The sequence below is a fragment of the Lactuca serriola genome, chromosome 4 (assembly GCF_051521515.1).
Source record: "Lactuca serriola cultivar US96UC23 chromosome 4, Lser_US96UC23_V15, whole genome shotgun sequence".
Classification (NCBI taxonomy): Eukaryota; Viridiplantae; Streptophyta; class Magnoliopsida; order Asterales; family Asteraceae; genus Lactuca; species Lactuca serriola.
In genome coordinates this window covers 366410298-366482386 of record NC_136411.1, presented here as the reverse complement: position 1 = coordinate 366482386, position 72089 = coordinate 366410298, and positions in this window count along the sequence as shown.

Genomic DNA, 72089 nt, shown 5'->3' with positions numbered 1-72089 from the left:
AGGGCGCGGGATCATGACTTCCCGTATAGATCTATACACATTTGACACGTTCTCCGAACGGGAGACTCTGGTTATAGACAGGACTTGTAGCATTATTTTCTAATAAAGAAAGTAACGTTTGAAGATATACACGACTCATGGATCCTCAACTAAGTCCGTAATAAGGTAGTAGTTTGTATGCAAAGTTTAACCTCTTTCACAATGTTTGACAAAGCATAATCATGAGTTCTTTGAATGCATGAAATGACTTAGTAAAGAACGTTACCCTTGATATGATGTGTTTGTGAGTAAACGTATAAATAAGACATATTTCTATTTATAAACATATTATATCCCAAAGAGGGTAAAGCTGTGTTGTGAGGGGTTTTGTATCATAATAACTTCACAAGATAGTTAAAACAACAATATGAAAAGTATATGAAAAGGTTAATGTTTCACACGATTTTAGTCATGTGTATACTTGTATTCCTCCCCAAAAAGAGTATAAAACATTTAAAATGTATTTAAAGAGTGTTCGAAGGGGATATGAACTCACTTGATAGTTTGAAGATTGTGAGGTGGAAAACCGGGCAGAGTTTCGTCTCGGGAAACTGACTTTTCTTGGGATTCTCGGGAATCTCGGGAGTAGGATCGGCCTTCGGGACTTGAGCCAAAAAGACCAGAGCTTCGGGTTTGAACGGACACGGAAAACGAGGAAATGCTGAGAGAGAGAGAAGAGAAATGAACCCTTTCTTTGGAAACCCTCGCATTCTATTTATAGGAAGGCAAGTCTGCCTCGGTACGCGGGGCGTACGCTCGTACGCGCTGCGTACGCGTACGTCATGCATGACCGAAGCCTCGACTGCCTCGGTTCGGATGGGACGGGTTCTTGGGTTATCGGGTCGGATGGGACGGGTTGCTGGGGAGGTGGGTCGGATGGGACGCCGGGTCGGATGGGACGTCGGATCGGACGGGTCGGACGGGTCGGCTTCCTCGGATATGGCGACGTGGACGATCCGAGGCCAATCCTCTCGGTTACGCGGGGCGTACAGGAGTACGCAGCGCGTTCTTCGGAGAAGGACGCTACTCCTCTTCGGATTATATCCGAATTTTGAATTAAATAAATAATTAATTTATTTAATAAACTTCAAAAATTCATATCTTCTTCATACGAACTCCGTTTTCGATGGTCTTTATATCCACGCGTAGGTGAGACTACGATCTACAACTTTCGTTTAGACTCCGTTGGCAAAATCCAAAAATTATTTTTATTATTTATTTTATAACTAATCGTTTTTAAGGAATTTCTTTGAAAAATCATAACTGCCCCATACGAAGTCAGATTTGGACGTTCTTTATATATTTGGAACTTTTAAGACGATATCTACTACATAGCGTACTCCAAATCAAAGCTTTCGAATAACTCATTTATCGATGATTTTCCCATTACATTCAAAAAGGGTTACAAGACTCGGTTTATAATGCCCGGGATAACGGGTTGTTACATCATCCCCCCGTTAAACGGAATTTCGTCCCGAAATTTAATACAAGGTAAGAGTTTTAGGGGCTGAGGAAGAGATGCGGATACTTCTGTAGCATTTGGTCTTCCCGTTCCCATGTGAATTCGGGTCCTCTCTTAGCATTCCATCGAACTTTTACTATTGGAATGCGACTCTGTTTGGTCCTTTTAACTTCCCTATCCATGATCTCGACGGGTTCTTCCACAAAGTTGAGATTTTCGTTTAACGCGATTTCATCGAGTGGAATTACAAGTGTTTCGTCGGACAAACACTTTTTCAGGTTCGACACGTGGAATACTGGATGCACTTTGTTAAGCTCGATTGGAAGTTGGAGTTTGTAGGCCACTGGACCAACTCTCGAAATGATTTCGAAGGGTCCAATGTACCTGGGGTTTAGCTTTCCACGCTTCCCAAAGCGTATCATGCCTTTCCAGGGTGAGACCTTCAGTAGCACACGGTCGCCAATCTGGAATTCCAAGGGTTTACGTCTCCTGTCGGCATAGCTCTTTTGTCTATCCCTTGAGGACTTCAGTCGTTCTCGTATTTGCACGATCTTTTCGGTAGTCTCCCTGATGATCTCTGGGCCAGTAAGGGTGCTCTTAGTGACTAGACCTTTTGCCAATTGGGTGTCGCCCACTTCCGTCCAGCACAGGGGTGATCTGCACTTACGGCCGTAAAGGGCTTCGAACGGAGCGGTCTTGATACTAGTATGATAACTATTGTTATAAGAGAACTCGACCAAAGGCAAGTGAATATCCCATGCCTTGCCAAAGTCGATTACACATGCTCGCAACATGTCTTCCAAGGTTTGGATCGTCCTCTCACTCTGTCCGTCAGTTTGAGGGTGGTATGCTGTACTCATGTCCAACCTTGTTCCCATGGATTTTTGCAGTGATTGCCAAAATCTGGAAGTGAACCTGCTGTCTCTATCTGAGATGATGGACATTGGTACTCCATGAAGTCGTACGATCTCCCGGATGTAGGTTCTTGATAGTTTTTCCATCCTATCGGTTTCCTTGATAGGTAAGAAATGGGCTGATTTGGTTAATCTGTCGACGATTACCCAAATAGTATCTTGGCCACTCTGAGTTTTGGGCAGTTTGGTTATGAAGTCCATGGAAATCTGCTCCCATTTCCACTCAGGTATATCAGGTTGTTGGAGTAGGCCTGAGGGTTTTTGGTGTTCTATTTTTATTTTGGCGCAAGTTAGACACTTGCTCACATACGTAGCGATCTCCGCTTTCATGTTTGGCCACCAGTAGAGTTGCTTGAGATCTAGATACATTTTGTCTGACCCTGGGTGTACGGAGTATGGGGTCCTGTGTGCCTCGCTCATAACTACCTCTCTGAATCCCCCAAACTTTGGTGTCCAGATCCGGTTCATGAGGTAGCGTGCTCCGTCACTCTTGATTTCTAAGTTCTTGTCCATTCCCCTAAGGGCCTCACCTGCCACGTTTTCGGGTTTCAAGGCCTCTAATTGAGCTTCCTTGACTTTCGTTGATAGGTGCGAATGGATCGACATAGCTAATGACTTCACTCTCCGGCCTAAGTACTCCTTTCGACTAAGGGCATCGGCTACGACGTTTGCCTTTCCCGGATGATAGCGAATATCGCATTCGTAATCACTGAGTAGCTCGACCCATCGCCGTTGTCTCATGTTGAGCTCCTTCTGATCGAAAATGTGTTGTAAGCTCTTGTGGTCGGTAAAAATAGTGCTCTTCGTTCCATACAAGTAATGTCTCCAGATCTTCAGGGCAAACACTACTGCTCCTAGCTCAAGATCGTGGGTCGTGTAGTTAACCTCATGTGTTTTCAACTGTCTCGAGGCGTAGGCGATGACCTTACCTCGCTGCATCAGAACACATCCGAGTCCTTGGTTTGATGCATCGCAATAAACTACGAAGTCTTCTATTCCTTCAGGAAGGGATAGTATTAGTGCGGTGCACAAGGCTCGTTTGAGCGTTTGGAACGCTCTTTCTTGTTTCTCTTCCCAGTCAAAGGCCACACCTTTCTGGGTTAGGGTTGTAAGAGGCTTCGATATTCGTGAGAAGTTCTGAATGAACCTGCGGTAGTAACCAGCGAGACCTAGAAATTGGCGAATTTCTGTAGGAGTCTTCGGTGCTGACCAGTTCTCAATGGCCTTAATTTTGGATGGGTCCACGTGGATTCCCTCTTCGCTTACCACGTGTCCTAAGAATTCGACTCTTCGGATCCAAAATTCACATTTCGAGAACTTCGCATAAAGTTTCTCTCTTCTTAATGTCCCTAGAACTTGTCGCAGATGATCGCCATGTTCTTTCTTACTTCGGGAGTAGATCAGGATGTCGTCAATGAAAACGATGACGAACTGATCCAAGTAAGGTCGGCATACCCTATTCATCAGATCCATGAAGACTGCGGGCGCATTGGTCAATCCGAATGGCATCACCACGAACTCGTAATGTCCGTAACGAGTTCGGAAGGCGGTCTTCGGCACATCCTCCTCTAGCACTCGTAACTGGTGATACCCGGACCTCAGATCAATCTTAGAAAAATAGTTCGCCCCTTGCAGTTGGTCGAATAGATCATCTATGCGCGGTAGAGGATAACGATTCTTGACCGTCAGTTTGTTGAGTTCTCTGTAGTCGATGCACATTCTGAATGATCCATCCTTCTTTTTCACAAACAACACGGGTGCTCCCCATGGTGAGAAGCTCGGTCTGATGAATCCTTTTTCCAGTAGTTCATTCAGTTGACTGGATAGTTCCTGCATCTCTGCCGGGGCTAATCGATAGGGTGCTTTGGCTACTGGGGTAGCTCCGGGAATCAGATCGATTCTGAATTCGACTTGTCTTACGGGTGGTATCCCTGGAAGGTCCTCGGGAAACACATCGGGAAAATCGCATACGTCGGGCACATCCTTGATGTCCCGGACTTCGCGTTTCACGTCTACAACATGTGCAAGAAATGCGTGACACTCCTTTCGTAAGTGCTTCTGAGCTTGGATACTTGAGATGATTCTAAGCGTGGTACTAGGTTTGTCGCCCAAGACGAGGAAGGTTTCGCCGGTTGGCAGATTAAGGCGAACGGCCTTATCGTAACATAGAATGTCCGCACGATGAGAACTCAGCCAATCCATGCCAATGATGACATCGAAACTCTTAATCGAGACTGGCATGAGGTTGATTTGAAAGGGATTATCGTTTAGAGTTAGGGTGCAGTTTAAGTATATCTCTTTAGTGCTTTCAGTTTTCCCGTTGGCCATTTCTACTATGAACGGTTCACTTAATGATTGTGGTAATGGTTTTAGCATGCTTTTAAAGTCGTGACTCACAAAACTCCTTTCCGCTCCACTATCAAACAAAATGCATGCATACGAGTTATCGAGAAGAAACGTACCCGTAACAACAGTAGGGTCCGCAATGGCTTCATCTTGTCCCATTGCGAAAACTCGGCCTCTCCCGCCGGTATTCCTGTTGTTTGCCTTCGGGCAGTCCTTGCGGTAGTGCCCTGTGCTCCCGCACTCAAAGCAAGCGCGGCTTACTCCGGTATTAGCAGTGGGGGCGGATTGTTGGGTTGGCTCCTTGCAATAGCGGGCTGTATGACCCTTCTTATTGCAACTGGTGCATTGAAGGCCATGACAGAGACCGTGATGGTGGAAGTTGCACTGGTTACATTTCGGTAGCTTTCCATTGTATGAACTTGTGGGGGCAGAGTTGGTAGGTACAGTAATGGCGTGGGTCGCTATCACTTGTTGTTTCTTAGGGTTCTCCTGGAGGATTTGTCCCCTCCTCTTGTTCCAAGGCCTACTCTGTCCCTGAGCCTCCCTAGGTGGATTTGCGGCTGTTGTGATGGTACTCTGTTTCGCTCCGTGATCGATGAGTCGTTGCGCCAGGCGTTTAGCGCTGTTGTAGGTGATAGGGTTGGAGGCTAGGACATGCCCTTGGATCTGGGGTGACAACCCCCAAATGTACCTTTCGACCTTCTTTGATTCTGGGTTGACCATGGTAGGGCACAAAGCAGCGAGATCGTTGAACCTAGCTGTGTAAGCGACTAGGTCAGATCCGACCATTTTCAAATTCCAGAGCTCCTGCTCAAGCTTTTGCACTTCACCCCTTGGGCAGTATTCTTCCACTAGTAGTACCTTCAGTTCTTCCCAACTCATGGCGTTAGCGACGGTGAGCGTCACTGAGTTCACATGGCTTTTCCACCAAGTGAGGGCTCGATCTATGAAGGTGCAAGCAGCGAACTTAACCTTGCTTGTTTCTTGGCACGAGCAGATCTCGAAGACCGTTTCGGTCTTTTCGAACCATTGCATTAGTGCAATGACTCCGCCACTGCCATTAAAAGTCTTTGGCTTCGAGTTGGAGAACTCCTTGTAGGTACACTCTCTAACATGGCCCTGGCCGGTGCCACTATTGGGATGATTCGTGCTGCTTCCTGTACCTCCATTGGCATTGGAGTTTATTTGAGAGAGGGCTGCTGTTACTGCTGCTGTGATAGCAGCCTGGACCATTGCCGGATCATAAGTTAGTGGTGGAGGTGGTGGTGGGGTTGCGTTGGTACGTGCTGATCTACGAGGAGGCATTGCTCTGTCCAAAGAAAAAATGAGATATTATAAGTTTTGGTGGTTGTGAGTTGAATGATATTGAGTTAACTGCCTTAAATAGATTAAGAATTTGGTTTGATCAACAATGGGTTTTGAGCTTGATTTATTAATAACGTTTGAATGGATGCACTTATGAGTTGAACGGAATACACATATTTAAAATCAGAGAAGGGGGGGTATGCCCTATATATATAAAACATATAGTCGTGTTACATCCGAGTTTAGACAAAACTTTTTGACCTTTCTAAAGGTCTCCGATTACAGAAAGTTTTAACGAAAAGGAAATTCTTATCCGAAGTCCTAATTTATAACAAAATTTGAAATCCTGGCAGGCACTACTTGCGACGTAGGTTGCGCTTGGAGCTTGACTCCGCATCTGATTGCTTCGATTCCATTAGGCGTCGATCAAAAGCGGCTTGTTGCTCCCTTAACTCGGCTAGGGCTGCAATTATCTGTGCCTGAAATGCCTCAGACTGGAGTTGGACATTATCTTGTATCTTGTCCAGTCTACGGATATCGGAAGTGTGAACCTGCACTTCCACGTTGATATCCCGGAGTCGGCTTGCTTGTACTCCGGACTGATAGGACTGATTGGCTAACTTACCAACCATTACCGGGAGTGCTCGATCAGCCGAACTGCCACCGCGGACATCGTAGAAGTCCCGACACATGCCGTAGGGAGGGCGTATGCCTTGTTGTTGGCTCCAATGATGTAGGTGACTTCCCCAGACGGGAGTGGGTCCTTGGAAGTTCCTCACATGGACAGGAGGTTGAATGGGTGGTGGATCGATCACTTCAGGTTCTGAGTCAGTGCCGGAGTCATCACCCAATTCTATGGGTTCCTCATCCTCTTCTGGATCATCTTCGATCCATCCTCCGTTGCCGTGGTTGGGAAAGTAGGGGTCATTGGGGTGGTGAAATCCAGCCATTTGACTGTACGAGAAATAGGGTTATAAGATTTGAATAAAGTCGGAACATGCAAAACATGTAAGTTAGTTTAAATAGCAATTACTCCTATAGCATTTAAATTATTGTGTTTGATTCTAATAACGGTTTGGTAAGTTTTTTTTAAAATTTGTTGTCCACTGCAGACACCCCTCGGCACACGTTAGTCGGCTCTCGGACAAATATAGTTGATCAGGCTATATCCTTCCCAGTTCCGATTACGTGTCCCAAGGCGTACCTGTACTGCACAACTCATTAATGATACTTCTAATATGGTACGATGTGGAACTGTTATTCATTACTAAATGAATGCATGCTTACTTTACAAAAACTAAATAGATTTAATTTCAAAAGTATGACTCTTCTCAGAGTGCTTTTGCCCAGTTGAGTTTATAGTTGTATATAAAAAAAATGGTTTTTATATACTTAATTCACTATAAACGATGCTCTGATACCAATCTGTCACACCCCCAAACCTGAACGGCGGAATCGTTCGGGGGCGGAGGACATCATATTCAGTATCATAACAGTTCATAGAAAGGAAAGTACACACCACCATAATATAAATATGTTTGAAAAGTTTACATGATTGTAGGTGTTACATGTTTGCAAAAGAAATCAAATATAAAATGGTGATCCAAAATATGTTACTAATGCCAATGCGTTAGTCTTCAGAAGTAGTTGCTACCTGGCTAGCGGTTTCCTGTGAATACAAGTTATTTCAAAGAAAAAGTGTCAACATTTAAGTTGGTGAGTTCATAAGTAGTGTTTTGAGAAGATGTATGCCATTCGAAAGTGTTTGCATGTTTTCCAGAAAAACCCTTATTTTCCTATAAAAGTATGAAATGCATATGAATGCTCGTGATGTGAATTGCAACTAATTGTACCGAGAAAATCCCTTATTTTCCTATTAGTTGTTTGTTTTGTATACAGGAAAAACCCTTATTAAATGAAGAGTAGTTTTAATGACTACTTATTCATAAAAGCATAATACCATAATAATTGTATATCCGATGAGTTTTATAACCATACTAAACATAATATGCCTGTAGCGACGTTCTTCAGGCGTCGTAGCGTTATGACAACTGTCACCCCAAAAGACGGACTGTAGCTAACAGTCAGGGCGCGGGATCATGACTTCCCGTATAGATCTATACACATTTGACACGTTCTCCGAACGGGAGACTCTGGTTATAGACAGGACTTGTAGCATTATTTTCTAATAAAGAAAGTAACGTTTGAAGATATACACGACTCATGGATCCTCAACTAAGTCCGTAATAAGGTAGTAGTTTGTATGCAAAGTTTAACCTCTTTCACAATGTTTGACAAAGCATAATCATGAGTTCTTTGAATGCATGAAATGACTTAGTAAAGAACGTTACCCTTGATATGATGTGTTTGTGAGTAAACGTATAAATAAGACATATTTCTATTTATAAACATATTATATCCCAAAGAGGGTAAAGCTGTGTTGTGAGGGGTTTTGTATCATAATAACTTCACAAGATAGTTAAAACAACAATATGAAAAGTATATGAAAAGGTTAATGTTTCACACGATTTTAGTCATGTGTATACTTGTATTCCTCCCCAAAAAGAGTATAAAACATTTAAAATGTATTTAAAGAGTGTTCGAAGGGGATATGAACTCACTTGATAGTTTGAAGATTGTGAGGTGGAAAACCGGGCAGAGTTTCGTCTCGGGAAACTGACTTTTCTTGGGATTCTCGGGAATCTCGGGAGTAGGATCGGCCTTCGGGACTTGAGCCAAAAAGACCAGAGCTTCGGGTTTGAACGGACACGGAAAACGAGGAAATGCTGAGAGAGAGAGAAGAGAAATGAACCCTTTCTTTGGAAACCCTCGCATTCTATTTATAGGAAGGCAAGTCTGCCTCGGTACGCGGGGCGTACGCTCGTACGCGCTGCGTACGCGTACGTCATGCATGACCGAAGCCTCGACTGCCTCGGTTCGGATGGGACGGGTTCTTGGGTTATCGGGTCGGATGGGACGGGTTGCTGGGGAGGTGGGTCGGATGGGACGCCGGGTCGGATGGGACGTCGGATCGGACGGGTCGGACGGGTCGGACGGGTCGGCTTCCTCGGATATGGCGACGTGGACGATCCGAGGCCAATCCTCTCGGTTACGCGGGGCGTACAGGAGTACGCAGCGCGTACTTCGGAGAAGGACGCTACTCCTCTTCGGATTATATCCGAATTTTGAATTAAATAAATAATTAATTTATTTAATAAACTTCAAAAATTCATATCTTCTTCATACGAACTCCGTTTTCGATGGTCTTTATATCCACGCGTAGGTGAGACTACGATCTACAACTTTCGTTTAGACTCCGTTGGCAAAATCCAAAAATTATTTTTATTATTTATTTTATAACTAATCGTTTTTAAGGAATTTCTTTGAAAAATCATAACTGCCCCATACGAAGTCAGATTTGGACGTTCTTTATATATTTGGAACTTTTAAGACGATATCTACTACATAGCGTACTCCAAATCAAAGCTTTCGAATAACTCATTTATCGATGATTTTCCCATTACATTCAAAAAGGGTTACAAGACTCGGTTTATAATGCCCGGGATAACGGGTTGTTACACCATGGGATCACTATCCCGAAAGTAGATATAAGATAGTTTGATAAACCATGGGATCACTAACCCGAAACTAGATATAAGATAGCTTAATAAAATCATAGGATTATCATCCCGTATAAGATTTAGTTTCAAAACCATGGGATTGGATTTATGCTAAGTTTTGGGGAGTTTACGGCCCAAGCACTATCCTTGGCTGTAAACTCTTCTAAATCCCCCAAAATTTATGTTTCAAGTGTCGAAATGCTAATACCAAGGCCCTATAATTCATATCTAAGCCATAGAGGTGATTTGAAAGGGTTTAAAGACATGAAAAACACCATTTTCATGAGTTTACGGCCCAAGCTTATGCCTTGGCCGTAAACTCCTTCAAAGTCCACAAAATTATAGTTTCAGGTGTTCTAAGTCCATATCTTGAAGTCCCTTAGCCATATCTAAAGTCCATTTGAGTCTAGGAAGGAGTTTAAGGGCTAAAAACCCTTCAAAATGGTGTTTACGGCCTAGGCTGCCTCCTGGGCCGTAAACTCACATATATTGCCCAATTTCATGATTAAGTGTCTAATTTGGAAGCTAAACATGCTATAGATTAAGGCTAGGAAGATACCTTAAGGATTTGAAGCCTTAAATTTGAGTTTTGGACACTTAATCTTTGGATTTAGGAGAGAGGTTAGAGAGAGAGTAGAGAGAGAAGGAAAAAGTTTCAAATGAGTGCTAAAACATGTTTATATAGTCCCTAAAACTTGGACACGGTGGAATTCTACCCGATACCGGCCTTAAACGATGCTTTGGGTTGCACCCGATTGAGTTTTCGTCACCCGACGAGGATATTTCTAAAACATATAAAATACATGTCTTGGGCTAATTTCATGAGTTCCTAAATGATTTGGACCCTCATTGATTGATAATAAACATATAACTTTTAGTTAACTAAACCCAAAAACGATAACAGGACATTTCGATTTCCGACGAATTATTCGGGTAGAACGGGTTTTCGGCGATGAACAACTTCGGGTTGTTACATTATCCCCCCGTTAAAGGGAATTTCGTCCCGAAATTCAAGGAATAAGATACAGGTCATGGATTGGAATGAGATACGAATGGATTTGTTGCTTCGGATCTTCACTTTCTCAAGTGGAATCAGGTCTCTATTGGGCATTCTAGTGAATTCTCATTATCGGAACATGCCTTGGTTTTGCTTCTTGACTCTCTCTCAATTCACGATATCAATCTGTTTTCTCGTGGAAGTTCCAACCCTGAACGACTTCGGTTTCCTCAAAGGAATCACTAGGGTTTCGTTGGGCAGACGCTTCTAAGGATTCGAGACGTAATGGTCTAGATAGATATTACCAAGCTCTAAGGGCATCCGAAACTTGAAGGTTACAGAATCGATCTCCACGAAGATCTCGAAAGGTTTGATGTGAGACTAAACTAGATGTTCGAAAGAAACTTCCGGGAGTCCTTCGGGATAGACATTTAGAGGGAATAGTTGCTAACTTCCCATTTCTCAATAATCACAGAAACGAGGGATGCGTGGTAATTCACGTTGGGAAAACTTTTGAGTTCTAAGGCATAGAATGATACGAAAGTTTGATGCCGAAGATCACGAGAATCGGGTCGAGAAAAAGTTCTAACGAGCGGCCCTTTCGAAAGTAAAGATAACAACGCAAACGAAAACTCGGTCATTTCTGGTTAAACATGGCATCAAAGTATTTTCATGGAAAGTTTCCCCCTTTATAAATCGAATGGAATAGAATAGTTCTCCGGACCGAGGATTCAATCTATAGATACGAAGTTAGTGTTCTCTATCTCACTAGTTAGTCGTCTCGACGGTATACATTTCGATTACATACAAAGGATTGAGTTTAGAATATCTTCGAATAGATAGATAACAGGTTTCCTTTTTGCATCCAAAATCGAAAAGAGTTGCAAGTATAAGAATTATCAAATAGAGATATACCTGCGGCAGCAGAGGGATTTGTGGTTGTATCCGTCTTGGGACAATTCCTTTTGAAGTGCCCGGCTTCACCACAATTGTAGCAGGCCGGACTGATTCCCACTCCAGATGATTGGTTCGTTGGTTTGGCTGGTTTTCTGCAGGTTCGCACAAGATGGCCCTTATTGCCACAGTTGTCGCAGATCCTTTCGCGACATGGTCCAGGAATGCGGTGGTGGTAGTTGCACTTACCACACCAAGGAAGGGTACCAGTGTATCCACTGGCGGGAGTTTGGGCTGTGGAACCGACAGCTAAAACAGCAACAGGGGCAGTAGCAGCATGGACTGCTACTGTTTGTTGTTTCTTAGAAGACCCTTGCGTACTCTGGGCCTTACGCTTGTTCCCGGATTTCCTTTTACTTCCGCCTCCACTAGCGACTGGCTCGGGGGTAGTAGCTTCTTCATCAGAGTTGTCTTCGTGATCTATCAGGATTTTCGCAAGGCACTTAGCACTGTCATAAGTGTCTGGCTTCGCAGCCAAGACATTCCCCTTTGTTGGCTGGGTCAACCCCCAGTTGAATCTCTCTATCTTTTTACTTTCCGGGGTAACCATTCCCGGACAAAGTAACGCCAGATCATCGAATCTTGAGGTATAAGCAGCTATGTCAGAACCCTTCATCTTAAGGTTCCATAGTTCATGTTCTAGTTTCTGAAGTTCGCCCCGAGGGCAATATTCTGCGAGAAGAAGCTCCTTTATAGCTTCCCAACCCATAGCATTGGCTACAGGTAGAGTTAAGGATTTGACTCGGCCATTCCACCAAGTCAGGGCTTTGTCTAGGAAAGTACAGGCGGCAAACTTGACTCTATCAGACTCCGAACAACCACATATTTCAAAGATTGATTCGATTCTCTCGAACCATCAGGTTAAGGCAATGACACCCCCTGTGCCATCGAAGAATGTCGGTTTTGCGTTCATGAAATCCTTATAGGAACCCCCTTTTTGGTGTCCCTGGCTATCTTCTGGGTTTTGGTGTTGGGGATCACCTCCTGAATTTCTAGAGTTCATTTGCGACATGGCTGCTACCATTGCAGCAGTCAGAACTGTCTGAAGTGATGCAAGATCAAGTTGAAAAGGAGGATTGTTGTTGTTCGTTGAGCTGGGTCTCTTTCTTGGAGGCATCGTGATCTAACAAGATCAGGAAAGAGAGGATCATAAGTCCTCTGAATTGAATCAAGAGATATGGGACAGGAGATATCTCATCAAGGCAAATATAGCATCATACTAAGCGATAAAGCAGAAAGAAGTTATAAAGATAGAACATTTTATCGCTAGAGGAATGATCAAAGAATAACGCATATACGAGGATTTTCTACAAAGGATCAGCTCGAGAAATACTCCCATAGTATTTCATGGTTCACTGCAGCGACGATTCGTTGTTTGGGATATCGGGTAAGTTTTAGGTATGCCGCATGCCACAGTCACTCCCAAGCACATGTTGGCCGTGTCTCGAATGAATATAGTTGGCCAGGCTATATTGACCCTAGACACGACTACATAACTGCCCAGGTTTAACCGCAGTGTACAACACCCATTTACTTATGTTTTGTTCTACTTGTAGTTACGGATTTCGACGGCTCGGCATACTTAAATACTTTTTGAAAATACTTATATCTTGTAGGATACTTTTAGTTCAGAGCACTTAGGCCCCTTAATGTTTATAGTTTTATACCATGTAAGGTTTGGTATACTCTGTTCACTATAAACAAAGGCTCTGATACCAATCTGTCACACCCCGAAAACCAAAGGCGGAAACGTTCCCGGGGTTGACTCCATGTTTAGTATCAAATCCAATGTACATAGTAATCACAGTAAACAACCATTACATTATATATATCTGAAAGTTTACATTTGGTTCAAAAGTAAATTGTACAAAAGTTATACATATGCATATGAACAAAAGAGACGAGTCTTCGGAGCACTCCATCTTCATCAAAATATATCGCCGGGTACCTGTCTAACTTGGACCTGAGAATACAAGCAGTTTGAAAATCAGCATAAAGCTGGTGAGTTCATAAGCGGTTTTGTTTTGTGAAGATGTATCGATTTCCTTTAGTTTTCTGAAAAGATTTGATATCCAAGAAAATCCCATATTTTCTTATGTAAAGTAGTTAAGTTATCTTTCATTACAGTTCTGTTATAGATATAAGTTAACCCCAGGAAAATCCCATATTTTCCTAATTGTAAGATTGATTAGATAACACATAGTATAGTTTAATTCACAAAACTATAATTTAGACGAACTGTAAATAGAAAGTATTTCGAAAACCTTGGGACTACATCCCCAACCAGTTATAAGATAATTCGATAAAACCATGGGATCACTATCCCGAAAGTAGATATAAGATAGTTTGATAAACCATGGGATCACTAACCCGAAACTAGATATAAGATAGCTTAATAAAATCATAGGATTATCATCCCGTATAAGATTTAGTTTCAAAACCATGGGATTGCCATCCCGAACGAAATATAGACTCAAGATCATGGGATTATCATCCCGAACGAGATATAGACATAAAACCATGGGATTACCATCCCGAACAAGATATAGATTACAAGACCATGGGATTACCATCCCGAACGAGATATAGATTCTAAACAGATCCTAGCTGTGAATAGTTTTATATTAATACGTATTGTGAGTCGGGTAACCATACTGATACGAAAACGATACCTCCTTGACGTTAGTCAGACGTCGAATGATATCCAGAATTTGTCACCCCAGGCGTGCCCGCCCAACTGTAGCTAGCAGTTAAGGTGTGGGATTGTCAGTCCCGAATAGATCTATTCACAAACTCTTCGCTCTCCCTCCAGGAGACTCTGGTTACACTTCCGGAGAGGATTTACTTGGTCATCCATAAAGGGTAGTGACTATCTCACAAACTAGTATTAAACTATTCACAGGATTCTCATACGATAACAAACATACAAAGGCTTTAAGACATGATACAGTGAAAATAGTTACATACAATGAGACTATCTGGCAAAACATTCAAACGATATAGAAATAAACTGAATCAGACATAGTTTATCTAATAATTTAATACAGATATCAATACTTGATATAAAGAGAAACATAGAACCCCAAATTATTCCCATAATAATTTGATTAGTTTGGTTATTTTCTTAACTAAAATCCATTTAGTTGAAATCGATAAATCATTCATTATGCTCAACATAATATATAAGGAATAAAAGAATTTATAAGATTGCCAGATATATTTTGAAACACATAATTGTTATGATTTAAAAACAGTTTTGGTTTGCTTGTATTCCCCCCCCTGAAAACAGTTAAAAACAATGAAAAAGGCGTAGGGGTATGAATTCACCGGACGAGAAGTATGACGATTTGGATGCTAAGAGTGGATCCGGGGCTTGTAAATACACGAGGTTCCTAATTATAATGTAAAGATACACATTTGTATCTAATTAGGACTTAGATTGATTGTTGGATAGGGACAATTGCTTCTAGTCGCGAAAACACTCTGATACGAGTGTTTGGAGGGACCCGGGTGGCGTTTAAGGATGAGAAATGACACTAGGGACTTGGGACTTGAGTTTACTCCCCATGAGTAAACTTTTAAATGAGTTTACAACCACAAAACACACACATACATGAGTTTACGGCCGTAAACTCATGTGGGTGTGGTTTTGGGTGTTTAAATGGCTTAAATGGCTTACATGGACATGGGAAACGATTCTAGGCTTTGTTCTAAAGGCATGGAATGGATTAAAATCACCAAAATGATTAATTTATGGGAGTTTACAGCTTAGCATAGGCTCCTGGCCGTAAACTCCTTAATCCTTATGAAAATGATGCTAAATGTTGTTAAAACCAATCATATGTGATTCTAAAAATTCCCACAAGCCTAGAAATGAGTTTATATGGGACATATGAGGGATTTATGGAGTTTACGGCCCATGAAACCCCCTTCATGTCCGTAAACTCTAATATGACAAGCTACAATGTGTTTCAAGGCCTGAAACTAGCATAGAATGGCTTATAAATTTCATCTAAAGGCTGTAGGGGTGTTTGGTTTGCATTCTAACACCAAAAATTTTGGAGTTTACGGCCCAAGAACAGGTCTTGGCCGTAAACTCTTAGAAATCCCATAAAAGATGTGTTTAAGGCCTTTAAAGTATTTTTGGTTGGTCCCTTGATTTATTCCAAGGCTTTTGGTGGTGTTGGATGGCTTTTTAACACCTTAGAATTGGATTTATGCTAAGTTTTGGGGAGTTTACGGCCCAAGCACTATCCTTGGCCGTAAACTCTTTTAAATCCCCCAAAATTTATGTTTCAAGTGTCCAAATGCTAATACCAAGGCCCTATAATTCATATCTAAGCCATAGAGGTGATTTGAAAGGGTTTAAAGACATGAAAAACACCATTTTCATGAGTTTACGGCCCAAGCTTATGCCTTGGCCGTAAACTCCTTCAAAGTCCACAAAATTATAGTTTCAGGTGTTCTAAGTCCATATCTTGAAGTCCCTTAGCCATATCTAAAGTCCATTTGAGTCTAGGAAGGAGTTTAAGGGCTAAAAACCCTTCAAAATGGTGTTTACGGCCTAGGCTGCCTCCTGGGCCGTAAACTCACATATATTGCCCAATTTCATGATTAAGTGTCTAATTTGGAAGCTAAACATGCTATAGATTAAGGCTAGGAAGATACCTTAAGGATTTGAAGCCTTAAATTTGAGTTTTGGACACTTAATCTTTGGATTTAGGAGAGAGGTTAGAGAGAGAGTAGAGAGAGAAGGAAAAAGTTTCAAATGAGTGCTAAAACATGTTTATATAGTCCCTAAAACTTGGACACAGTGGAATTCTACCCGATACCGGCCTTAAACGATGCTTTGGGTTGCACCCGATTGAGTTTTCGTCACCCGACGAGGATATTTCTAAAACTTATAAAATACATGTCTTGGGCTAATTTCATGAGTTCCTAAATGATTTGGACCCTCATTGATTGATAATAAACATATAAGTTTTAGTTAACTAAACCCAAAAACGATAACAGGACATTTCGATTTCCGACGAATTATTCGGGTAGAACGGGTTTTCGGCGATGAACAACTTCGGGTTGTTACAGTTAGTGTCTTGACGTGGCCGTTCCACCATGTTAGGGCGCATTCAGAGAAAGTAAAAGCAACAAACTTTACTTTGCTTTCTTCAGGGCATGCGAAAATTTCGAATACAACTTCCGTTTTCTCTATCCATTGAGATAGAGCCAATACTCCCCCAATCCCATAAAAGGGAATAGGTTTTCTGTTGGTGAAGTCTTTGTAAGTGCATACCCCTGAACGGCCTTGACCTTGGCCATTTGTAAAGCTGTTTGTTCCTCCTCCCGACCCATTGTTGCTCATTTGAGCCATCGCTACGGTTACAACAGCGGTTACAGCAGTTTGGAACATAACAGCATCCATAATTGGAGGAGGTGGTGGAGGTGGTGTTGAAGTTGAGTTTCTGCATGTTGATCTACGAGGAGGCATGTTCTGGTACAGAAAAATAAGAATGAATACTATAAGTTTCTAGTGTTTTGACAATCGTGTGTTAGTTGTATCTTGTAATTTGTTTTAACTTTAGTTTATGGTTTCAAGGTAGGCATAGTAATTTTAGTTAATCCTATAAGTTCCAAGAGGTATACAAAGAAGTACATCATATTCATATATATAGGTCACACCTGAGGTGTGTTACATTACGCTTCTTGTTTGGAAAATTTGACCTACCTAGAGGTCTCCGATTACAGATACAAAAGGAAATAAGGGAAAAAATTTTATCCGAAGTCCTATTTTATAACAAAATTGTTGGGGTTTGAGCAAGCTCTACTTGCGGCGTGTTGCACATTTGGAGCTAGATTCGGCATCCGACTGTTTGACTCCCATCAGGCACCTCTCGAGATCTGCTTGTTGTTCCTTCATCTCTCTTATTTCTACTAGTTCCATTATCATTTGATTCTGAAGCGTCCATGTGTAGATTTGGGTATTCTCATGTAGTCCTTCCAAACGACGGATGTCTGCGGCGTTACCTTGAGTAGCAGCATTGACCTCGCGAACTCTGGCTGCTTGCTTGTCCTCCTGGTAGTTCTGGGTAGCTATAGCGCCCACAATAACAGGAAGTGCTCGATCAGGTGAGCCTCCCCCACTGACATTGTAAAAATCTCGACACATGCCGAAAGGAGGGCGTACACCTTGCTGCCGGCTCCAATAGTAGAGGTGGCTTCCCCACATGGGAATGGGTCCTGGTTGATATGGTCTGTGTGACAACCCGAAATTTCCATTCTGTACAAACCATATCAATCCAATAGAAGTTAGAACAGTTGCAATGTAACCTCAGATTTTGAGTATAAGATTGGCAGTTTTCAGGATTTTACACTTTAGAAGATATTAGGAGAGTGGATGCACTAGGGTTTTGTGCAACACTGTTATTCCAAGACTCTAGGACATTAGAGTTCATTCCAGGAATAAAAATATTTTCTGCCAAAAATATTTCAGGACTATAAATAGAATTCTGAACCAAATTGGTTCATTTGTTGAATTCCAATTAGAGAAAAGCCAAATTTCCTCTCACGGATCTTCGGGTTTTTATCCCAGATTGTGAGTATACTTCTCTAGTTGTTTTATACTACTTGTTTTAAGCTTAATAACATAGATTGCTTGCCTAATAAGTGTGATCCAGGAGTTTACCGCCCAAGAACGTTCTTGGGGAGTAAACTCCATTTTAAGGTCCTTAAGGGTTCAAATGACCCTCAAACCTTTAGAACTCGAACTAGAAGCCTTAAACTCATGCTTTATACCAACAAAACCATTAGAAATCATGGCTAGAAGGGAGTTTACGGCCAACAAGCTCCTTAGGTCGTAAACTCCATGTTTTAGGTGCCAAAATGCCATCAAACTTTCCCTAAGACTTAGACTTTATTTTTTGCATGTACTCCTAAGTGATTAGAACCTAGAAAACTCATGGAAACACAAGTGTGGAAGAGTTTACGGCCAAGAGTATTTCTTGGGCCGTAAACTCCTATTGAGGGGTCAAAGGACACCCTAAATCTTTCCTTAAGCCAAGAGACTATTTGGGCAAGTACCTAGATGAGTTTTGGACTAGTTAAAATACTCAGAACACCAATAGTGAGGGAGTTTACGGCCCAAAAGGTTCCTGTAACAGTCCAAAATCTCAAGTATTGTTAAATTGCATTTTGGGGTGTTTTAAAGGGGAGACTCGGCGAGTTGGAGCAAGACTCGCCGAGTAGGGTCGCAGATTTGGTCGCGGGTTCGCGACTGGACTCGACGAGTCCAGGTATGGACTCGGCGAGTCGACGCTGTTCAGCAGAAACCCTAGCCGTTTGGTTTTGGATCGTATATAATGCCTCTTAGGCCGTCATTGTCCGTCTTTTGGCCGATTGAGAAGAACCCTAATCGTTGTGGACGTCTAGAGCAGGAGAGGAAGCTTTTGGAACCTTGAAGAATTGGTTAGGCAAGAAGAAGAAGAGTTTTGGCCAAAGGAATATCAAGGGGATCGAGTTCTGAGGTTTGGAGACACAGAGAGGGTGTTATTCAGGTAATATTTCGGATCATTTCTGCTATATTGAAGTGTGCACGAATTTAGGGTTTATGAAACCCATTTGGAGATTAGACGGATTGTAGTGTCGTTACCCCAATGTTTATAACCTTGTATTAGGACCCTTAGAGGTCCAGAAGGTCCCATGTTTGTTTATTCGGGAATATATGTATCTCAGGAAGCAGTTTGATCGACTGCATGGCGTGGACTCGCCGAGTCGGATGATCAGACTCGGCGAGTAGCTTGAAGATTCACTGGGACTCGCCGAGTTGTTCTTCAGACTCGGCGAGTGGAGTCGGGGTGGCCCCGCGATTCTTCCAGGAGTGACACGTCGAGTCATAGAGGATACTCGACGAGTAGAAGGGGAATCTTAGAGGACTGAAGGACGACCAGACTCGCCGAGTCGCCAGGGAACTCGCCGAGTCCAGTCGAGTTGACAATGGACTGTTGACCAGAGTTGACTGGTGTGATTTCTTAGGGTCAGTTAACGTGGAAGATAGAAGTATTAAAAAGGGATATATGATGTGGCAGGGAGCTTGTAGCTCGGAGGATCAGGTGCAAGGGACTTTAGGAGTTGCTATCTTCCAGTGTCCGCGAGGTGAGTCTTCTCACTATACTTCACCCGGAAGGGTTTGATTGTGTGACCGGAAGGTCAAGTATGTTATGTGTTATGTTTATATGCTATAAATGGAAAGTTAGCTGCTACGCGTGATATACATGATTATATATGGGCCGGAAGGCAAGGTATTATGTGACAGAAAGGTCAGGTATGATATATGATATATGTGCTTTATGTGTTAGAGTATTTGTATTATGTGTTATATATTATGTGGATCGAAAGATCCGGGCCGGAAGGCAATGTTATGTGGATCGAAAGATCCGGGCCGGAAGGCAATGTTATGTGGATCGAAAGATCCGGGCCGGAAGGCAATGTTATGTGGATCGAAAGATCCAGGCCGGAAGGCAATGTTATGTGGATCGAAAGATCCGGGCCGGAAGGCAATGTTATGTGGATCGAAAGATCCGGGCCGGAAGGCAATGTTATGTGGACCGAAAGGTCCGGGCCGGAGGGCGTATGTGCGTAAGGTATATTGGGGAACTCACTAAGCTTCGTGCTTACGTTGTTTATGTTATGTTGTTTCAGGTTCTACAGTAATGCGGGATGGCAACGGTTCGATTGTACACACCGAAGAAAGAGTTGTGTTTTGGAGGATCCTGGTTTTCTATTATAACGAAAATGAAACTATGTTTTGTAATTCGAATGTGAATAAGATTTTAAACAAGTGCTTTAATATTAAATTGATTATTTAAATGAAAATTTTGTTTTTGGAAATCACGGTGTTACAAATTGGTATCAGAGCCTTGGTTTGAGGGATTCGGACGCGCCTACGGGTGAATCTGGACTCAAACTGAGGAAGTAAGAAAAAGTTTTCCAAATAAATGGTTTTCTAAAAGTGAATAAGAGTTCAAAGAGAAAGCAAGAAAGAGCAGTGTGTACAATTAGCCAGAGCCAAACGGTGATTTCCCAAAATACTCTTACTTTTGTATTATGAAATATCTATTATGCACTTTATGAGACATTATTGCATGCTAGAGACAGACTAGGTATTTCATATCTTAGGACTAGAGTGGCCTGATTTGTGATGCCTTAGTCTAGGGTTTGCTGTTATATGTGCGTTATGCTTTTGTGTATATGTGATGAGTGAGAGCATCTAGTTGGAACGCACAAGGAGTAAAGCTACGGGGTACAGAGGTACTTCCGAGGATGAGCCGAGAAGGTGGAGCTACCACAGATGGGGAGTCCTATGTATGCTTCAATGCTCGAATGCTGCTTGCTTTGTGCTTTGTGGAGTTGTCGATGATGGGAGTCAGCTACTAAGTGAGTATGACGATACTCAGGAGGTAGAGGGCTGGCATCATTAGGAACTCTTCAGCAGCTGATAGCAAAGAAGTGGGGGGACGGCGGAAGGGACTAGGGAGTAAACCTAGCCAAATGAGTGCGCTGGTAGAGTAGAGGATTTCGCTGGAAAGCGAGCACGCGCGATGAGATGGGTGAAAGAGCAGGTTTATCAGCTACTTAGGAACTCTGGGATGGTCCGTGTGGAAAGTATGGGTAGATGTGGCAGGTAGTATGGGCCCGTACTACTGAAAGCAGAGGACCCATACTTGATACAGGGGGCATTCTAAAGGTCCTAAGGAACAGATTGAGGGGTGATGATATGGTTCGGATACCATACATCGGAGCGGATACAGAGTGATGTTATGATCCGGGCACCATACATTGGAGCAGATTGAGGAGTGGTGCTATGGTTCAGGTACCATACACCGAGGCATGTTGAGAAGGGATGTCATGGGATGAGTACCATGGTTCGTAGTGGATGATGCTTGTGGCTATCTTGTTATCCGGTTATCGATCGGACGAGCACGAGCGAGTGGGATGCGAGGATTCGCGAGATCCGGCGTGATGAGGTTGCTGCATTGTTGCGGGCGGAGTCGCCAGAATTGTTTGGGTCGATCAGGACCACTATGATTGAAGTAGTTTGACGAGCGATATGCGGCTTTCGCAGAGACGGCTGCCGCGGCGGTTACAGCGGCTGTAGCAACGGCAAAGAAAGGGGCTAGTCGGGGTTTTCAGTATCGGGACTTCTATTATGCGAAGCCTCCCACATTCGATGGAGTTCAGGACTCGATTGTTGCTATGAGATGGTTATCAGACATGGAGGGGTGTTTCTCCACGAGTTTATGCCCTGCTGATCAGAGGGTGGGGTGTGCTCTGAACCTGTTGAGGCTCGGGGCGAAGGATTGGTGGAGAGTGACCACGAGGTTATTTTCCGATGCGCAGAGGGCTGCGGTTTCATGGGATCAATTCAGAGGGATGTTCAGTACTCGCTATGTTCCGCGGGATGAAAAGGAAAAATTGGCTCGGAAGTTCTTTAAGCTGAGGCAGGATTTGGAGTCGGTGACTGAGAGCACCGGGATGTTATTGAGAGGGCGATGTTTTGCCCTGAGTTCGCTTCGGAGCAGGCTCGGATGTCCCGAAATCCGAGTATGCTCAAGAGGGGGAGTATCAGACAGTTCGTGTCTGCGCAGAGACGCGAGACCGTCTTGGTATCGCAGGAGGCCACCATGTGGCGTGAGTTAGAGGTTGAGTTGCAGTAGCGTGTGATGAGGCAGGCCCCGATGCAGTCGCAGTCGGCGTCGAAACGGTCCATGACCGTAGACGTTAGAATGGGGAATCGGAGCGGTCACACTTGTGGGAAGTGTGAGAGAGATGGCACCGGAGCTTGTTGGCCCAGTGGTGCATGCCGCAAGTGCGGAAAGGAGGGGCATGGTGCACGGGATTGTCGGCAGTCAGTGCCAATTCGGGATTTCAGGATTTGTTATCAGTGTCGGTAGGTTGGACATTTGAGGGTCAACCGTCCTCAGTTTCCTGCAGGACCGGTGCAGGCTCTAGCATCGGCCACCTTGAGGAGTTCAGGAGGAGGACAGGATGGAGCAGAGCCCAAGAGCTCAGGGTCGTGCTTATCGGCTTGCGGCAGAGGGAGACGGAGCAGTGCCGGAGGCAGCTGCGGGGATGATGCTCTCTTGATGTCTTGAGTAGCTTGCGTTGATTGTGGCGTATTGTTTGTGGTGGTGTCTGGTGTGGATTTCGATGCGGTATTCGTTGTTTCGCGGGTTTGGCATGGTTATGAATTGGTGCTTCAGGTTTTCGCTTGGCATTCGTTGTTCCCTGATGGTTTAGTATGATTATAGTTTGGTGTTTTGGTACCGGTAGCCTTGTGCGGTTTTCGATGCAATGTTCAACCTTTGGCAGGTTGTGGGTTTAGTTATGGGTTATTGCTTGGGAATTCCGTTGGTCATCGTTCGTGAGGGTTGATAGTGGAGATGCGGCACTGGGTTGAATGACGGGTAGCATCTGCAGTTGTGGAGTGGATAATTGAAAGATCGGATTCTTTTGAGCGGATTGATCTGGGAGGAGATATGTTTTGCTGAGGGTTGCTTACGCTTGTGGGAAGCAGTCAGTGGGTAAATGTTCTCTTTGTGCAGGATGGTTCTGAAAGGTCGTTAATGACGATCGGTGGCAGTTAGTCGGTGCTTTAGTGGGGGAGAATTAGAAAATTCTCCGGGAGATCGATGAGTATGTAAGGGTGCTTAGCTGCCGGGATTCAGCAGTGTTTGTCAGCGCAGAGTATAGGCCGATGAGAGCGTGTGTCGGGTATGCGGGGGGGGATACAGACCTAGGGCATTCGATTTTGGAGGCCTGAGAGAAGGCCGGGAACAAGCTTGAGTAAGTAATCGCGGTTATGTGATCAGAGTATTGGTATGTTTGAGGAACGTGATGGGTTGTACTGCATTAACCCCACGGGATTATGTTGTGTATGTTTCTAGAGCTGGAACCGGAAGGTCCCAGAGTTAGAACCTAAGGGTTCGCAGAGTTGGGTGTACGGACCCACAGAGATATAGCCTCGAGTGGCTAGTATGTGTTGTGAGAGTCGGTCCAGTCATACTAGAGACTCTGTTGGTATTGCTGGATTAGTTTGGGATTTGCGGATCGCGTATGTGCAGTGTGATTGCATTGGAAGGTCTGGCCCCGGGTTAGTGATCTTGTTTAGCTGAGGCAGTGATTCTGATGAGTGGAGAGAGCGTATGGGATTGAGAGCCCCTGCAATGGGAACCAGAGTATGTGGATAGCGGTTACGCAAAAAAAGGGTGGTGTCGCTTGGGGCGAGCACCGTGGCACCGGGTGGAGTGGCAATATGGCCAAAAAGGGTTCCTTGGAAAAAAAGAAAAGAGGAAGGTGTAACTCCGAAGGGGTGCAAGTTCACGGAAGTGAAAGCTGCAGAGCAGAGTTATGGTTAGAGTATTTCAAGTATGGTTTCGAGCATCGTGTTTGCGGCAGTGAAGTAGGAACCCATCCGGGTTGGGATGTCTGTTGAGGCTCAGAAGGGATGCATGGAGAGAGAAAGTTTTAAATTCTCAGTGTGAATCTGATCAGAGTGTAGGGTGGATGTGGTGGTTCATCTTGGGAGATGTTCGAGGATATCATCAGTGTATCGGGTCTTTCCACCTGCGGGTGTTGGGATTAGTTCAGTATGTGTATGTGATGGCAAGAGGGGACTTGTGAGAGTTGATCTGTGAGGGAGAACGGATCTCTCAGTCGGTCCGGAATGGGCAAAGTGGGCTTTGGATCGGGGATCCGGTGGTTCAGGGTTTCCTAACCCTTATGGGTTGAGTGATCGTTGAGATTTGGAGCAGAGTGCATCTTGGGTAAATTCCGATTGCAGAGAGTGATGAGCAGTTCAGAGTTCGTGCTTTAGTTGACAAAGCAGACTCAGCAGGTTAAAGAGAGTTAGTGATCGTCTAGAGTTAACAGGAAAGTTATGCAGGCAGACGCCGTTGCGAGCATGTGATTCAGGTCAGCGTTTTCGTATTTCTGATTGGGTGCTTCGATTTAGGAAGAGGGGTAAATGGGGGGCCCCGGTATGTTGGGTCTTTTCGTGAAAGTGCGAAGGTAGGAAGGGTGGCCTATCGTTTGGAGCTGTCAACGGAATTGGGACGGATCCATGACACTGGTTTGTGTCGCAATTGAAGAGGTGTATAGCGGATGAGTCAGCAGTGGTTCTACTAGAGAACGATTAGGTGGATGCGAGCCTGTGTTACGTCGAGAGGCCAGTGGCCGTCAGAGGTCGGAATATCAAGGTTCCGAGGAACAAGAAGGTACCGCTGGTATTGGTTCAGTAGCGGCCTCGGAAGAGACCGGTGGTGTCTAGGGAAGCCGAAACGTGAGATGCGGGAGCAGCAGCCAGGGCTATTTTCAGAGTGAGACTTCGAGGGCGAAGTCTAATTCTAGTGGGGGAGAATTGTAACAGTCCAAAATCTCAAGTATTGTTAAATTGCATTTTGGGGTGTTTTAAAGGGGAGACTCGGCGAGTTGGAGCAAGACTCGCCGAGTAGGGTCGCAGATTTGGTCGCGGGTTCGCGACTGGACTCGACGAGTCCAGGTATGGACTCGGCGAGTCGACGCTGTTCAGCAGAAACCCTAGCCGTTTGGTTTTGGATCGTATATAATGCCTCTTAGGCCGTCATTGTCCGTCTTTTGGCCGATTGAGAAGAACCCTAATCGTTGTGGACGTCTAGAGCAGGAGAGGAAGCTTTTGGAACCTTGAAGAATTGGTTAGGCAAGAAGAAGAAGAGTTTTGGCCAAAGGAATATCAAGGGGATCGAGTTCTGAGGTTTGGAGACACAGAGAGGGTGTTATTCAGGTAATATTTCGGATCATTTCTGCTATATTGAAGTGTGCACGAATTTAGGGTTTATGAAACCCATTTGGAGATTAGACGGATTGTAGTGTCGTTACCCCAATGTTTATAACCTTGTATTAGGACCCTTAGAGGTCCAGAAGGTCCCATGTTTGTTTATTCGGGAATATATGTATCTCAGGAAGCAGTTTGATCGACTGCATGGCGTGGACTCGCCGAGTCGGATGATCAGACTCGGCGAGTAGCTTGAAGATTCACTGGGACTCGCCGAGTTGTTCTTCAGACTCGGCGAGTGGAGTCGGGGTGGCCCCGCGATTCTTCCAGGAGTGACACGTCGAGTCATAGAGGATACTCGACGAGTAGAAGGGGAATCTTAGAGGACTGAAGGACGACCAGACTCGCCGAGTCGCCAGGGAACTCGCCGAGTCCAGTCGAGTTGACAGTGGACTGTTGACCAGAGTTGACTGGTGTGATTTCTTAGGGTCAGTTAACGTGGAAGATAGAAGTATTAAAAAAGGATATATGATGTGGCAGGGAGCTTGTAGCTCGGAGGATCAGGTGCAAGGGACTTTAGGAGTTGCTATCTTCCAGTGTCCGCGAGGTGAGTCTTCTCACTATACTTCACCCGGAAGGGTTTGATTGTGTGACCGGAAGGTCAAGTATGTTATGTGTTATGTTTATATGCTATAAATGGAAAGTTAGCTGCTACGCGTGATATACATGATTATATATGGGCCGGAAGGCAAGGTATTATGTGACAGAAAGGTCAGGTATGATATATGATATATGTGCTTTATGTGTTAGAGTATTTGTATTATGTGTTATATATTATGTGGATCGAAAGATCCGGGCCGGAAGGCAATGTTATGTGGATCGAAAGATCCGGGCCGGAAGGCAATGTTATGTGGATCGAAAGATCCGGGCCGGAAGGCAATGTTATGTGGATCGAAAGATCCGGGCCGGAAGGCAATGTTATGTGGATCGAAAGATCCGGGCCGGAAGGCAATGTTATGTGGACCGAAAGGTCCGGGCCGGAGGGCGTATGTGCGTAAGGTATATTGGGGAACTCACTAAGCTTCGTGCTTACGTTGTTTATGTTATGTTGTTTCAGGTTCTACAGTAACGCGGGATGGCAACGGTTCGATTGTACACACCGAAGAAAGAGTTGTGTTTTGGAGGATCCTGGTTTTCTATTATAACGAAAATGAAACTATGTTTTGTAATTCGAATGTGAATAAGATTTTAAACAAGTGCTTTAATATTAAATTGATTATTTAAATGAAAATTTTGTTTTTGGAAATCACGGTGTTACAGTTCCATGGCCATAAACTCCATAAAATGGTACAAATTGGTGCCATAAACCCTCCTAAAGCCAAGTACTAAGGTCTAGATTTGTACCTAGAAATGTTTGAGACTTGAGAGCACCATAAGAACCCTCCCAAGGGAGTTTACGACCGTAAACTCCAAGGGAATAGGGTCTTTGGGCCGTAAACTCCCCAAAGGAGTCAATATGGTGCCCAAAAACTTGTTTAAGCCTTGAAACAATTCCCCTCTAGAGTTGTGATAATTCTAAGCTCCATTTAAGCCTTGGTTGAGAGTTTACGGACAGGAGCTTACTCCCCTGGGCCGTAAACTCCAATGAATATGGTCATTTGACCTTAAACTTCCATTAGGGGCATTGCACTCCTTTGTTGCAACCCATTAGCCTCCTAGCACTTGACCGAAAGTGTTTTCCTCGCGCTTAAATGTTGTTACTTGTATAATTAGTGTTTTAATCACTAATTATTTATATACATATGTTTTTTTATATGTAATTAGGATCATTGTGTTTGTCTAAGTCTTCACTTGACACCAAGCACTTGTCCGATCCTTCCATACGATAACAGTCCGTTCAATTCCAGTTACTTACTGCAGGTGAGTTCATACCCCTTAACGAATGTTTTAAACTATTTTTAAATGTTTTATGGGGGGGATACAAGTAGAATTATGCTAGTTATTATATCAATCACATGCGATTAATAAGTAGAATTATGCTAGTTATTACATTAATCACATGAGATTAATATATAGCATTCAAATGATTCGGCTACTCATTAGCCGTTTTACCAAACAGTTTCCTTCAAATGATTTTTATAAACATTTTATATGTTTTAAACTCCGTATTACACTGTACATCTTCTCCGTACATTACCTTTCAAACTTATTTACCACTGTGTTTCAAACAAATGTTTCCTTATACTCAAACTGTTTTATCAAACTTATGCCTTCAAATTGTTTTATAGATTGACATCAAGTCGATCTTTTCTTAAAATAATATTTATGTTTCAAATGTCTTACAAAACTTATTTATGCTTTTATATTATAAATCGCATCCCTCTATATGTATAGTTATATAAGAAATGTTTAAAAGACTTTGGAAGGCTATCCACCCAATTTCCTTTTCGCGCCTTGAGATGTGGTCTGGTGGGATATCTGGTATTCATCCGAAAGTCGTTTAAATATTAGTTATATATCATGTGTACATATATAGTCATAAAAGGTCCTTCCAGTTCAACATATGCCTTTGGGTAGCAAGGGTATACATCCATGTCTATACTTACCAGATAGATTACTAGTAAACTACCATATGGGTGGTTTAGGAAGATACTAGAACTATTACTAGAACGCGATAACATACAATGAGTCAGTTCATTCATGAGTCAATACTTTCTAGAACATTACAGTACATTACATATACAACTATACTAGGAAGAGAACATATACAACTATACTAGGAAGAGAACACATACAACTATACTAGGAAGAGAACATATACAACTATACTAGAACGATTACATTACTTTACTTGCTAGATAGAGAGAACACACATTACAGCTAGCACACGTAGAACCTTACAGTACTCTACTATACTATTACATGATGACACTTATAGGAGTACCTTTACATAGATATATCAGGAAGAGTCCTATTACATTTTATATGTATCGACTCTGTTATCAAATCCTTATTCTTATCTTTACGTTGTGATACAATCACATAATCGACGAGACATAATGGGTTTAATATCCTAGTACCAAAGGATACATTGCGGGATTGACCATTCCTAGAATCTCTGTTAGCTACAGAGGTAAAATCACATCCACGGATGTCAACGGTTGGTATCATTACAGGTATACTTTAAGGGACTGACTATTCCTACACCCAGCTGTTAGCAACAGAGGTAAAAGTACGTCTACGGACGTCTTAAAGTTAACAATGTTAGTTACCCTTGTACCAAAGGGTAATATTCAGGTTAGTTATATTATTACCTTTATTTTGTGACTCATTCACATAACCAATGAGGTGAATTATATTTAGGTATCCTAGTACCAAAGGATACAATTTCTTATAATGATAATAATAGTAACACAGTTAGGTCTTGGTAGAAGACTACATTCAGAACAGTTAGGTCTTGGTAGAAGACTACATTCAGAACAGTTAGGTCTTGGTAGAAGACACCTTCATATACTAGTAGGAATCATAGGGATTCTAGGGTTTTTCAAACACTTACAGTTCGTATACACTTTCAATACTTACAATACATATACTTACAAATTCTTACATACAAATTAAGACACTAAATACTTATGATCTCACCAGCTTAAAAGCTGACACTCGCTTTCAAAATTACTTGTATCCTCAGGTCATCTTAGACAGGTACCGATGCAAGGAGAAAGGAAGATGGAGCTTGTTCAAGACTTATCTTTCATTTTGATTTATGCTTTAGTGTTTATCAAAATTTGACAGAATACAATTGTATAATAATTATTTTATTAATGCAATGGATGATGTTGTTGCATGTTTACTACTTTACATTGTTGTTGATATTATACATGACGTCCTCCGCCCCAGAACGTTTCCGCCGTTCCTGGTTTTGGGGTGTGACAGATTGGTATCAGAGCATTGTTTATAGTGAATTAAGTATATCAACCCATAAAAGATATACTAACTATAAATACATAAGGGATTAAAAATACTCTGACCAAGAGTTTATACTTTAAATAGTAAAATATTTAAGTAAGTATACGTGCTGCATTCATAATAAAATCAGTGTCACTACGACAGTACAAAAGAATTACGATTGTTGGGCAACACAAGTGGGCTTAGAGACATATGGTCAAAACTGGGAAGATATAGCTTGATCGCCTATATTATCCGAGAGTTGACTAGCATGTGCCTAAGTTTAACTGTGTGGTTGCAACAATGCTAAAATCTTACCAACCTTACCACAATGAGAACAATAGAACATAACATTAAAATTAAAATACTATATAAGTATTTGGTGTTACTATAAGTACTTTATACTTGAGAACTAAAACGGGATCTTCATTTCTAAGTTGATAGTTGCTAAGTGGATACACTAAGGCTATATGTAATTAGGATATTATAGACTTAGAATCTGTGATAATTTTGCCTTACCCCTATTCTGTGTGAATTTGGAATTAAGGTCACTTATTCGAAGGTCTATCCTGTTTAGATCACACATAGTTGGTATGCAATTCACAAATAACAATGTAACTAATGAAGGTTTTCTAAATAATTATCTAGATAGTTCGTCTAATAATTATTCCCTTACCCTAAATTCTCGCATAGAAAACATAGCTGGACTCCATCCCCTCAGCAACCAGTATCTTCCGAACGAAGTCATAGCTGGTTGGTTTGGAGAAGAACCAGAGAATGATCATCCTATCCCCTTGAATGATCACCATGATGAAGACCTTTCGTATGATGCTAACTCCGAACTAGAGGTTGAGAACCTACCCTGAGCAGCTCCATTTCCAATTCCTAACCCTCGTCCGGCTTTTTCCTGGCCCGACCCTGAGTGAGTGGAATGCTTGGAAACATGGAGCCAAGGACAAGATCAGTCTATGCCATTTGATGGCGACCGAATCTTTTACGACTTGTGCAATGGGGGCTCAACAGATAGAGTCTCGCCAATCTTGGTCCGCAGAATGGCCCGAAATGAGATTCAAGGCAGGACAGCCCTACATCAGATTACAGAAGTAGTCGCCTATGCTAGAATGCATACCCTCCACACCATTCATCTAGAAGATGCTCTCGAGAGATCAGAGAGAAACCATGACACCCTGCTGCAAGCACTGGCTGAATCACGAGCCGAAGTAATAGAGCTCCAAGTACGCTAGATGGTGTGCGAAAGACACCCACTTGACATGGAACGTCAATTGGTTGAACTAAGAGTACACCAGAGGGATGACCGTCGCCAGTAGTAGACACTTTACTTTATTCCTTTATTAAAAAGGGATTCGTGTTTTCTGTCTATGCCCGATGTGGCATTTCTATGAAATTATCTTGTACCGTAAGTACTTTAGCTAGGTCTTTATGCTGTCAGGGACTATCTTCTGTGGATATGATGTAAGACCTTTACAAGGTCATTTTTCCCCGATCCTTTACGTCGTCAATATCCAAGATATTGACAGCCGGCTAACTTCTGTGTCATTCTTTATTCAAGTACTCTTATCACTCTATCATTAGAGTCTATCTGAATCATGCTTTAGTCAAGTCATTGGACTAGAGTGATTTATCTACGGAGACATTTCCAAGTCTTTTTTAGTGGTTGGATCTTGTTATTCACCAACCCACAATACCTCAGCTCGAACGACAAGCGTTTTAAGACCACTCTACGAACTTTCTTCTACTCATTACTAGGACTGCATCATAGGGATGTAGGTCAAAACTGCGCGAACATACTTCTACTCATTACATGAAGAATCTAAGTACATCAGGGTCAACCATAATCGCTCACAAAATCCTTATCTTGTGTGTTACAGGATCATGTCGTCATCCGGAAACAACCAGCCAAGCAACGAGACCTCTACTTTTCCTATGGACGCCACTACTTTTCAAGCCACCGTTACAGTTGCCGTGATGGCTACCGTGACCGCAGTCCTGGAAAACCGCAGCACTACCAATGCAGGCAAGGTTGAAAAAGGAGTTGACAATCCCGATCGTGTTAATGATCCGGGGAATCAACAAATAGTAACAGTCGCCACCACCCAAAACAACAACTCAGAGTTCAAGAAAAGAAAACGTCAAGCCAAAGTGGAACGCAAACGGTTTCAGAAAATTGCCAGGCAACAGCCACAAACCTCTGCCATCCCAGTACCGAGCAGACCATATAAAGGAACACTCCCGAAGTGCGACCGGTGCAACCACCACCACAAGGGAATTTACCGAGCCTGGCAATGCTATAATTGCAACAAGATGGGACACATTGCTCGTTTCTGTAGAATTACCTCCACCACTGGAGCAAGCCTACTTTGCTATAGTTGTGGTGAGGCAGGGCACTATTACAGAAATTGCCCCAAAGGGGAGATCAATGAAAGCAGCCGTGTCCCCATAACTCCTACTCGACACTTCACTTCCTCCACTGATGTGGGTACTGTCCAGATATGTCACCAATGCGGTGAGATTGGACACCTCAAGAAAGATTGCCTGATAACGCAGAACTCTGGCGCAGACGGGAAAATTCTTAGGATCACAGCTGCAGGAGAGCCTGCTCCGGAAGCACGTTAAATGTGACTTAGGCGTGTTGTTGTAACAGACTTATAAACTATCTAGAACTAGTGCAACTAGAGTCTTACCTTTTGCGAGATCCTGTCTGTATATGGAGTCTCGTGCTGCGTATACTTGTCTTTGGTAGTATATCTTATTCGCAGCAATAGTCTTTTGGTAAATCTAAAGTACTGTAACTCTGTTCATGGTTGCACGGTTGTGTTTTGTCTGTAATCGTCTTATGTTCGAATCTAATGTCTTTAAGTTTCAGTATGATTCCGACATTTTCATACGACTCGATTAAAATTGATCCTCATGAAAACAACTTTTTACGTACATCTCTTTCTTCTAGATCACTTTTCCAGTGAAGCCGTCATATCAGAACACCAAAGTAATCATGCCAGGAATACCTCTTAGTTATTTTCTTTCCGAAGAAATCCCCGTAGTACCACTCGTGTAGTACGTCAAGTTCAATCCAGGAATTCATGCAGATGATCTATCACTGAGGAATGTATACATAAGAGTGTTATATAATCAAGGTTCTACAGGTTTAGAATTGATGATTTCACCTTAACACTTTTCCTCATTGGGATGTGAGGGTAAGGAAGAATCAGTTATTCGACTACCTTTTCAATCTTAATTATATACGACTCGTACACCCGAGATTGTGATCATGAAGCCCTGTATGAATTCTAAAATGGACTTCAGGACGGAGAACTGCCTAAGTATACGAGTAATCGCATCATCATGCGAACAAACTTAGAACCAGTACGAATCCCGAAAACAGATTGCCCTATAGTTTAAACACCCACAGAGATACAACAACAGTCCGGACAACTTAACGAACAACACAGAAATAGAATTAGAGGACTAGGTTTCTCACCCTAGAGAACCCCGGTCATATTCTTCCAGAGATCGATGGATTGCATCGTATGTGCCTCGGATTTCGAGGACTCCGTCAAGATTTTTTTCATTAGAAATCGTTATCTCTGCCTCGCATAAATGAAATGGTTGAGAAAACGCAAGGAAAGAAACTACTTCCAGGAATGGATCTGAGATCCGAATATCACCAGTACGAGTGTTAGGGAATCATGCCCGGAAGACTATCTTCTGAACTCGATGCGGACACTTCGAGTCCGTAGTGACACCCTTCGGATAGGACCAGAAACGCCGACAATTTTTCGCCAAATTCTAGGTCTTACCGACCTACAGCATTAGTTCATTCAGAACACCTCGCAAGCTACAGAAACTCGTAAGACTTTGATCCAGCAAAGGGTGGCCTTTGACTGGGAAGTTACGCAAGAAAAGGAACCTTTGAGATTCCAAGTGAGTGACAAAGTTCTTTAGGATAACTCACTCTGGGAATGGCTTAATACGCTTCGTAAAGCGTGGAAAGCTAAATCCAAGTTAGACAGGACCTCCGAGATTCTTATCAGCATCGGTCCTGTGCCTCGCACAAACTAGACCTACCACGCGAAATCAGTAACGTACATTCTACTCCTTGCATCTAGATCGTGAAACCATGCCTTTCTGTTTGGACTCTTGCAAGTCCACTTGTCGAGATCCTCGCCTTCGTATTAGAACCGTAGTGAACCTCAACCGAGAGGTCAAGCGGACGAAACAACGCCGTCGCCAGTTAGTGAAGGTTCGTTGGAATACCAACCGAGAACCCGATTTCACCTAAGTGCGCTAGAACCAATCGATTAGGAAGTTTCCTCCTCACGACTCAATCATTCGTGCGTACTTCCTTGACTAAATTATAATTTCGGGACGAAATTCCCTTCAACAGGGGGATGATGTGACAACCCGAAATTTCCATTCTGTACAAACCATCTCAATCCAATAGAAGTTAGAACAGTTGCAATGTCAGCTCAGATTTTGAGTATAAGATTGGCAGTTTTCAGGATTTTACACTTTAGAAGATATTAGGAGAGTGGATGCACTAGGGTTTTGTGCAACACTGTTATTCCAAGACTCTAGGACATTAGAGCTCATTCCAGGAATAAAAATATTTTCTGCCAAAAATATTTCAGGACTATAAATAGAATTCTGAACCAAATTGGTTCATTTGTTGAATTCCAATTAGAGAAAAGCCAAATTTCCTCTCACGGATCTTCGGGTTTTTATCCCAGATTGTGAGTATACTTCTCTAGTTGTTTTATACTACTTGTTTTAAGCTTAATAACATAGATTTCTTTCCTAATAAGTGAGATCCAAGAGTTTACCGCCCAAGAACGTTCTTGGGGAGTAAACTCCATTTTAAGGTCCTTAAGGGTTCAAATGACCCTCAAAGATTTAGAACTCGAACTAGAAGCCTCAAAATCATGCTTTTAACCAACAAAACCATTAGAAATCATGGCTAGAAGGGAGTTTACGGCCAAGAAGCTCCTTAGGTGCCAAAATGCCTTCAAACTTCCCTAAGACTTAGACTTTATTTTTGGCATGTACTCCTAAGTGATTAGAACCTAGAAAACTCATGGAAACACAAGTGTGGAAGAGTTTACGGCCAAGAGTATTTCTTGGGCCGTAAACTCCTATTAAGGGGTCAAAGGACACCCTAAATCTTTCCTTAAGCCAAGAGACTATTTGGGCAAGTACCTAGATGAGGTTTGGACTAGTTAAAATACTTAGAACACCAATAGTGAGGGAGTTTACGGCCCAAAAGGTTCCATGGCCGTAATCTCCATAAAATGGTATAAATTGGTGCCATAAACCCTCCTAAAGCCAAGTACTAAGGTCTAGATTTGTACCTAGAAATGTTTGAGACTTGAGAGCACCATAAGAACCCTCCCAAGGGAGTTTACGGCCGTAAACTCCAAGGGAATAGGGTCTTTGGGCCGTAAACTCCCCAAAGGAGTCAATATGGTGCCCAAAAACTTGTTTAAGCCTTGAAACAATTCCCCTCTAGAGTTGTAATAATTCTAAGCTCCATTTAAGCCTTGGTTGAGAGTTTACGGCCAGGAGCTTACTCCCCTGGGCTGTAAACTCCAATGAATATGGTCATTTGACCTTAAACTTCCATTAGGGGCATTGCACTCCTTTGTTGCAACCCATTAGCCTCCTAACACTTGACCAAAAGTGTTTTCCTCGCGCTTAAATGTTATTACTTGTATAATTAGTGTTTTAATCACTAATTATTTATATACATATGTTTTTTATATGTAATTAGGATCATTGTGTGTGTCTAAGTCTTCACTTGACACCAAGCACTTGTCCAATCCTTCCGTACGATAACAGTCCGTTCAATTCCAGTCACTTACTGTAGGTGAGTTCATACCCCTTAACTAATGTTTTAAACTATTTTTAAATGTTTTATGGGGGGGGATACAAGTAGAATTATGCTAGTTAGTATATCAATCACATGTGATTAATAAGTAGAATTACGCTAGTTATTACTTCAATCACATGTGATTAATATATAGCATTCAAATGATTTGTGTACTCATTAGCCGTTTTACCAAACAGTTTCCTTCAAATGATTTTTATAAACATTTTATATGTTTTAAACTCCGTATTACACTGTACATCTTCTCCGTGCATTACCTTTCAAACTTATTTACCACTGTGTTTCAAACAAATGTTTCCTTATACTCAAACTGTTTTTATCAAACTTATGCCTTCAAATTGTTTTATAGATTGACATCAAGTCGATCTTTTATTAAGATAATATTTATGTTTCAAATGTCTTACAAAACTTATTTATGCTTTTATATTATAAATTGCATGCCTCCATATGTATAGTTATATAAGAAATGTTTAAAAGACTTAGGAAGGCTATCCACCCAATTTCCTTTTCGCGCCTTGAGATGTGGTCTGGTGGGATATCAGGTATTCGTCCGAAAGTTGTTTAAATATTAGTTATATATCATGTGTACATATATAGTCATAAAAGGTCCTTCCAGTTCAACATATGCCTTTGGGTAGCAAGGGTATACATCCATGTCCATACTTACCAGATAGATTACTAGTAAACTACCATATGGGTGGTTTAGGAAGATACTAGAACTATTACTAGAACGCGATAACATACAATGAGTCAGTTCATTCATGAGTCAATACTTTCAAGAACATTACAGTACATTACATATACAACTATACTAGGAAGAGAACATATACAACTATACTAGGAAAAGAACACATACAACTATACTAGGAAGAGAACATATACAACTATACTAGAACGATTACATTACTTTACTTGCTAGATAGAGAGAACACACATTACAGCTAGCACACGTAGAACCTTACAGTACTCTACTATACTAATACATGATCACACTTATAGGAGTACCTTTACATAGATATATCAGGAAGAGTCCTATTACATTTTATATGTATCGACTCTGTTATCAAATCCTTATTCTTATCTTTACCTTGTGATACAATCACATAATCGACGAGACAGAATGGATTTAATATCCTACTACCAAAGGATACATTGCGGGATTGACCATTCCTAGAATCTCTGTTAGCTACAGAGGTAAAATCACATCCACGGATGTCAACGGTTGGGATCATTACAGGTATACTTTAAGGGACTGACTATTCCTACACCCAGCTGTTAGCAATAGAGGTAAAAGTACGTCTACGGATGTCTTAAAGTTAACAATGTTAGTTACCCTTGTACCAAAGGGTAATATTCAGGTTAGTTATATTATTACCTTTATTTTGTGACTCATTCACATAACCAATGAGGTGAATTATATTTTGGTATCCTAGTACCAAAGGATACAATTTCTTATAATGATAATAATAGTAACACAGTTAGGTCTTGGTAGAAGACTACATTCAGAACAGTTAGGTCTTGGTAGACGACTACATTCAGAACACTTAGGTCTTCGTAGAAGACTACATTCAGAACAGTTAGGTCTTGGTAGAAGACACCTTCATATACTAGTAGGAATCATAGCGATTCTAGGGTTTTTGAAACAGTTACAGTTCATATACACTTTCAATACTTACAATACATAGACTTACAAATTCTTACATACAAATTAAGACACTAAATACTTATGATGTAACATCTCAAATTTTCAAACAAATTTTTCATTTAAAACAAAACATCATTATTCGACAAAAGGGTTTATTCCAAGTTTGTTTCAAAATATAAATAATAAATCTCCAGGATCTTCAACAGTGGCAGTGTGTACGTGTCACGCCGGCGCCTTTCCACGGTCATCACTAGTACCTGAAAAACATAAACAACTAGTAAGCATAAATGCTTAGTGAGTTCCCCAGTATACAACTTACCCACATACGCCTTCCGGCCCGGACCTTTCGATCCACATAACATTGCCTTCCGGCCCGGATCTTTCGATCCACATAACTTTGCCTTCCGGCCCGGATCTTTCGATCCACATAACATTGCCTTCCGGCCCGGATCTTTCGATCCACATAACATTGCCTTCCGGCCCGGATCTTTCGATCCACATAACATTGCCGTCCGGCCCGGATCTTTCGATCCACAAAACATTCATAGCACATATAACATATAACATACCACATATAGCATACATATCACATATCATAACCGACCTTCCGGTCACACAGTCAAACCCTTCCGGGTACAGTATAGTGAGAAAACTCACCTCGTAGTACGCAGGCTATAACCTCTTCGAGCTACTCGCACACAATCCGCTTGTCCGCAGGTTCCCTATAATACCACAGCCCTAGTTAATGATCTTATCAAACAAGACAACTGGCCCCTCTAAGATATATACAGGTCAACGGTCAATCTTGACCGGACTCGTCGAGTACAAAGGGTAACTCGACGAGTATAGACATCCTGACACCACTCGCCGAGTCTGAAGAACGACTCGACGAGTTCCAGTAAGTCTTCAAGCTACTCGCCGAGTCTGAAGAACAACTCGGCGAGTCCTAGTGAATCTTCAAGCTACTCGCCGAGTCTGATCATTGGACTCGGCGAGTCCTCGCCATGCAGTCAATCAACTGCCTCCTGTAATTCGCATGATTCCGCAATATATAGATATGGGACTTCCTGGTCCTTTACACATACTATTACTGGGATTTAAACACTAGTAACAACTCTATAATCTATCAAATCCTTAAATGGGTTTCCTAAACCCTAGATTCGTGTACAACACCAAACTACAGAAATGATCCGAGGATTACCTGGAAAACGTGATCCCTGCGTCCCCAACCTTCAGAGCTCAACCCCTTGATCCTCCTTTGATCACCACCTTGCCTCTCCTTGCCTAACAACCTCTTTAAGCTTCCACTAGCCTTCACCCTTGCTCCAGATGCCCACAGCCGTTTAGGTTATCTTCAATCGGCCAAAAGACGAGACATGACGGCCCTAAAGACATTATATACGATCCAGAGTCAAAACGGCTAGGGTTTCAGCTGAACAGCGTCGACTCGCCGAGTCCCTAATGGACTCGTCGAGTCCAGTCGCGAATCTGTGTCCAAGACCATGGTCCTACTCGGCGAGTCAGGCATCAACTCGCCGAGTCCCCCCTAAATATTCCCCAAATTAATTTAAAGTAATACCTGAAATTCCGGGCTGTTACAACTCTCCCCCACTAGAACTAGACTTCGCCCTCGAAGTCTCCTTCTGCGAATAACTCCGGATGTTGCTCCCGCATTTCACTCTCCGGCTCCCAAGTCATCTCCGATCCCTTCCGATGTTGCCACTGAACCAACACCAGAGGTATCTCCTTGTTCCGTAGAACCTTGATCTTCCGATCCCTGATAGCTACTGGTCTCTCGGCGTAATTCAGGCTCGCATCCACCTGAATATCTTCTAACGGAACCACTGCCGATTCATCGGCTATACACTTCCTTAACTGTGATACGTGGAAGGTATTGTGAATCTGATTCAGCTCCGCTGGCAACTCCAACCGATAAGCTACCCGACCTACCCTTGCAATTACCCGAAATGGACCTATGAACCGGGGCCCCAATTTGCCCCTCTTCCTGAACCGAATCACCCCTTTCCAAGGAGAAACCTTTAGGAGAACGAAGTCGCCGACCTGGAATTCGAGCTCGGACCGGCGTCTGTCCGCATAACTCTTCTGTCGGCTCTGGGCGGTCAATAACCTCTGCCTCACCCGTTGGATCTGCTCAGTCGTTTGAAGTACGATCTCTGTACTGCCCATCACTCTCTGTCCCACTTCTCCCCAGCAAATGGGAGTCCGACACCTCCTACCATACAACAACTCAAAAGGTGGCATACCAATGCTCGAATGATTGCTGTTGTTGTAGGAAAATTCAGCCAGCGGCAGATGCGCATCCCAGCTACCCCCGAAGTCTAACACACACGCTCTAAGCATATCTTCCAATGTCTGGATCGTCCGCTCGCTTTGACCGTCGGTCTGGGGATGGTATGCGGTACTAAAATGCAGTTTAGTACCCAACTCCTCATGGAATTTCTTCCAGAACCTGGAAGTGAAACGCACATCGCGGTCCGAAACAATCGAGGTCGGCACTCCATGCCGAGATACTATCTCTCTCACGTACAACTCCGCTAACTTCTCTGCTGATGAACTTTCACTAATGGCAAGGAAATGTGCACTCTTTGTTAGTCTATCCACAATCACCCAAATCGCATCGACTCCCCTGGCAGTTTTCGGCAATTTGGTGATGAAATCCATCGTGATCTGATCCCACTTCCACTCAGGGATCTCCAAGGGTTGCAACTTACCGTGCGGTCTCTGGTGCTCAGCCTTAACTTTACGGCAGGTCAAACACCTCTCCACGAACCAAGCCACGTCTCTCTTCATGCAAGGCCACCAGTACTCCTTTTTCAAATCCAGATACATTTTCGTAGCACCGGGATGGATCGAGAATTTCGATCTATGTGCCTCCTCCATCAAAATGACACGCGTACCGCCCACGAATGGCACCCAGATCCGACCCTGAAATGTCAGAAGTCCCCGCCCATCCATAACGAACTCTGAAATTAACCCGACGACCCGCTCCTGTTTCTGCATCCCAGACTTCACAACCTCGGCCTGTGCCCCACGAATAGTATCTAATACCGGAGTCACCACCGTCAATCTCAAACATACGTCCCGCAATGGAGTACCCTCCGCCCTTCGACTCAATGCATCGGCTACCACATTAGCCTTGCCTGGGTGATATAGGATCTCACAATCATAATCCTTAACCACGTCTAACCATCTCCTCTGGCGCATGTTTAGGTTGGGTTGATCCATCAAATACTTCAAACTCTTATGGTCCGTGTATATGGTACAACGAACCCCGTACAGGTAGTGACGCCAAATTTTGAGGGCGAACACTACTGCCCCCAACTCTAAGTCATGCGTGGGATATCTCGCTTCGTGAGGCTTCAGCTGCCTCGATGCATAGGCTATCACATGGCCCCTCTGCATCAACACTGCACCCAGTCCTGAAACCGATGCGTCGCAATATACGACGAAGTCCTCCATCCCTTCAGGAAGGGCTAATACTGCTGCTTCGCACAGTCTCTGACGAAGTGTCTCGAAGGAAGTCTGCTGCTCGGGTCCCCATGAGAATGCAACACCCTTTCGGGTCAATTTGGTAAGTGGCACTGCGATCTTGGAGAAGTCCCTAATGAACCTTCGATAGTACCCTGCCAACCCAAGGAAACTCCTGATCTCCGAAGGTGACTTTGGTGCCTCCCATCTCATCACCGCCTCCACCTTGGCCGGATCGACCAATATCCCTGCCTGATTTACAACGTGCCCCAGAAATTGAACCTCCCGTAACCAGAAGTCACATTTGGAGAATTTTGCATATAGCTTCTCCGACCTCAGTACCTCAAGGACCTCCCTCAAATGTCCCTCATGCTGCTCCCTAGACCGCGAATACACCAGAATGTCGTCGATGAATACAATCACAGACCGATCCAGCATCGGCCTGCATACCCTGTTCATGAAATCCATGAACACTGCTGGGGCATTGGTGAGCCCAAAAGGCATCACCACGAACTCGTAATGCCCATACCGCGTCCTAAAGGCTGTCTTCTGGACGTCCTCATCCCGCACCCTTACCTGATGGTACCCTGATCTCAAATCAATCTTGGAAAACCAAGATGCCCCTTGCAACTGATCGAATAGATCATCGATTCTTGGTAACGGATAGCGGTTCTTAACTGTCACCTTGTTCAGTTCCCGGTAATCGATACACATTCGGTGTGAACCATCCTTCTTCTTGACGAACAGAATCGGTGCTCCCCACGGCGAGCTACTCGGCCGAATAAATCCCTTCCCCAACAACTCTTGAAGTTGCGAGGACAATTCTTGCATCTCTGGAGGTGCAAGACGATAAGGCACCTTCGCAATAGGCGCCGCCCCTGGAACTAGGTCGATACCAAACTCCACTTGCCTCGCAGGAGGTATTCCCGGCAAATCCTCAGGGAAAACATCTGGAAACTCGCACACCACTGGAACCTCCTTCAATGTCTTCGGTCTCTCGGAACTCTCCCGCGTATCCATCACATACGCCACAAAACCGTTACGTCCCTGCTGTAAGCATTGCCTCGCCCTAGCAGCCGAACAAAAAGCTAATCTCGAACGGGTACCCTCGCCGTACACCGTAAGAACTCCCCCACTAGGATCTCGTATAGTCACCAACTGACGCTCGCAGTCGATGACAGCGCTGAATCGGCTCAACCAGTCCATGCCTACAATGACACAGACATCACCCATCGCAATAGGAATTAGGTCAATCGGAAATGCGACCCCGAAGATCTCTAGCACACAGCCCCGAAAAACCTCCGTAGCACAAATCACCCTCTCGGCCGCAATGGAAACGCTCAAAGGCCGACTTAACGGCTCACGACTAATGCCGATGTGCTGACTAAAAGCTAACGATACAAACGATCTACTCGCACCCGAATCAAATAATACTAGAGCAGGCATAGAGTTCACAAGGAAAGTACCTACACATATATTAACATAAGCATAACATTTCGACCTTTAATTAAATACATGAAAGATAACATACCTGCCACAACATCGGGCGCAGTGCGGACCTCCTCTGCAGTCAGCTGAAAGGCTCTCCCGCGAGCCCTCGGGGCCTCGACCTTCGCCGGTCGGGTCTCAGTAGTCCGGGTAGTAGGTGTAGCTCCCTGACGAAGTTGCGGGCACTCGGCCTTCCGATGGCCTGTCTGATTGCAGTGAAAGCAAACCATAAACCCCTTAGGGCAATCCCTGGCAATATGTCCATCCTTGCCACACTTGTAGCAACTACTAGCTCGACACGCCCCCTCGTGACTCTTGCCGCACTTCGTGCAAGTGCGACCCTTCGAACCTCCCATCCTCGAATTAGCGAACTTAGTCCGCTTGGCTGCCGGCTGAGACTGGGCCGGCCGTCGATCCACCTGCCGAGACTCAGCCTCCTCCCTCGCTTGAGTCTCCAACTCAATCTCGCGCTTCCTGGCGTTCGCCTGAAGCTCAGTGAAAGTACGATAGGTGGAGTTTGACACAAACTCCCGAATCTCCCTCTTCAAAACACCCAAATAGCGGCTCATTCGCGACTGCTCCGTAGATACCAGCTCGGGGCAGAACATTGCCCTCTCATGAAACTTCCGTGTGATCACTGCCACGGAATCGGTACCCTGCTTAAGGGTCAAGAACTCCTGAATCAATCGCTCCTTCTCTACCGGGGGAACGTACTCATCCCTGAACATCTCTGTAAACCTCTCCCATGTCACCGCCGAAATCTCTGCCTGAGTGAAGTTCGCTGTCACGAACTTCCACCAATCCTTCGCTCCCAGACGGAGCTGGTTCAAGGCGAACCGTACCCTCAAGTGCTCCGGGCATGAGCAAGTATAGAAACACCCCTCGATGTCGGCGATCCACCTCATAGCTGCAATCGGGTCCTGCGTCCCATCAAATTCAGGGGGTTTCGTGTTGCTGAATTCCCTGAATAGTAATGAATCACCCCCTTGCGGCCTGGCAGCAGCCACCGCTGCGGTAGCGGCAGCAACTGCAGCTTCAGAAATTGCGGCGCACCGCTCCTCAAACTCCTCCATCAACGTGGTCTTAATAGACCCAAACATCTCCGGGATCTCGGCCCGGACCGCCGCAGCTACCTCTTCCTGAATAATCTGACGAATCTCCTCGTCACTCGCACCGCTCGAACTCGCCCCATTGCGTGTGATAACCATGATGTCTCTGAAATACAACATAAAATCATCAGAGACTCCACCAAGTACAATTGTACTCGATACGCGCCCTACCCAGTCTCCGATTTCCAGGGATTCTTATTTGAGTCTTCCACTGATCCGGTGCCTTCGATAGTACGGGCCCAATACTATCGACCACACCGTATCAGTATTCGTCCCAAATCTTCCTCCCCAAATCCCGAATAACGAGTACTCTACTTCTAGTATGCACTATTTACTTGCACGCTACCAAATATCTCATATAAGCAATCTCCCTAGACTAAGGCATCACAAAACAGGCAATTCCATTCCTATCATGTATACCTAGTCTTCTAGCATGCATAACAATTCATAATTCAGTGCATAACATAACATCGTAAGGTATTCTGGGGATCTTTACCGTTCGGACGCTGGCTGCTCGTACACACTGTTCCACCCTTGTTTTTACCGCCTTGCCCTTTATAAAATGTTACGTCCTTATCATTTTTAATAAAAAGTTTTTCCTCAAATCCCCGGTCTGAGTTCAGTTGCACCCAAAAGTACCCCCGAATCCCTCAAACCAAGGCTCTGATACCAATTATAACATCTCAAATTTTCAAACAAATTTTTCATTTAAAACAAAACATCATTATTCGACAAAAGGGTTTATTCCAAGTTTGTTTCAAAATATAAATAATAAATCTCCAGGATCTTCAACAGTGGCAGTGTGTACGTGTCACGCCGGCGCCTTTCCACGGTCATCACTAGTACCTGAAAAACATAAACAACTAGTAAGCATAAATGCTTAGTGAGTTCCCCAGTATACAACTTACCCACATACGCCTTCCGGCCCGGACCTTTCGATCCACATAACATTGCCTTCCGGCCCGGATCTTTCGATCCACATAACTTTGCCTTCCGGCCCAGATCTTTCGATCCACATAACATTGCCTTCCGGCCCGGATCTTTCGATCCACATAACATTGCCTTCCGGCCCGGATCTTTCGATCCACATAACATTGCCGTCCGGCCCGGATCTTTCGATCCACATAACATTCATAGCACATATAACATATAACATACCACATATAGCATACATATCACATATCATAACCGACCTTCCGGTCACACAGTCAAACCCTTCCGGGTACAGTATAGTGAGAAAACTCACCTCGTAGTACGCAGGCTATAACCTCTTCGAGCTACTCGCACACAATCCGCTTGTCCGCAGGTTCCCTATAATACCACAGCCCTAGTTAATGATCTTATCAAACAAGACAACTGGCCCCTCTAAGATATATACAGGTCAACGGTCAATCTTGACCGGACTCGTCGAGTACAAAGGGTAACTCGACGAGTATAGACATCCTGACACCACTCGCCGAGTCTGAAGAACGACTCGACGAGTTCCAGTAAGTCTTCAAGCTACTCGCCGAGTCTGAAGAACAACTCGGCGAGTCCTAGTGAATCTTCAAGCTACTCGCCGAGTCTGATCATTGGACTCGGCGAGTCCTCGCCATGCAGTCAATCAACTGCCTGCTGTAATTCGCATGATTCCGCAATATATAGATATGGGACTTCCTGGTCCTTTACACATACTATTACTGGGATTTAAACACTAGTAACAACTCTATAATCTATCAAATCCTTAAATGGGTTTCCTAAACCCTAGATTCGTGTACAACACCAAACTACAGAAATGATCCGAGGATTACCTGGAAAACGTGATCCCTGCGTCCCCAACCTTCAGAGCTCAACCCCTTGATCCTCCTTTGATCACCACCTTGCCTCTCCTTGCCTAACAACCTCTTTAAGCTTCCACTAGCCTTCACCCTTGCTCCAGATGCCCACAGCCGTTTAGGTTATCTTCAATCGGCCAAAAGACGAGACATGACGGCCCTAAAGACATTATATACGATCCAGAGTCAAAACGGCTAGGGTTTCAGCTGAACAGCGTCGACTCGCCGAGTCCCTAATGGACTCGTCGAGTCCAGTCGCGAATCTGTGTCCAAGACCGTGGTCCTACTCGGCGAGTCAGGCATCAACTCGCCGAGTCCCCCCTAAATATTCCCCAAATTAATTTAAAGTAATACCTGAAATTCCGGGCTGTTACATATGATCTCACCAGATTTAAAGCTGATACTCGCTTTCAAAATTACTTGTATCCTCAAGTCATCTTAGACAGGTACCGATGCAAGGAGAAAGGAAGATGGAGCTTGTTCAAGACTTATCTTTCATTTTCATTTATGCTTTAGTGTTTATCAAAATTTGACAGAATACAATTGTATAATAATTATTTTATTAATGCAATGGATGATGTTGTTGCTTGTTTAATACTTTACATCGTTGTTGATATTATACATGACGTCCTCCGCCCCAGAACGTTTCCGTCGTTCCTGGTTTTGGGGTGTGACAGATTGGTATCAGAGCATTGTTTATAGTGAATTAAGTATATCAACCCATAAAAGATATACTAACTATAAATACATAAGGGATTAAAAATACTCTGACCAAGAGTTTATACTTTAAATAGTAAAATATTTAAGTAAGTATACGTGCTGCATTCATAATAAAATTAGTGTCACTACGACAGTACAAAAGAATTACGATTGTTGGGCAACACAAGTGGGCTTAGAGACATATGGTCAAAACTGGGAAGATATAGCCTGATCGCCTATATTATCCGAGAGTTGACTAGCATGTGCCTAAGTTTAACTGTGTGGTTGCAACAACGCTAAAATCTTACCAACCCTACCACAATGAGAACAATAGAACATAACATTAAAATTAAAATACTATATAAGTATTTGGTGTTACTATAAGTACTTTATACTTGAGAACTAAAACGGGATCTTCATTTCTAAGTTGATAGTTGCTAAGTGGATACACTAAGGCTATATGTAATTAGGATATTATAGACTTAGAATCTGTGATAATTTTGCCTTACCCCTATTTTGGGGTGTGACAGTCTGATTTCGGGAGGATGAGGGATGGGAGGGTCGATTACTTCCGGCTCGGAGTCTGTTCCACTAGTAATTTCCTCGATGTCTTCGTCGACTTCGAATTCCTCTCCGGCTTCGACTTCGAATTCTTCTTCGACTTCCCCTTCGAGATCTTCCTCGACCTCTTCTTCGATTTCCTCTGGCTCTTCCTCCGGGTCTTCTTCTATACAGCCGCCGTTGCCTTGGTTTGGGTAGTAGGGATCTCCCGGTAAATGGAATCTGGCCATTTGTCTGTACTAGGATAGAGGTATGAGAATTTTATAAGAAAAGAAATTTTTATTTAACGACTTCCTATGTTTAACTATATCTTTACGAAGCACAAATATTTCATTGTACAATTATTTTTAATACTCCTATAGTATTTCAATTTGGCGAATGTAAAATAATTTGTATTTGGTAAGTTTTGGCTTGTTGTCCACTATGACCATTCCTCGACGTACGTTGGTCAAATCTAGGATAAATATACTTGATCAGGCTATATTTATTCTCGACCTGATTACATACCCCGAGGCCCAATCGTAGTGTCGCAACTTTCCGTAATACTTTTTAGAAAACTTGTCATGATACGAGACTAATACATGCGAGTAAAGATGTATATTTTTAAATGAAAATATATTGTTCATGAAAACGTTTTGTCAGAGGGTTTTTGGTCCCCTTTGCATTTATATTTTGTATATCTTATGTGGTTCGATATACTTAGTTCACTATAAACAATGCTCTAGTACCAATCTGTCACACCCCCAAGCCAGAATGGCGGAAACATTCGAGGGTGGATGACTTCACTTAGTATCACAACAATTGAATATTGTACAGAAAGTAACACAACCAACATATATATATAATGAAAACGTATATTGTTGCGTTATACATATTAGCAAAAGAATATTACAATATGATGATATAAATGTTTAATAATAACGTCCTTAGCGTTCCTTCTTCAAAAGCTGTTACTTACCTATATTACTGATTCCCTGAGAAATACAAGTGGTTTCGAAAAAAGGTGTCAACAATTATGTTGGTGAGTTCATAAGTGTTTTGCATTGAAAAGTATGCCCTTTTGGTAGTAAATCGATGAACGAGGTTTTCAGAAAATCCAATATTTTCTATAAATGGTTTGAAAAGTTCCCAGAATTTGACTGCGTTAGGGTGTTTCATACTTGAATAATAATAATAAACTTTGTGCTGAAAATATTGTGGAAAAAATGAATGCATATATGAATCTCGTAAATCAAACTTGTTTTTATACTTTTATGTGAGTTTTATAACCATACTATTGACACTGACTGCCTGTAACAACATTCTTCAGGTGTTGTAGTGTTATGACATTTGTCACCCCAGACCCGCCGGTCTAACTATAGCTAATAGTTTAGGTGCGGGGTTGTCAATCCTGTATAGATCTATACACAAGTATCATGGTCTCCCTCCAATAGATTTTGGTATATAATACAGGACTTGAAATGCATACATAAGAGTACGTTGAAGTTTGAATATCTCACATTGCTTCATATAGATAGATTTACGATAAGAAAGACTTTACTTCATTTGAAAGTATTTTGTTTTTCAAGATGTATATGCAAAAATGTATGTTATACTTGCTAACTATACTCATTATAGTTTCTCAGAAAGTATGTTTCCATTTAGTAAAAATAACTTGGTGATATAATAGCCCTTTTAACATAAAGATGTTTGTATCGATACTCTATAAGATAGATATTACATTTACGTTTATAAAATGATACTTTGACTTGTAATCTACTTGTATATCCCCCCAAAAACATGAAAGGAATTGAAAAGTAGGGGTATGAACTCACTCATTTGGTTTGAAGAGAGAGAGGCTAGAGTTGAGCAGAACTTCGACAGCGGAAAGTTGCGCCTTCGGGCTCTTCGGGGATCACGGTAGCGTAGATCTTTCGTCAGGGGCTCAGGTACAGAAACTGAGGGAATTGGGATGGTCTTTGGAGCTTAAAAGTATGAGGGAGTGACTGGGAGTTTGAGAAAGTGTGCAAAACCCCGTGGCTCAAACCTTCTATTTATAGGTTGGAGGATCCGCGTACGCGGGGCGTACTACCAGAGTACGCAGGGCGTACTCGGTATGCGAGGCGTACTTTGGTTACGTGGGGCGTAAAAATGCGTCACGGCTTGCGACTTCAGGCTAGCTAAGTGTAGAGTTCCAGCCGATGGGACTCGACTTTGGGTCTAGTACGCTGGGCGTAAGTTTGGATTACGCAGGGTGAGATTATCCTCTACAACTTTCATTTAGACTCCGTTGGCTAGTTTTGACTTTATTTTTAGTGATATAGTTTTAATAGGCCGGGACTACTAAAGTCCGTTAAAAATTCATAGTTTCTTTATTTGACGTCGGTTTTCGTTTGTCTTTTTATCATTTTATTACTATTGTGGAGATCTTCAACTTCCGTTTAGGTGGCGATAGCTGAATAACACTCAATCTTCAATTTGAGTTTTTAGCACTCTACTACTGTTACGAAACTTAGGAAATTCGTAACTTCTTCATACGAGGTCCAATTTGGGCGATCTTTTTATGTATGTTTACAGATTAACGAACTCTACATCTTTTGTTTAGATACTTAAGGCAAAAATGCATTTTATTGAAATTTCACTTTTTATGTTAAATAGTGTTTTAACGGTGTGTCGTAAATATACGATTGGTTATAATTTCTTCAATATAACCCGGTTTTGAACGTTCTTTACGTTTTTGGAAACCTTGACATGATACCTAATATTTGATGCATCCCAACTTAGATATTTGAACACTTTATTTTTGAGGTTAATTTAGTTGATTCCAAATAGTTTTCATTGTTTTTGACTTATGAGCGTTACATTGCTTTTGGAAAAATATAGGGTTGTCACATGTAACAATCTAAATCATGGAGTTCTTCACGTTTTTTAGGCCTTTGGAGTGTTCTTGGATGAAGTTTTAAAGAGAGAAAGTAGAGAGAGAAAATACAGTGCAGCCAAAAGAAAGGAATGAGTGAAGGGGGTCACCCCATATATATAGAGGGGAGTGTGCGGCTAGGGTATGGATGTGCGGTGGCACACCCATGTGTGCGGCCGTACACACCTCTTAGGAGGGTGTATGGCCTGGTTTTGTTCCTATATGACTTGTTGACTCATTCCTAAACTCATTCCCGGCTGTACTCAAGCGTAGAACACTTAAATGAATCCTTAAACAGCGTCTTAAGATAACAAAATTGAGTTTAATGTTGATAAAGTTGACAAATCGTACGTAATGAAAGTTTCGGGTTGTCATATCATCCCCCCGTTAGAGGAAATTTCGTCCCGAAATTCAAGAATAAAGATACATATCATGGATTTGGAAAAATACAGGGGTACTTCTGTTTCATTGAATCCTCGCGCTCCCAAGTGAATTCAGGTCCTCGCTTGGCATTCCAGCGAACCTTCACTATCGGGATGCGGCTTTGCTTTGTTCGTTTGACCTCCCGGTCCATGATTTCCATTGGTTCTTCCACGAAGTTCAGGTTTTCGTTGATTTCAATTTCGTCGAGAGGGACCACAAGGGTTTCATCGGATAGGCATTTCTTTAGATTCGAAACATGGAAGACAGGGTGAATGTTTCTAAGTTCATGTGGTAAACGAAGTTTGTAGGCTACGGGACCAATTCTAGCAAGGATTTCGAATGGTCCTATGTACCTCAGATTTAGCTTCCTACGCTTTCCAAAGTGTACCATGCCTTTCTAGGGTGAGACCTTCAGCAAGACGCGGTCACCAACCCTGAACTCCAAGGGTTTTCATCGTTTATCGGCGTAGCTCTTTTTTCGATTTTGTGAAGCTCTTAGTCGTTCCCAAATTTGTATGATCTTTTCAGTGATTTCGCGGATGATTTTTGGACCAGTGAGAGTGCTATTAGGGACTTGCCCCTTGGCTAGCTGCGTGTCGCCTACCTCAGCCCAGCACAAGGGCGATTTGCATTTGTGGCCATAGAGGGCTTTGAAAGGCGCAACCTTGATACTGGTATAATAACTATTTTTGTAGGAGAATTCAACCAAGGGCAAATGGGTCTCCCACGATTTACCAATTTCGATGACACATGCTCTTAACATATCTTCCAAGGTCTGGATGGTTTTCTCACTTTGTCCGTCTATATGAGGATGGTAAGTTGTACTCATATCCAACTTAGTTCCAAGAGCTTTCTATAGGGACTGCAAAAATCTCGAGGTGAACCTGCTATCTCGATCGAAGATAATGGATACAGGCATCCATGCAGTTGAACTATTTCTTGGATGTAGATTTGTGTGAGTCTTTCCATTTTGAAAGTTTCTTTGATTGGCAGGAAGTGAGAGGATTTTTTCAATCGGTCGACTATTACCCAGATGGTGTTGTACCCACTCTGAGATTTGGGTAAATTAGTAATGAAATCCATAGTAATCCTCTCCCACTTCCACTCAGTTATTTCTGGCTACTGAAGCAAACCTATGGGCTTCTGATATTCGGCCTTCACCTTGGCGCAAGTCAGACACTTCCCCACGAAGGTAGCGATCTCCGCTTTCATGTTTGGCCACCAATATAGTTTCTTGAGATCAAGGTACATCTTGTCTGATCCTGGGTGATCGGAGAATCTAGTTTTGTGAGCTTTGTTCAAGGCAATCTCTCTGCAACCACTGAACTTTGGGGTCCAGATCTGATTCATGAAATAGTAGGCTCCGTGTCCTTTGATGTCTAAGTTTTTCTCCATTCCTCTCAAGGCTTCATCCGCCACGTTCTACGGTTTTAGGGATTCCAGCTGAGCCTCTCTGATTTGTGCGGATAAGTGGGAATGGATACTCACAGTAAGTGCTTTTACACTGCGACCTGAGTACTCTTTCCGGCTCAGGGCATCCGCCACCACATTGGCCTTGTCGGGATGGTAGCGTATTTCACACTCATAATCGCTGAGTAGCTCTACCCATCGCCGTTGTGTCATATTCAATTCCTTCTGGTCGAAGATGTGCTATAGGCTTTTATGGTTAGTGAAGATTGTGCACTTGGTTTCGTAGAGGTAATGTCTCCATATTTTCAATGTGAAGACAACTGCACCCAACTCGAGGTCGTGGGTTGCATAATTAACTTTGTGTGCCTTCAGCTGCCTTGAGGCATAAGAAATAACCTTTCCTCGTTGCATAAGCACACAACCTCATCCCTGATTGGATACATCATAGTAGACAACGAAGTCCTCCGTCCCTTCAGGAAGAGACAGGATAGGTGCACTACATATGGCCTGCTTCAACGTCTGGAACACAATGTCTTGCTTTTCACACCAACTAAAGGGTACACCTTTCTAGGTCAGAGTGGTTAAGGGTTTGGCAATTCTGGAGAAATTCTGGACGAATCTGCGATAATAGCCAGCAAGACCCAAGAATTGACGGATTTTTGTGGGCATCTTCGGTGCTGGCCAGTTCTCTATTGCTTTGATTTTGGATGGGTCCACATGTATGCCTTCCTCGCTTACCACGTGACCCAAGAAAGCTACTTTTCGGATCCAGAATTCGCACTTGGAGAATTTCGCGTATAGCCTATCCATTCTTAGAGTTTCTAGCACTAATCTCAAGTGTTGTTTGTGATCTTCCTCACTTATGGAATAGACAAGTATATCGTCGATGAACACGATTACGAACTTGTCTAGAAAAGGACGGCACACCCGATTCATCAGGTCAATGAACACTTCCAGTGCGTTAGTTAGACCGAAGGGGATTACTACAAAGTCGTAGTGACCATATCTAGTACGGAATGCTGTTTTAGGAACATCATCCTCGTGGACACGCAACTGATGGTACCCTGATCTGAGGTCTATTTTTCAGAAATAGCTGGCTCCTTGAAGATGGTCGAAAAGGTCATCGATCCGAGGAAGAGGATAACGGTTTTTAAAGATGAGTTTGTTCAGTTCGCGGTAGTCAATGCACATCCAAAAAGACCCATCCTTCTTTTTCACAAATAAAATCGGGGCTCTCCAGGGTGAAGAACTCGGTCTGATGAATCCCTTGCTGAGTAGCTCATTGAGCTGACTGGATAACTCCTGCATTTCTGCTGGCGCTAGGCGGTATGGAGATTTAGCTATGGGGGTAGCTCCGGGGATTAATTCGACGCGAAACTCAACTTGGCACTTAGGAGGGATTCCCAGAAGCTCTTTGGGAAAGGCATCAGGAAAGTTGCAGACTTCGGGGATGCTCTCGAGGCCTTTAACTTCCTGTTTCTCGTTAACAACATGGGCTTGGAATGCGTGACACTCCTTTTGTAGATGTTTTTGGGCTTTGATGCACGAGATGATATAGAGGTTTGAGTTGTGTTTATCACCATAGATCATAAGGGTTTCTCCAGAGGGAAGATTAAGGCGAATAGCTTTTTCCTAACAAAGGATATCAGCACGATCGGGGCTTAACTAATCCTCGCCAATGATGACATCGAAGCTCTTTAGAGAAACTGGCATAAGATCGATCGAGAAGGAATGATTGTTTAGGGTAAGGGTACAACCAATGAATATGTAGCTAGTGCTCTCTTTCTTGCCGTTAGCCATCTCAATGGTAAATGTTTCGATTAAAGATTGCGGTTTATGTTTGAGAAGACTTTTGAATGTATGACTGACAAAAATTCTCTTCGCACCAGAATCGAAAAGAATGCATGCATAATAGTTGTCGAGGAGGAATGTACCCGTAACAACGTTAGGGTCATCAACTGCCTCCTCTTGTCCCATTGCCAGCACCCTTCTAGTATTGCCACTTGTTGTTGACTTGGGGCAGATTCTCTTGTAGTGTCCGACCTCACCACAACCATAACAAACTTGACCGACACCTGCTCCAGATAACTGATTGCTTGGTTGGACTGGTGCCTTGCAAACTCGAGTTGTGTGCCCCTTATTGCCATAGATGGTGCATAACATTTCCCGACACTGTCCCTGATGGTGGTAGTTGTAGTTGTTGCATAAAGGTAGTTTCCCATCATAACGAATGGGGTTCGTTAGAGTAACAGGGACTACAGCAGGAGTAGTAGCAGTGTGGACTACTACAGTTTGCTATTTCTTGGAGGGCTCCTGCGAAGACTGGCCTTTTTGCTGCTTCCAGAACCTTCTTTTCCTGCCACTTCCTTTCGCTGGTTCGAGAGCGGCTGTTACTTTATCCAGATCAACCCTGTGATTTATGAGGGTCTGTGCCAAGCACTTAGAACTATCAAAAGTGATTGGCCTGGCAGCCAATACATTCCCTTGAGTTGGGGGGTGTCAATCCCCAAATTTATCTCTCAATCTTCTTGCTTTCCGGGGTGACCATTCTCGGGCAAAGAAGTACTAGGTCTTCAAACCTAGAAGTGTAGGTAGTAATGTCAGAACCCTTCATTTTCAAGTTCCATAGCTCGTGCTCCAGTTTCTGCATTTCGCCCTGTGGGCAGTACTCAGCGGGTACCATGAGCTCCTTCAAGCTCTCCCAACCCATAACATTTTGCTACTGCTACGGTCAGGTATTTTTCCCGACTATTCCACCAGGTCAGTGCTCTGTTGGCTTCAGAACAGGAACAAATTTCAAAGATAGACTTGATCTTCTCAAACCATTGAGTCAGGGCAATAACACCTTCGTTGCCGTCGAAAGATATGGGCTTTGCGTTCATGAAGTCTTTATAGGAGCACTCCTTCTAATTCACTTGACTACCTTCATGATTTTGGGAATGAATACCACCCCCGGAACCACCAGAGACGCCAGGCTTAATTTGTGACAAAGCAGCAGTAACATCGGCCTCGAAGATACTGAGATCGAACTGAGGAGGTGGTGGTGGCGTTGGATCCGTCGAGGAATTATTGTTCTTTTTGTTGGGTCTTTTATTTGGATCCATCTTTTTCTATACCACGAAGTAGAAGATGATAAGTCCCCTTGACTTTAGAATCAAGAGATATGAAACAAGGTATATCTCTGTATGATAGGTAAAGTGTTCTACTAAGCGATAAACGGAAAGAGTTACTAAAACAAGTACACTATCGCTAAGAAGGAATGAATTTCTACAATGTATTCAGCTCTGACTTGAATACTCCTATAGTATTTTACATTGAATGCTTTGTTCTGTTGATATCTTGTAGTAGGAGTACTTGGTCAGTTTCAGGCCTGCTGCAACACCACAGTCACTCCCAAACACATGTTGGACATGTCCCTAATAAATATAGTTGATTAGGCTATATTGACCCTATACATGATTACATTGTTGGATAAGGTGTCTAAGTCCATAACTATTTCGGGTCAGTACTTGACCCGACCCGGCATGGTCCATTTGGGTTGCATGGCACCATGCAATTGGATAGACTAAATGAGAGAAATAACACTTGGAGATTATTAATATATTATAAGTTCTAATATATTAATAATATTATTTGATTAGTTTGATCAAAGGATAAGTAATTAAATATATGGGTTGATTATGTAAATCATTAATATCTTGTATAGTGGGCTAAGAGGCTCCATGGATTATCAAGTTGGGTTCTACCCATAGGATGCTCCATGGGAGTTACAAACCCATGGGTCATGGAAATGAAGAGTCATGACACATTAGGGTTTACATGATGTAACCCTAGATGTGTCAACACTATATAAGAGTCCCATTCTCCACCAAAATCGGCTACACAAAAGATACTAGAGGGCTTGGCCGATTTTAAGAAGTGTGTATTCTCTCAAAAGTCTTTCCAAGAGCATTTGGTGTTGTGTGAAGCATTTGTGGCATCACACTTGGGGTGCTAGGCTCACAAGGTTTCAAGGAACATAAGCAACAACAAGGTAAGTTATTCTATCTTTCATTCAAGATAAAATTGTTCCCCATGTATTCTAGATACGAATATAACCTTGGAAATTCAACTTTGCATGATAATTAGACAAACATAGATCCAAGGTTATTAGGGTTGCATGTAGACTTAGGAAGTGTTAGAATGCTCAAAACCCATCAGTGGTATCAGAGCCTAGGTTTGTTTGTTTGTTATTTGTGCTAAAAAGTTGAAGAAAGTCGAAAAACTTGTTGTCTGACTGCTGGACTCGTCGAGTCCATGGGGGGACTCGTCGAGTTCACTTGTATCGTCAACCTACTCGTCAAGTAGGTTAATGCACTCGACGAGTAGGGTCGACAGAGTGCAGATTTTCGACTTTAGTTGCTGGAAATGGATTAGAAACATTACCCTAAACTGTTTTGGTACTTGAAAAATTGTTTTAGATGGTGTAATGTCTTGCTAATTCATTTACAACAACTAGTTATCAAAATTACAAAGTTTTAAGTGTAGTTTTGATTCATGAAAGTGCATATGTTCATGTTCTTGATCTTATGATGTGTAGATGATCATAGGGATTATTTGTAACCTATGTGGTAGTTTAATTCTTGATCATAATGTGTTTTAATGGAGTCCATAACTTGTCCACAAGTTATGGAAAACCAAAAGTCACTTGAGTTAAAAAACCATTAAAAGAACACAAGAGTTAGAAAAATGAAGAGTGTTCATTTTATTACTCTATTAAACTCATAAGTTACAAGAAGTGAAAAGTTTTGAAAGTTTACAAAACTTGCCCTCAAGTTTTGGAACAAGTAAAGTCAAGTTAAAACTTTAGTTCCAACCGTTAGAATTTTAAAAGTTAAAATTCAACCCTTATACTTATATTATTATGATTTAATAATTATATATATATATATATATATATATATATATATATATATATATATATATATATATATATATATATATATATATATGTATGTATAAGAACAAAGTCGTCTTACCGCTAGTACGCCTCATTCACGAAACCGGTCTATAAGGTGAGTATAAGGTTTTTGCCTATAAAATGGCAACTTAATGGGTGTCCACTCTCACCCACCGCTTGCTTGACCGGTGGAGGGTCGTTAGCCGAACGGGTAAGACAAGGACTTATAAATTCTCATTAAAAGTATGATGAATATTATAAAGTAACTAAATGTTTGATTAAATTCCCAATCTTAGTTACTTTAGGAAAAATGTGAATAAGGTGCTAATCCATGAAATTACACTTTACACTTTGTTTAAGTCGTTGGTGGAGTGTGTGTGGTTAACCGGCACACTAACTTGGACTTAACAAGGTAGGTAAAGGCTGACTTAAGGTTTATTATAGTATCGGTGGAGCGTGTGTGGTTTACCGGCACATCTATTGAGTGATAAACTTTAAGGGTACCAAGTGATTTGCGTGGTTACTTCACACCTCGTTTTGTGATCCTCGGTATCCCAGTCACAAAACTTAGAGGGCACACTCGAGATTGAAACATGCCTTTGAAAAGTTCATTGAATCTCAAAGAATCTAGGAATTTCTAAGAACCAATCAAAAACCTAATATTTAATATTTCGGTTTTCGTGGTGGAAATTGGTGAATCGTTATTCACCTACCTTTCAAATATGTTATAGCTTGGATTACGACATACCTCTTCCAAGTTATAATATATTGTGATTGGATCCTAGCCTTAATATTACATTTGGGTGTTTTATTAAGGACTCTCCTAGTATCTAAACTAATATTGTCCATTTCTTTCAGATGTCTTCAAACAATGCTGCTTCTGGCTCTAACCCTAATAGCTCCTTTACCCTTATGAACTTGTGTGGGAAAGTCACTTTTGATGGATCCAACTTCAATGAGTGGATCAAAAACATCAGGATGATTGCCCGTTACGAGGACAAAGAATATGTCCTTGACAAGTAGCTTAAGGAGATTGATGAGACCACTACAACTCCCCAGGAGATCGCTGACTTTCAGGCACATGAAAGGGATGCTACGAAAGTGGCTTGCATCATGATGGCCACGATGACAGCGGAACTCCAAAAGTCTTATGAGGATTTCTACCCTTATGAAATGCACCAAGATTTGATGGAAAGATACCATCAAAGTGCACGACAAGAGAGGTATGAAATCATCTGCTCCATGATAAGAGCCATGATGAAGGACGGGGAATCCGTCATGAGCCACATGCAGAAAATGCAAAGGTATGTGGATCGTTTGCTGAAACATAATTTGAACTTCCCCGAGGAGCTTGCAATAGATATCATTTTGCACTCCTTACCATCGTGCTATGATCAATTCCGCATGACATATCACATGAATAAGGAAGAGGTCACACTCAGAAAAATTCAGGGACTTCTCAAGACTGCAGAAACAGGTCTTAAGGGGAAGTCGGTTGTTAACACTCCTACTCCAAACTCTACTCCGGTTTTGGCAATCGGGAAAAGTCGAGGAAAGAAGAGAAAGAGCTCTTCGAAGGTTACCAAGGCTCGAACCCTTGATGGCTCTTCTTCAAGTGGAACCAAGAAAGGTTTCATCACTCCTTCTTCTGACCCAAAAGAAGCTGAATGCTTCTATTGCCATGAAAAATCACATTGGAAGCGGAACTGCCCAAAATACCAGGAAGATGTGAAGGATGGGAAAGTTAAACCCAACCATGCATGTATTTACACTATCATTTCTAATAACTCACCCCATTCTAAATCTTGGGTCCTTGATACCGGTTGTGGTATTCATATTTGTTGTGACTTGCATGGATTAAGAAGAAGTGAGAATGTGGAGCAAGGAAGAATAAACTTAATCATGGGGAATAGGAAAGCTTTACCTATTACCAAGATTGGAGTTTATACTTTATCGCTAAGTAGTGGGTTTAATTTAGATTTGAATAAATGTTGTTATTTTCCAGGAATGGCAAGAAATATTATTTCCTTTCATGCTTTGTACAAACAAGGGTTTACCTTTTCGTTTAATAATGAAGTTGGTTCTATTGATGCTTTCCTTAATAATGTTCTTTATTTTAAAACATTACCTTGTGATGGTGTGTATGAAGCTGTATCTGTTGTAGATAACATAGGAAATAATGTTTTGTGTATTGATTCTATTAATAATAATAACTTGGATAAAGCATCATTATGGCATTGTCGTCTTGGACATATAAGCAAGAAACGCATAGGCCAACTTGAAAAGGATGGAGTCTTGGAGTCATTTGACCTAAAGTCAGATGATAGTTGCGAATCATGCTTACTTGGCAAAATGACAAAGTCACCCTTCACAGGTTCTTGTGATAGGGGTGAAGGTTTGTTGGACCTTGTACACACGGATGTGTGTGGACCATTCAAACATGCCACAAGGGATGCTAATCGTTATTATTTGACTTTTACTGATGATTACAGTAGATATGGATATGTCTACTTGCTTAAGCATAAGTCAGAGACTTTTGAAAGGTTTAAGGAATTTAAACAGGAAGTCGAGAATCAATTGGGCAGGAACATTAAGATGCTTCGATCCGATCGTGGTGGTGAGTATCTTAGTTCAAAGTTCCTTGACTATCTAAGGGAATATGGGATAGTCTCACAATTCACACCTCCCAGGACACCACATTTGAATGGTGTGGCTGAGAGGCGTAATCGAACCTTGTTAGATATGGTTCGTTCCATGATGAGTCGAGCTTCACTACCAATCTCATTTTGGGGGTATGCCTTAGAGACTGCTGCCCATATCCTTAATCTAGTCCCTACAAAGAAAGTTGCTAAAACTCCTCACGAGATGTGGACTGGTAAAGTACCCAAACTAGACCACATCAAGATTTGGGGTTGCGAGGCTTTCGTGAGACGCGAGACTCATGATAAGCTCGAACCCCGAAGCGAGAGGTGTATTTTCATCGGATACCCACAGCAATCCTTTGGTTACCTCTTCTATAGACCTAGTGAAAATGTGGTCTTTGTAGCTAGGAGGGCTTTCTTTAGAGAGAGAGAGAGAGTTCATAAGCCAAGGAAATAGTGGGAGGCAAGTTGATCTTGAAGAAATTCAAGAGTCAAGCGGTGAAGGAACTTCAAACCCTAGCATTCAACTTGAGGAGGAAACTCCTGTTGAGCCAATTGACAAGTCTATACCTCTGAGGCGTTCTACAAGGGTTAGGAATGCTCCTGAGCATTACTATGGATTCCATATTATTTCAGAAGTAGATACACTTATCAGTGATGAGACACTGATAGGTTTGGATGAACCTAACAGTTACGCGGAAGCCATGTGAGTCACCCAAGTGGAAAGAGGCAATGGACAACGAAATACAGTCCATGTATGACAATCAAGTTTGGAACTTGGTTGAGAATGTACCAGGTCGTAAGATAGTAGGGTGCAAATGGGTCTTCAAGAAGAAGACCGACATGGACGGTAAAGTACACACTTATAAGGCTAGACTGGTTGCAAAGGGCTTCTCTCAAATTCCTGGAATGGACTATGATGAGAGCTTTTCTCCAGTAGCCAAGATTAAGTCTATTCGGGTTCTGTTAGCCATAGCTGCATTTCATGACTATGAAATATGGCAAATGGATGTCAAAACCGCTTTCCTTAATGGAAAGTTGGCTGAAGATGTTTACATGAGTCAGCCAGAGGGTTTTGTCAGCAACGAGTACCCTAATAAAGTGTGTAAGCTTGAGAAATCCATTTATGGATTGAAGCAAGCACCTCGCAAGTGGAATCTTTGCTTTGATGAAAAGGTCAAGGAATTTGGCTATTCTAGGAGTGAAGATGAGTCTTGCGTTTATGTCAAGGCTAGTGGGAGTACAGTTAGCTTTTTGGTGTTGTATGTGGATGACATACTACTCATAGGAAATGACATCCCAACTCTGCAGGAAGTTAAGTCCTGGCTTGGGAAGTGCTTCTCTATGAAGGACCTAGGAGAAGCTACCTATATTCTAAGGATAAGGATCTTGAGAGATCGGAGTAAAAGACTAATTGGACTTAGTCAGAGTACCTACTTGGATAAGGTGCTGAAGAGATTCGGCATGCAGGATTCCAAGAAAGGAGAGTTACCCATCCAGAGCAACACCAGATTGAGTAAGACACAAAGCCCTAGCACTGAGGCTGAGATAGCAGAAATGAGTCGAATACCTTATGCTTCGGCTGTAGGATCGATCATGTATGCTATGACGTGTACTCGACCTGATGTAGCCTTTGCCCTGAGCATGGATAGCAGGTATCAGGCGAACCCTGGCAAGGCACACTGGTCTGCGGTAAAGAATATCCTCAAGTACCTACGGAGGACTAAGGACTGGGTCCTTACCCTCGGTGGGAGTGATGTCTTGAGAGTTGTAGGGTATAGTGATGCTAGCTTTCAGACTGATAGGGATAATTTTTGCTCTCAGTCGGGCTGGGTCTTTACCCTAATTGGAGGAGAAATTTCTTGGAAGAGTTCCAAGAAAGAGACAGTGGCTGATTCAACTTGTGAATCAGAGTATATTGCAGCTAGCGAGGCAGCAAAGGAGGCAATATGGCTGAAGAACTTCATTGGAGACCTTGGAGTTGTACCAGCTATTAAAGAGCCAATGGAGATTTTCTGTGATAGTGAAAGTGTTGTTGCCTTAACCAAGGAACCAAGGGATCACGGGAGATCTAGACACATCGACAGAAAATACCATTTTATCATACATCGAATAGAAGAAGGACTCCTCGTGGCAAAGAGGGTATCATCGGATGAGAACCCAGCGGATCCCCTCACGAAGGGACTGACTCGGGTTAAGCATCTCCAGCATGCTCGGAGCATAGGGCTGAAGGATGATATTAGATTTAGTAGTTAGATAACCTCGAAATTTGTAAAGTGTAATTGACATTAGATGATGAATAAAAGGTGTTTTGTTTATGAGTAAAGTGTTGTTATCTCTTGTCGATCATTTACTATATTTCTTTTGCATGTTTTGACTTCCAGAATAATTTTGTTTGGTATAACATATTATTCAAACCTCCACAGTCGGTCATATGTCGGAAGTAGGTATGAATCAAGACTATCATGATTGGTTGTAGAGGTCTAAGGTGTTGGACAAGGCTACAAAAATCATGAGTGCTCATAAGTTCTGAGCATTGGACTCAACCCATGCTCACTGGAATCACTTCATGGAATTCTATCTCGAGTGATCGTGAGACGGTACTATCATATAAGTCTTCAAACCTAGAGATATGATTTGTTACTTACAAGTTGGTTATGCATTGATTGTACGAAAACCCATTGGTAACTCGATGTTATAAAACATGCTTTTGTGTGTAATTCAATGAGTGGTAGAAGAAACATATGAGTCGAAGTTTATCTGTTCCTTCTTGGATTACAAGCTGATATCTGGGCCCCTCGATGATTTTGTTTTGACCTATGTACCGGGCCCGGTCAGAACTAAGTTGATGTGTTCAATTAAGCTCTTTGTCAAACAAATTGGTAATCGAGAAACAAACTGCTGGACAATAAGTAAGACATTGTTCCATGTATTTGTCCGGCTGATATCTAGAACGGAGGATTATATGATCCCTTATCTTAAATGGCGTACCATCATCTTCTCAGTTCTGAGAGACCTTGAAAGAGCTACGATTGCCGGTCGGTTCCTGAAGTACTGGAGTTATAGTTATTAGACTTATCCAAGTGGGAGACTGTTGGATAAGGTGTCCAAGTTCATAACTATTTCGGGTCAGTACTTGACCCAACCCGACATGGTCCATTTGGGTTGCATGGCACCATGCAATTGGATAGACTAAATGAGAGAAATAACACTTGGAGATTATTAATATATTATAAGTTCTAATATATTAATAATATTATTTGATTAGTTTGATCAATAATTAATTTAGAATTAATTAAGTGATCAAAGGATAACTAATTAAATATATGGGTTGATTATGTAAATCATTCATATCTTGTATAGTGGGCTAAGAGGCTCCATGGATTATCAAGTTGGGTTCTACCCATAGGATGCTCCATGGATGCTCCATAGGAGTTACAAACCCATGGGTCATGGAAATGAAGAGTCATGACACATTAGGGTTTACATGGTGTAACCCTAGATGTGTCAACACTATATAAGGGTCCCATTCTCCACCAAAATCGGCTACACAAAAGAAACTAGAGGGCTTGGCCAATTTTAAGAAGTGTGTATTCTCTCAAAAGTCTTTCCAAGAGCATTTGGTGTTGTGTGAAGCATTTGAGGCATCACACTTGGGGTGCTAGGCTCACAAGGTTTCAAGGAACATAAGCAACAACTAGCTAAGTTATTATATCTTTCATTTAAGTTAAAATTGTTCCCCATGTATGCTAGATAGGAATATAACCTTGGAAATTCAACTTTGCATGATAATTAGACAAACATAGATCCGAGGTTATTAGGGTTGCATGTACACTTAGGAAGTGTTAGAATGCTCAAAACCCATCATACATAACCGCCCAGGTTTAACCGCAATATTCAACATCCAAATACTTTTGTTTGGTTGTTTTTACGATACGGTTTCTAGTTTGTAGGTATACTTGTATAGCTAGAGTAAAATACTTATATTTTTAAAGTATATTTTTAGTTCAAAGTGCTTCGGTCCCCTAGTGTTTATAGCTATAGACCATGTAAGGTTCGATATACTTAGTTCACTATAAATAATAGCTCTGATACCAATCTGTCACACCCTCGAACCGTCAGAAAAACAAAGGCGGAAATGTCTGGGGGTGAGTGACGTCGTGCGTAGTATCACAACAGTTGTCTCATAGAAAGAAAAGTAAACACAAACATTACATTACAATATAATTATTCACATCTTTCTGGAAACATAGTTTGTACATAACGGTATATAGCAAAAGTAAAAGACATGACTCTGAAATGCTCCGTCTTCTCCAAAACATAGTAAGAGTACCTGTCTATTGTTGCCCTGAGAATACAAGCAGTTTAAAAGAGTGTCAGCATAAAGCTGGTGAGTTCATATGTATTTATTCTTAGTGGAAAAATGTTTCTTTGATCTTTTGAAATGTGTTTCCCAAGAAAATCCTATATTTTCTTATAAAACGTATGTTTGAACATCCGTTAGTAACTTGTTGAACAACCTGTTTATGAAGAGTCGAGTTATCTCGGGAGAATCCTATATTTTCGTAAAAGTTGAGAGTTGGTTATCTGTTCTAGTCTTAGGTGTACAAGTATCTACCATACTTATATCGTTAGACTTAGTTTTCTTGAAAAGCTCTGTTTTCTCCGTGTGAGTTGTATTAGCATTATTACATGAATAAAACTAATAAATACGTAGTGAACTAAATCCTAATGTTATTATTAATACTCTCTAGTAATCAAATCAGTTTTACTTTGAGGTTAGTACACCTGTTTCATTATTACAAGGGTTATCTAGGTTGCGAGTGTCATAACCGTACTTAGACTTGATATGACACGTAACGAGGCCAGTATCTTTTTATGACTTTGTCACCCCTGAACTTGTTGGTCCAACTGTAGCTAGCAGTAAGGTGCGGGATAGTCAGTCTCGTATAGATCTATACACAACAGTCACACTCTCCCTACAAGAGATTCTGGTTACAAGTGCTAATCCTACACCCTGATTCTTAGGGCTGTTACCAAGGACGTGTCTCCAACTTTAGACTAACAATTTACAAGTAATAATACTGAAAATCTTGTTTATGATTTGCATGAATCCTTTATAAAATAACACTTTTTACAATATGATTCACGAGTTCTTTGCTTTAGTTTTGAAAACTGTTTCTACGAGTTGATTTCTTAATCGTTTGGTAAAACTATTTTCTGTGTGTAAAGCGCATTGAACATATAATTATGTTAAAAAAATAATATTCTTTGAGCACAAGTTTCCTTGTACTTTTTCTTGCATTCCTCCCCTGAAAACATGAAAAACTAGGAAAAAGCGTTGGGATATGAACTCAACTTGAGCAAGTGGTTTGATTGAAGGATCGATACGGAAAGCTGGATGTTCAAGTGAAGCCTTGAACACAATTTGATCATAATTAACACGTAATGGAACATAAATGAGTCAAATGAGTATATTTCACTACTAGATGTGATGGAGAACCATTCTCAAGAGTTGGGACTATTTTCACAAAGTGATAGAACCTTGTAGGATTGAGAAAAAGGAGTGTATGGCCACCTCAAGTGTGTTCGATCATGGGTGTGCGGCCCAATGAGTGTGCGGCCATACACTCATGGAAGAGGGTGCCTTTGAAGTGTTTTCAAGGTCCATACTTGTATCCATGAAGTCTCCTAGGTATATACTCGATTGTAGTGCAAATTAAGGGTCATAGAGGTGGGTTTGCGGCCCTAGGATGAGTGTGTGGTCACACACGGGAGTGTGCTATCGCACAAGGGTGTGTGCAACCGTACACAGGTCTCTATGGTCGTACACCCCACAAGATGATGTCCAAATTGTCCATTCCAAGGTGCAACAAGGCTAGTGGCATGTCTATCTCAAATATGGAAGTTAAACTCTCGTTTTGGAGGGTGTTTTAAGGGTGTGCGGCCACCTTAAGTGGGTGTGCAGCCGCACTCCTTCAAAGAGGTGAAGAACATGTCGATTATTTCACGCTTAAGGCATAGATAGAGTGGTCTTTTGTGCCATTCCGAAATTTCTATTATGTACAACATATCAAGTCAATAGAAGTCAGAACAATTGCTTTTAATTTTAGAATTTTTTAGATTAAGTTTGAGTATTTCAGGATTTACACTTTAGTGATATCAGGAGAGAGGATGCACGAGGGTTTATTGTGCAACACTGCTATTCCAAAACTCCTAGAAATTAGAGTTTAGTGCCTGAATAAAATATTTACAGCCAAAAACCCTGAATTTGGGAGTATATATATGACAATTTGTCATTATTTACACTTTTTCCAAATCTCAAAATCCAAAACCCATTTGTCTCTCAAGTATCATTCAAAAGTTTTTCAAGATCTTCAATCTAGTAAGTGTTTCTAGCCTTCTTAAGTGATTATACGACTTAATCTAGTGTTTTAACACACTTCTAACCGTGAAATCATTCCAAAAGGTTGATTCTTCCATTTTCACCAAGAACACCAAGAACACACACTAGTGTTCTTAGATGTTTAACTCATTTCAGGCTTCTATATTGTAAGTACTTCTATCCTAGTGTATCATAGAGCTTGTTATACTTTTTAACATCAAGAAATCGTCCTAAGAACACCAAGATCAAGGTTTTTACGGTCCAAGAAGTTCTTGGACCGTAAACCCCAAATAAAGGTGCCAAAGTGTGCTCTAGTCCTTCACAAGCCTTAGAGAAATATCTAAATCCTTTCCTTGTTGAGCAAAGGACTTGAAAACCCCAAAATACCATCAATCATATGATTTTACGGTAGTAAACTCAAAGGAAAATGGTTTAGGAACTGTAGACTCCAATTAGGAGTGAAATGGTGTCCTAATCCCTTCCATAGACACATACTTCAAGTAGAAAAGCTTCTAGGGACTTTTAAGGCTTCAAATCTTCAAATGGTCAAAAGAGGAGGAGCTTACAGCCGTAAAATCAAGGCTTTACGACCGTAAAATCTTTTGTTAGAGACCATAAAACCGTAAACTCCATAATGGAGTTTTCCTTGAACCCCAAGCACACTAGCCATGTCCTACAATAGTTAGATGCAATCCTTGGGACTTATGACACTTATATAAGGTGTTTAGCATGTCCTAGGGTGTCTTAACTTTATTTATTAGTTGTTTATAGACTAATTGGATACATATATGTGTATTTATATGTTAACTAGGATCATTATGTGTGTTCAAGACTTCACTTGACACCTAGCAATCCTGTTTCATCAGTTCATCCATACCACTCACTATAGGTGAGTTCATACCTCTTAATCAATGGTTTAAATGTTTTTAAATGCTTTTATGGGGGGGGGGTGGGAAATACAAGTTGAATACTTATAGTTATTATATCAATCACATGTGATTAATAACTACCAAACTAGTGGATTATTACTTTTCAAACTGTGTTACCAAACTACTTTACTTCAAACTATTTTACAAACTCTTTTACTTATCAAATACTTTTACTTAAACTCTGTTATACTTATTGTCAAATGCATGCCTATGTATGTATGGTTATATAAGTAATGTTTAAAGGGCTTAGGAAGGCTAGCTTGCTTTATCTCCTTTTCCTCGTTGGGATGTGGCTTTAGGGAATCGGTTATCTGTCTGATGGTCGTCTATCTATTAGTTATGTATTACGTATACCTATATAGACATAAAAGTTTTTCAACCAGTTCTATACCTCTGGGTAGCAAGGGTTTACAAACATGATCATACATTACTAGTAAGCTACCATAGGGGTAGTTTAGGAAGATACTAAAACTAATGCTAGAACAATAAAACTTACAATGAGTCAGATCATTCATGAGTCTATACTTACTAGATAGAGAGAGAGCACACAATACAGCTAGTACACACAATACATTACTACACATGCTAGATAGAGAAAGAACACACATTACAGCTAGCACACGCAGAACATTACAGTACATACAGGATAGACAGAGAAAGAACACACAATACAGCTAGCACATTCATTAAATATACATTCATGCAGTTATGTGAACCGTTAAACGGGGCATGGCACTACCTATCATGACTGTTTTTGTATCTAGAATCTCCTTAATTGGAGAGCGTATGAGTTTGCGTATAGATCTATACTGGATTGACTATCCTACACCTTGCTGCTCGCTACAGTGGGACTTGCAAGTCTACGTGTACCAAATGTCATTTCTTACGGCGTCTTACATCGTCGTTTTACTAGAGTCAGTAGCAGGATACAGGTTGATCACATGTTACTTTAAATATCAATTGGATTTAAGGTAGTTAGTGCAGCAGTAGTCACTTATTACAAATACTACAGTACTATGATATTTTCCCATTACATTTACTTCGTGAATATTCACACGATGCACGGTAATGTAAAAACTATATTTTTTCTTAATAATAGTCTAACTTGGGAAAATACACACTCTTACTAGAGACACACACACAGACACTAGACGCCTTGGTAGAAGGCTACAATTATTAGGAAACATAGGGTTTTCTAGGACAGTTCAAACATTTTACAAAACATCTTACGAATGCTTTCATACAAACACAGACACTAATATACTTATGATCTCACCAGCTTTAGAGCTGGTACTCGCTTTCCAAAAAACTTGTACTCTCAGGTCACTAGTAGACAGGTACAGGTGCCAGGTTTTGAGAAGATGGGGTTCGTTCAAGACTCGTCTTTTATTTTGATATGTATATTTTGGTATCTATATAACTTGACAGAACAAAATTGTATGAAATGATATTATTAATGCAATGGATGATGTTGTTTCTTGTTTACTACTATTCATTGTTGTGATACTATACATGACGTCCTCCGCCGTGGAATGTTTCTGGCGTTCATGGTTTCTGGGGTGTGACATCTTTCATGGGTTGCAAGTTAGAGGATGAAGTACTTACGTTCTTAATGCTTTGGAGGGTTTAAGGTTGGTGATATCTTGAGAGAATAGTGTTGTGTGCTGCCAATGTGGTAACGGAATGAAAGGAAAGGGGGCTACCCTTTATATAGGGGCAAGTATGCTGCCTAAAGGAGAGTGTGCGGCTGGAGGATGGGTGTGCGGCCTTACAGAGTGTGTGTGCGGCCAAGGTGTGCGGCCAGGGCATGTGTGTGTCTGCACACAGGAGTGTGCGGCCGTACAGAGGGTGTGTGCAGCCGTACAAAGGGGTGTGTGGCCGTACATCTTCAAGTGATGATGAACACGAAGAACATGAAGAGTTACAGGCTTAGATCAAGGTGTCTTACCAGTATAACAAGCTAAATGATGGAGTTCTTCACGTTTTTTAGGCCTTTGGAGTGTTCTTGGATGAAGTTTCAGAGATAGAAAGTAGAGAGAGAAAATAGAGTGCATCCAAAAGAAAGGAATGAGTGAAAGGGGTCACCCCGTATGCATAGAGGGGAGTGTGCGGCTGGGGGATGGGTGTGCGGCTGTACACACCCCTCAGGAGGAAGTATGGCTCGGTTTTGTCCCTATATGACTTGTTGACTAATTCCTAAACTCATTCCCATCTGTACTCAAGCTTCAAACACTTAAACAAACCCTTAAACAACGTCTAAAGATAAGATAATCTTGTTTAATGTTGATAAAGTTGACCAATCGTACATAATGAAAGTTTCGGTTTGTCACGATAGACAAAAAAGGGAATGTAATTCTTAATAAAGCAGGTCTGATTGTCAAAGGATATTGTCAAGAACAAGGCATTGAATTGGTTTGTATATTTCTTAATAAAGCAGGTATGTTTAGACTTTAATCGGTTTGCATATTTCTAGCCTATGCTGCTCACAAAAACTTTGACATATATCGAATGGATGTGAAGTGTGCATTTCTAGAACAACCTCCAGCTTTTGTGAATGAAAAATTTCCAAATCACTGTTATATTCTAGACAAAGCAGTGTATGGTATTAAACAAGCTCCACAGGCATGGTATGAAACTGTAATTCGTTTTTTAAAACAGTCTAAATTCAAACAAGGTTCAGTTGATCCAACCTTCTTTCGGAAGCAGGAGGGTGTTCATTTAATGATAGTTTTGATTTATGTTGATGACATTATTTTTAGTTCAACTAATCCCATCTTAATTGCTGAATTTAGAAATTTGATGGAAACTAAATTTGAAATGAGTTATATGGGTAAATTTAACTTTTCCCTTGGTTTAAATATAAGACAACATTTGGAGGGAATATTCATCAGTCAAGAAGCATTCACAAAGACATTATTAGCTAAATTCGGAATGGTAGGTTATTCAAAAGTCAAAGTCCATATGGCGTTCGGAGTGAAACTTACTCCTTCTATTGATAAACCAACAGCGGATGTTACCTTGTTTCTTCAGATGATTGGATCTTTATTGTAGCTGACATGTAGTTGTCCCGACGTATGTCTGCTATTTGTTACTGTGCCAGGTTTCAAGAGAATCCTCGAGAACCTCACATGTTGGTTGTTAAGGACATATTTCGGTATCTAAAGCGAACTACCTCTCCTGGGTTATGGTATCCATCTAATTTGGGAATCTTTTGTGCAAGTGTACTCCAATGTTGACTTAGGGGGTGTAGCCTTGATCGTAAAATCACATCAGGTGGATGTCAGTTTCTGGATGACAAGCTTGATAGTTGGCAATCTAAGAAACAAACCTATGTATCCTTATCCATAGCTAATGTAGAAATCAATATGAAATAAATTCCATTGTATTGTGATTTCAAATGTGTCGTATGAATCTGTCACAATCTGCTGCAACATTCCAAGACAAAGCATATAGCAGTGAGATAACATTTTATAAAGGACCATGTTGAAGATGGTAATGTGGAAGTTCACTTTGGTTGATCATTAGATCAATTAGGAGACATCTTTACGAAGGCCTTAACAGAAGTATCAATAAATCAGATTCTACAAGGCTTAGGAATGATCGAAGTTGAATTTGTCCTGAAATCTACATTGTAATTGTAAGATTTACTATAGCATTCCAAACGGTTCCGATCTTCGAAAGCTATTGGAATTTACTGTTCACATCTGAATTATTCCGATATTCGGAATGGTTCTGAAGTAACTATTCATTTTGATTTCAGAATTTAATAATTTGTAAATTTTTTAGAAAAGCAAAAATCCAAAAAAAATTCTATTTATTATTTTTACTATTCTTTTTAGAAAAACAAAATTCCAAAAATATTTTATTCATTTCTGTATTTTCTTTTTCAGAACATCAAAAATATCAAAAATATTTTCTTTTTAAAGAATTTAAATTTATTTACGAATTTTAGTCTGCAACAACAAATTGACGATTAGCATCATAACTTCTTTATACAATATGTTATCATGACTTTCATGTAGTTCCCTTGACTATCGGAACAACACCAGTTTCAGTATAGCGCTACAACAATTCTTGTTTATGATCGCACAATCATTTCTAACATGATTTTCGTGAAAATCCTAACCATTCAACTCCCAATCTATTCTTCTGCATCGTTACCCTTAAGATTTTAAGGTTTTACCACTAACATTTAGGTGAAAAATTTATTGTTCTAGATATATACCCAATGAATTGATGGTGAACAAATCATTGTTCTATTAATATACCAACTAAATTGATGGATAAAACCTTTTGGTTTCTACCTTTGAATGTTTGAAATCTCATTTTTCTTTTGCGTGATCTTAATAAAATGTACTTCACCCTAGTCACTTCTTCCCAATAGATCCAATTTTTTTTAGATTTCAAAATGAACTTTTTTTTGAAACACCAAGTTACTTTAAAGAAAATCCAAAGCTTACTTGTTTTTATGGTTACACTGGTCAAACAAGTACTTCTTTCAGATCTTCGAACTTATGTTAACTTTTAGAATCTGTTTGGAGCTAAAACCACCCATTAAGCCTTTTAAAAGACGCCTTTCATAGTTGCTCAAAAAACTAATGATTGTAATTCAACGGGAAACCGCAGAAACACTTTGGAGTCTCTCTTGACTTAGAAGGAAGAGATCATTGCCCAGGATCCACCTTCTTTTCATATCAATTTATATAATATCACAAATCCCACAGTTTAAATTTGCTTAATTCTTTTTCTTTACACACTCTTGCACTAAAATCCTTGTAATTTTACAAAGTTTGGGGTATATTCCGAACAGTTATTTGATTTCTGAAGCCACATATCTCAGTCCTAATTCCAATGGTTATTATTCTAGATTATGAAAACTTGAGGGTAGATCAATGATTCCGAACATGGAAATTCCAAAAGTGGTGATTCTAAAATAGCCTTATTCTCTACAATGAAAATTCAAATCATGGAGTGGCTTTTATATTTCCCTGATAACCACATGTATTTTATAATGGCTTCTGATAGTAGATTGATGAGCTGGCACATTATTATTGGCTGATTTTTCGGCTCAGTAGGAACATGAAACAAGAGTTTTCTCTCTCCACTCTTCATCTTTCATATAAAAGGTTTTCATATGATTTATTTTGTAGCACATGGTTCTTGGTATATATTCTGTTATTAAATCTTCATTTATTTTTTCATTTTTAGCCTTGGACTTGGCATGTCGAAGGACTGACTCATTGAGTAGAAGCGGGATGAGGCGCGAGCTTTAAGCTGCGGACTCGGCGAGTCGAGTCCCGGACTTGGCGAGTAGCCGCTGTTTGGACAAAAACCCTAATCTAGGGGTTTGCACCCTATTTAAATGACCTTATGCAGCCTCTTTTCCCCCTTTATGCTCCCAGACACTCCTCATAGCAAACCCTAGCCGTTTCTGAGAAGATTTAAGGTTTTTTGAGTGATTCTTGTGAGTTTTGACCTCAAGTAAGAAGGAGGAGCATAGAAGGATCAAGAGGGGACTGAAGGATTCGAGTTTAGTTCATCATTTGCAGTCTTTGGAAGGTATAAACTCTGAACCTTGCTCATTCATTTGTTAGATCCCTCTTTGAGGTGATTTAGGGCTTTTATAAGCCATTTTTGGTGGCCAACCATGTTTGCAAACATGGTTGGGGTTTGGGCTTCTGTATCATGTCATTTTATGAGTCACAAGTCAGATCTAGGTTGCTTTTTGCACCAAGGAGGGCCCCATGCAACAAAAGAACCATTTTAGAGCCTTTTAAGCTCTAATGTCCCATGCATGCACATATAGTTTGTAACTTTACGTGCTAGATCGAGTTTAGGGGCCTGGATATATCATTTGGTTAAGTGTTGTACATCAAAAATCGAAGTTCTTTGTAAGGGATGTGATAGACTCGGCGAATCCATTCCTAGACTCGGCGAGTCCAAGGGTTTTGGTCCCATATCAGTGAGGTTTATAAGGACCAGTTGAGTATGGGAGGGTTTTAGGAGTCTCGGGGGAGCGACCCAATGTTCTGGACAAAGCAAAGTGTTCTGGGAATTTATGGTACTCGGCGAGTGCATGAACGGACTCGGAGAGTCCAAGACAATCTTCATGGTACTCGGTGAGTTGTTCATCAACTCGGCGAGTCGAGGACATAACGTGTTCATAGGATGAAGAGTAACTCGACGAGTTGTTCATACAACTAGGCGAGTCAAGACATGACATGAGTCTTAGTTGATGATGAACTCGACGAGTTGTTCATACAACTTGGCGAGTTGGATGTGAATTCAGTCGGTGTTCATTTAGAAGGAAAACTCGTCGAGTCATCGCCTAACTCGACGAGTAGAGACGGGCATGAGGTTTGAGGGAAGGATAGAGAC